General features: G+C 37.5%; 3 protein-coding genes and 2 pseudogenes across 3 annotated transcripts; 4 read left to right on the forward strand and 1 right to left on the reverse strand.

Annotated features, from left to right (window-relative positions):
- Nucleotides 1–2,621: 2,621 nt before the first annotated feature.
- Nucleotides 2,622–3,554, forward strand: LOC124505969 (olfactory receptor 52E5-like; annotated as a pseudogene).
- Nucleotides 3,555–18,300: 14,746 nt separating this feature from the next.
- Nucleotides 18,301–19,248, reverse strand: LOC124505779 (olfactory receptor 56A3-like). Its single transcript, XM_047071814.1, has one exon. The coding sequence runs from the start codon at nt 19,246–19,248 to the stop codon at nt 18,301–18,303; it is 948 nt and encodes a 315-aa protein (XP_046927770.1).
- Nucleotides 19,249–23,920: 4,672 nt separating this feature from the next.
- LOC124505970 (olfactory receptor 56A3-like) lies at nt 23,921–45,168 on the forward strand (annotated as a pseudogene).
- A 10,634-nt stretch (nt 45,169–55,802) lies between these two features.
- LOC124505787 (olfactory receptor 56A3-like) lies at nt 55,803–56,750 on the forward strand. Its single transcript, XM_047071822.1, has one exon. The coding sequence runs from the start codon at nt 55,803–55,805 to the stop codon at nt 56,748–56,750; it is 948 nt and encodes a 315-aa protein (XP_046927778.1).
- A 13,318-nt stretch (nt 56,751–70,068) lies between these two features.
- On the forward strand, nt 70,069–71,016 carry LOC124505775 (olfactory receptor 56A3-like). The gene has a single exon (XM_047071811.1). It carries the CDS (start codon nt 70,069–70,071, stop codon nt 71,014–71,016), a length of 948 nt encoding a protein of 315 aa, XP_046927767.1.
- Nucleotides 71,017–72,089: the final 1,073 nt, after the last annotated feature.

The raw sequence follows: 72,089 nt of genomic DNA on the forward strand, positions 1-72,089 counted from the left end.
AGTCACCATTTTTGCTAGATGAATATTTTCATCAGTGGCAATTCTGATGCTCCCTAATCATTTGTATGAAAATAAGATTTTTAACAATTTCATCTCAGAAAACAACTAAACAAGCCGAATCCATAGAAGCACACCTGCTTTAAAGGGAGTGCTTATTTAACCACAGTAAGTATACTCTCAATATCTAGGTATGGGCTAATATATGATCTATTAATATATGATCTATTAATATATGATCTATCTTTCCTGTGTTTATATGATTACATATAAATCATAAATTTATATGATTGCCCAACTGTGGGACATTCTTTTGTTATTTTTGTAGCTAGGCGCAATTAAGAAACACTCAAGCCTTGCTTTCCTGAATATTGTTACACCCCATTTACGTGTCTTTAGATATCTCTGTTCTGATCATAGCATTTATTGTATTATTTAACTCTCGTATGACAACATTATTCCCCCTTTCAAATCTTATGCTTTGATAAGAAAAACACCTCTGGGAGGGATTTCTTAAATTTAACTTTGGGTTTATTTCATACTAAAAGTAATAAAATAAGAGCAACTACCAATGTTTATAGAGGGCAAATAAACACTGAGAAAAGGAAGTGAAATAAACCAATTTGCCTTGGGTAATCATGAATAATCATCTAAATTTTTTAAATCTCAGGTGTGATTAGATTTTATTTCAACATACAAAACAAAGCATTTAAGCCCATAAAAATTAGATCACCTTTTTTAAAATTTATTTATTTATTTTAAGAAAGAGAGAGAGAATGAATGAATGAATGAATGAATGAGAGAGGAGCAGAGACAGAGGGAGAGAGAATCCCAAGCAGGCTTCACAATGGAGCCAGATGTGGGGCTCAAACTCATGAACCATGAGATCATGACTTGAGCCAAAATCAATAGTCAACACTTAACAGACTGAGCCACCCAGGCACCCCAATTAGACCACCTTTGAAATAAACTGATTTTAGGAGTATGTATGTCAATGAGAAGTAAACTCCTTCTTCTGATGTAGCAACCTAAGGAAATCTACTGAGAAACAAATTCGCACCTATGATGGAGGGAAAGTAGGAAAAGTACTATAAGAAGTTTGACGCTGCTGTTATCTTGTGTTCTGCTTATTTAGATGACACTTTGGGACTGAGTCTGACTTCTCTGACTTTCCATTAAACAAATAATTGAACTGCTGGGGGTGAAGAATATCAGCTAAGACATACTCTAAGAGGAGACACAACCATAATTGTCCTGTAATGACATCCACTCCAAGGAAGAACACTCAGACATTGAGGTCAAAGGGGGGATTTGGATGACATGAATGATGTGGGTAGTTGACATTGCCACACTCTCCTTTTACTGAGTAGGCACAATAAAACAGGCTCTTTTAAAACCCCAGTGTTGAATTCTTATTCAGATCTCAGCTTGTAATAGTAGCTTAGAAAGGAAAGGAATATAGCAGATATGCTACACAGAATAATGCCCACACTAAAATATGTCCATGCCTTAGTCCCACAGACAATATTTAACCTGCTATATTATTTTGTTTGATTTAGTCAATATTATACAATATATATTAACACAGTTATACAGGCAGGTGCACAAATAGAGAAAATACATGAATCCCCATGTAACGTATTTATGAGATTATTTTTCCTGAAGACGTTTGATTTGTCATCTTTGAGAATGGCTCTTGTCTCTACCTCTTTCTTCTTTAGTTACCTGAGGGGGCTTTCAAGATACAGACATTCATTTACTATTGTGATATTCTCCCCAGTATGACTCTCCAGAGATTAAATATTATGAACATGGGGAAAAAATATGATAGTTTTAATCACAACATGAATCTTATGGTTCCTACAGGCACATGCATAGATTTTTGGTACTTTATAAACTCACTGAAGCCCTAAAACTGAGTTTCAACAATAGTGAGAACTTAACTGATATTCTGCCTATTGAGAATTGCTACTTGATTCAATACGAACTTCATATCTATTTATTTCAGGACTGATGTCAACACCTACTCTCATAAACTAAAGCAAACAAAAATCACTCCCATTATGTACTCTATCTCACTGAATAGCAGCAATATTTGCTCATTTGCCTAACACAGAATTCTGGAAGTTAAACGTGACCTATTGCTTTCTTTCATCCCCCAAATCACATCAAATACTGTTCTCTGTCAATTTACTATATACTCCTTCACCTCTCCATCTCCATTATCATTTATTTAGATCAGGCTAGCATCATCGTTCACCCTACTTGCATCAAACTCCAATTGCCCCTGCAGCCCATTCTCCATTGTAACATTACAGAAGTTCCTCTAAAATGTAAGCACATCATTTTACATCATTACAATGATGTAATTTTACATCATTCTTAAGACTATTTGCAGAGTATCAAATTTGGGATGTATCTTGGACAGAAAAACAAGATGTCCAGAATCTGGTGAGTTCTGTATTTGGGAGCTTTTAAAATCATTTATCACTTTTCACTCCAGGGTCTTCTACTAAGGATTAAGGTGGAGAATTAATTCCATGTCTCTCCGTGGCCTGAAAGAATGACATGAATGAGATCGGAGTCCTGACACAATGTGAAAAAACTTACCAGCAACCGTGAAGATGGCCTATCATAATACTACTCAATCCCATCCTTCTTCCTTTGTCCTGCTGGGGATTCCAGGCCTGGAAATTTTTCACATCTGGGTTGGTTTCCCCTTTTGTATTGTATATCTGATTGCACTCCTGGGGAATGTTATAATCCTGTTTATAATTCAGACTGAGCCTAGTCTCCATGTTTTACTTCCTGGCAATGTTGGCCTTCACTGACCTAAGCCTGTCCTCTGCCACTATTCCCAAGATGCTGGGCATCTTTTGGTTCAATTTCAGGGAAATTCTTTTTGGTGCCTGCCTTGCACAGATGTTTATGACTCATCTGTGCACTGGCCTCAAGTCTGGGATACTGACAGTCATGGCCATAGATCGCTATGTTGCCACCTGCAATCTCCTGAGATATACCATGACTCTCAAAAACAAGGTGGTGACCATTCTCAGTATAGTCATGATCATGAGATCTTTAATCTTTGTTATTCCTTTTGTTTTCCTCATCTTGCTGTTGTCATTCTGTGGTGCCCATATCATCCCCCACACTTACTGTGAGCACATGGGCATTGACCGTCTTTCCTGTACCAGTATTAGGACCAATAATTTACTTGGTATGGTTGCTTTTTCTGTGGGATTAATTGACCTTATTGTAATTGGGTTTTTGTACATGAAAATACTCTATACAGTCTTTTGTTTACCATCGTGGAATGCCCGATTCAAAGCTCTCAACACCTGTGGCTCCCACATCTGTGTCATGCTCATCTTCTACATCCCAGCATTTTTCCCTTTCTGACCCACCGCTTTGGTCATAGCATCCTTGGATATATTCATATATTTCTTGCCAATCTACATATGGTTGTACCACCTGCACTCAACCCTGTTATCTATGGGGTTGGGAAAAAGCAGATTCAGGAGCAAGTCTTAAGAATTCTTAACCCTAAATATGTTTGATCCTCAACTTCCCAAGTCTTGATGAAATATATGATATACATAAATATATATACATTTTTTTGTGTGTGTGTATAGTATATGTGTGTGTGTGTGTGTAGTGATTGGATTCAGCTAGAAGGAAAAACCAAGGCCCAGTGCAGAGCTTATATTCTAAACACTATCAAGTACTATTGTATTATACCTGTGCTTTAACCCCTATGGACTTTCTAAACCAACTTGACAAAATCATCTCCACTGACATCACTAATTATGTTCTTGCCCTCACCACATGTCATGACCACTGTTCCACTATATGGCTATATTGTATGTATGTTATTCAACCTTACTCTTCACAACTGACTAAACTTGCCAAAGGCTGCCATAAGTTGGCATAATTTAATAGGAATATCTCTGTTATTAGATTTCTATAAGATGATTCTGGATTCTGAAATCTAACAGAATTAATCAGTTCACAAAAAGAAGTTCTGTGAAACTTTCTAAAAGAAAACAGCTAGACTTTATCTTATTTTTCCTTCTCTTACCCTATGTTCATCTGTTTTGTTTCTTAAATTCCACATATGAGTGAAATCATATATTTGTCTTTCTCTAATTGACTTATTTCACTAAGCATAATATATTCCAGTTCTATACACATTGTTCCAAGTAGCAAGATTTCACTCTTTTTGATCACCAAGTAATATTCCATTGTGTATGTATATATATATATATATATATATATATATATATATATATATATGGAATATTATACACACACACACACACACACACACCACCTCTTCTTTATCCATTCATCAGTCAATGGACATTGGGCTCTTCTTAATTTGGCTATTGTTGACAATTCTGCTATAAACTTTGGGGTGCAAGTGCCTCTTTGAATCAGCACTTTTGTATCCTTTGGATAAATACCTAGTAGTGCAATTGCTGGGACATAGAGTTTTATTTTTAATTTTTTTAAAGAACTTCCATGATGTTTTTCAGAGTGGCTGCACCAGTTTGCATTCCCACCAACAATGCAAGAGGGTTCCCATTTCTTTGCATCCTTGCCAACATCTCTTGTTGCCTGAGTTGTTCATTTTAGCCATTCTGACAGGTGTGAGGTGGTTATCTCATTGTGGTTTTGGTATGTATTTCTCTGATGATTAGCAAAGTTGAACATCTTTTCATGTGTCTGTTAGCCATCTGGATGTCTTCTTTCGAAAAGTGTTCATGTATTCTGCCCATTTCTTAACTAGATTTTTGCTTTTTGGGTGTTGAGTTAGATAAATTCCATATAGATTTTTAATACTAACCTTTTATCAGATATGTTATTTGAGAATATCTTCTCCCATTCCGTATGCTGCTTTTAGTTTTGTTGATTGTTTCCTTAACTGTACAGAAAATTTTATCTTGATGAAGTCCCAATAGTTCATGTTTGCTTTTGTTTCCCTTGGCCTCAGTGATGTGTCTAGTAAGAAGTTGCTCCAGCTGAGGTCAGAGAGGTTGCTGACTGTTTTATCCTGTAGGATTCTGATGGTTTCCTATCTCACATTTAGGTCTCTGATCCATTTTGAATTTATTTTTGTGTATGGTGTCAGAAAAGGGTAGAGCTTCATTCTTCTACATGTCACCATCCAGTTTTCCCAACACCATTTGTTGGAGAGATTGTCTTTTTTCCATTGGATATCCTTTCCTACTTTGTTGAAGAGGAGTTGACCATATAATTGTAGGTCCACTTCTGGGTTTTCTATTCTGTTCTATTGATCTATGTGTCTGTTTTTTTGTGCCAGTACCATGCTGTTTTGATAACTACAGCTTTGTAATACAGCTTGAAATATGGAATCATGATGCCTCCAGTTTTGTTTTTCTTGCTTCTTGATATAGGCATGAATTACAATATACTTCCCTCTTAGGACTGCCTTTGCTGCATCCCAGAGGTTTTGGACTTGCTGTTTTTTTTTTTTTTATTTTCATTTGCTTCCATGTATTTTTTTTAATTTCTTCTTTAATTTTCTGGTTAACCCATTAATTCTTTATTAGGATGTTTTTTAACTTCCATATATTTGAGGGCTTTCCAGATTCTTTCTTGTGATTGACCAATTCTCATAGCATCATGATTGGAAAATATGTATGGTATGATCTCAATCATTTTATAATTGTTCAAGGCTGATCTGTGACCCAGTATGTGATCTCTCCTGGAGAATGTTCCATATGTACTTGAGAAGAATGCATATTCTGCTGCCTTAAGATGGAATGTTCTGAATATATCAGTTAAGTCCATCTGGTACAGTGTGTCATTCAAAGCCATTATTTGCTTGTTGATTTTCTGCTTAGGTGATTTGTCCCTTGCTATAAGTGGGGTGTTAAAGTCCTCTACTATTATTATATTTTTATCAATGAGTTTCTTTATGTTTCTTATTAATTGATTTATATTATTGATTTCTTCCAAGTTTGGGGCATAAATATTCACAATTGTTAGATCTTCTTGATGGGATAGACAGATCCCTTAATTCTGATACAATGCCCTTCTTCACTTTTGTTACAGTCTTTGTTTTAAAATCTACGTTGTCTGATACAAGCATGGCTACTCCAGCTTTCTTTTGATGTCCATTAGCATGACAGTACTCTATCCCCTTACTTTTACTCTGTGGTTGTCTTTACGTTTAAAATGAGTCTCTTGTAGGCAGCATATAGACAGATCTTTTTTTTTAACCATTCTGTTAACCTATGTCTTTTTATTGGAGCATTTAGTCCATTTACAATCAGTGATTATTGGAAGATATGAATTTAGTGCCATTGTGTTGCCTGTAGAGTTGGTGTTTCTGGTGATGGTCTCTGGTCCTTTCTAGTTGTTGTTGCTTTGATATTTTTTGTTTGTTTGTTTGTTTGTTTGTTTGTTTTCTCCACTTAGCAATACCCCCTTAAAATTTCTTGCAGGGCTGGTTTAGTGGTCATGAACTCCTTTAGTTTCTGTTTGTCTGGGAAACTCTTTATCTCCTTCTATTCTGAATGACAATCTTGCTGGATAAAGAATTCTTAAGAAATAAACAAATAATAAAATAAGGATTATTATTATTATTATTATTATTATTATTATTATTATTCTTGGCTGCATATTTTTCTGATTCAACACATAGAATGTTCCCTGCCACTCCTTTCTGGCCTGCCATGTTTCTGTGGATAGATCTGCTGCTATGATCTGTCTTCCCTTGTAGGTTAAGGACTTCTTTTCCCTTGCTGCTTTCAGGATTCTTTTCTTGTCTGTGTATTTTATGAATTTGACTATGATATGCCTTGGTGATGGTTGGCTTTCATTGAATTTAATGGGAGTTATCTGTGCTTCCTGGATTTTGATGTCTGTGTCCTTCCTCAGATTAGGGGAGTTTTTAGCTATAATGTGTTTTAATAAACCTTCTGTCCCTCTTTCTATGTTTTCATCTTCTGGGACTCCTATGATGTGACTATTAGTACATTTTAATAAGTCACTGAGTTCCCTAAGTCTGATTCCATGACCTTTATTTTCCCTCTTTTTTCCAGCTACATTATTTTCCATAATTTTATGTTCTGTATCACTGATTCACTTCTCTGCTTCATCCATCTTCATTTTTATGGCCTCCATTTGGGATTGCATCTCAGTTACAGCATGTTTAATTTTGGCCTGACTAGATATTAGTTCTTTTATCTCTGCAGTAAGGGATTCTCTAGAGTATTCTATGCTTTTTTCAAGCCTACCTAATATCCTTAATATTGTTTAAAATTCTAATTTAGACTTATATATCTTACTTATATCTGCATTGATTAAATCTCTGGTCATCATTTCTTCCAGTTCTTTCTTTTGGGGTGAATTCCTCCTTCTTGTCATTTTGGAGAGAAAGGGAAAAAGCAAAATAAAACAAAATAAAAATGTTTTAATTGAAGAAAAATTTAAAAAATAAAAGAAAATACATAGCTAGATCTTAGCTCTGTTTTATTTTGCTTGTTACAAGAAGCTTGATAGAAAAAAGGTAGAAAGAAAGAAAAGAAAAAGAAGAAAAAATTAAAATTTAAAAAATATATAAAAATAAAAAATAATTTAAAAATTTTTTAAAATAAAATTTTAAAAATTGCTCTTTTTGTATCAAACAAAACAAGACAAAAATAAAAACAAATGCCAAATGACACAAGATCCTTTTTCTTCTAGAGCTGAAGCTCTACAACACTCTATGATCAGTAGACTTGGTGTAGGCAAAGGGTTTGTGCTGGTCATCTGGGAGACATGCATGTCCTGATTCTTAGATGCAATTGCCCTAGTGGAGATGTGCCTGCAGGGTGCAGGGGGGTGGGACTTGGTGTAGCAGCTCAGTTCTCCATTGGTGGTGCTGTTTAGCTCACTGAGGTGGATCAAGCTGGAGGGTGCAGGGAGAAAATGGCTTAAGGGGATGCATGCTGCCCTTCTTCAGTAAGCTATCACAGATGCTCAGTGATGAGCCCATGTCCCTGGTTTCTGTCAGATCCCCACCTCACCTCATCTGTGTCTGAGCTGTCTGCCTACCAAATGGCACAGTACTTCTGTGTTTTATCTCAGGTATGACTGTGTTTCAAAACCCCACACTTCAGAGGCCCCCACAGCACAGAACTGCACTCGTCATCTAGGAGAGGGTCTCTCTGCGTTGTATCCAGTGACAGCTTGTCACAGAAGACAGCCACATGACCACACAGATGGTCAGTTTACGGTAAATTGCAACACACAACTGGGGCAAGGGATTGCTGCCTTCAACCAGCATCTTTTTTCCTAAAATGGTGAGTGGCACCTCTTGATGGTGCCCACAGGGTCCTGTGTCCATGGAGAGGCTGCATCACTTATCCTGAAAGCACTCCCAGCAGGGGAACTGCTTCTCTCTGTTTGACCCTAGGGATCCTCAGGCTGCCTACTGCAGGGCTCAGGTCTACTCTCCCACTGCTCAGTTTCCCAGGTGCAAACCTGATAATTTTGCAGGCTTCCAAAACTTCAGAATCTGTGTTCTGCTGTTTATAGAAAACTGGAAGTACACTAACCCTCTCCTTTTTCCCTGTCAAAGGTTTTGGGGAGTAGTTTTCTTATGCAGTCCCCTGAGTGTGTTTTCACTTTTTTTTCCCCAGTGCTTTTTCTCTCTCTCCTCCTTATGTGTTACTCCCACCTCAGTCAGGGTTCCTTTGCCTGGGGAGTGCTCCCAGATCTTTTCTCTCACAAATTCTACACAGTTCCTACCTTCTGTGGGTCATTTTTCTGATTTGTAGATGTACAGCCTTGTTCTCTAAGACTTCTGATCAATTTCTTGGGTGTTCAGAATGATTTGATAATTATCTAGCTGTATTTGAGGGAGGAGGCAAACTTATGGTTGCCATCCTCTCCTCTGCCATCTCCTCTGCCATCTTACCTCCAAAAAATTTCAGTAACATCTAAAATTAATATTATTCTCTTAAGTCTAACCTCTGATGTTTCTTAGGTGCTCCCTAGTGATTTACATACCTCAATACCTATAGAGGTAACAATTGAATCCAATGAGACCTCACTAATATCTCAAATATCTTTACAGCATACATGCAGGGATCTTATGTAACATAACTTGCTTCTAGTATCATTATGAAAGCTATGTCCACCAGGATAAATCAGGACAAGACTGTGGTAGCAGACAGATACAAGTGATAATTCAAAGAACTGGAAAGATATTGCCATAACTTTTATCCATCATTATTTGAAAACTGTTTCTCAAATTTTTAATCCCCCAATACTTTTGGTCCTGCCCAAACCAGGAATCTAGCATGCTTCCACAGCCAGAGGGCACTCCCAGGCAGAGTCCCAGGTGTCTGCAGAACAGTGTTGGTGTGTAATGAAAGTGCAGGGCACCGACCATGTCTGCATTTGTTTACCCCTGTGCTGGTCAGATATTCCCATTCCCTATGCAAGTTAGCTCTGTCCTGCCACTGATTCTTCTAGATAATGCCTGTTACAATTTCTAAAGAGGGATTTAAGATATTCCTGCTACTGCAGTTGGTCCAGAAACTATAAATCATGTACTTCATCTCCCTCCTTTACCAGTCATTCTAGATATCTCTCACATACAATCAAAGTTTCTAGAAGTCATGACTTCTAGCTGCCTGGTTGTTCATTGCCCCCTCTTCTCTGACACATGCTCTGAGATGGGCATTAATGTGAACTGTGAAGATCTGCATGCTTTGTGCCAAATCCCATTAGGGTATTCATATACTTTTTGCGTCTGATTTTCAAATCTTACTAATCCTCTCTTTATACCAAGTCGATGACCAGATGTACTGCTCAGAGCACTGTCTCCATCTTTGCAGTTAATCCATGATTGAGGCTGCAATGAGGTAACAGTCCATTTCTACCTTGCACATCATGAGCTAACTCATTCATTCATACACCCAAGTTTCTTTCTCCCCTTTTATCTAATAAAAGGGAGCTTTCTTGAAGCCACGGTGTTAGGAGAGGGAAGGACATTCATGTAAATTAGATAAGCCAAATAAGCTCTGAGACAAAAGCTAGCATAATTTGTGCCCTCTGTAGTTGCTCTAGGCAACTCCAAAAATACTATTCTCTTAATAGAATGGATTGCTGCTCTGCCTGTACAAGTTGATTATTTCTTGCCTCAGACAGTTGGAGCTGTGTTTTGAATTGTGACTAGCTCTCTGAAGAAGTCTTTGCTGCAAACTTTATGGGTTTATCCTGGGACCCTTATATTATGACTTGTCAGAGTCCACATAGATTCTTTATCTACCATTAATACCATTGTATCTCCCAAACACAACTGTATCTCCAAAATCCTATGGTCTGAGAAGTGGGGCTGCTTGAACTTCAGCCTAAATGTGCTGCAGAGTTCTGTCTTGCTCTTGGCCCCAGTAAAAATTGTAAGCCTTCAAAAAAAAAAATTGTTAACCTTCAATGTCACCTGTTGAACAGATCATGGATCATATCAGAATTCTCAATGGTGTTACATGTTGTCTCCAATATCCAAAAAGTCTTCTTTCTTAGTGATAAGAGGTGAAAGATACAATAGTTTGTTCCTATAGATGACGGTGATGTCTGAGCATGCTCCTAACCAATGGAAATGTAAAAACATCCTGACTAAGGCAACCTCCTGAATCTTTTTGGCATTTCTCTTCTACCCTCTCATGTGCATGTGTCTTATCAGATAATCTAGGGTTCTTGACATTTTCTGTGTAACCAAACTGATTAATATGATGTTGTCCATATAGTGGATCAGTGAGATTGGAGTATCAAAATGCTCCAGGTTCTATAGAGTGATGGAAGGGATAAATGAACAGAAGCAAGATCCATCTATATTCTGCATACAAGATCCATTTTAGACCTAAAGACACATGCAGATTGAAAGTAAAGGGACAGAAAACATTTATCATAAAAATGGAAGTGAAAAGAAAGCCAGGGAGCAATACTTATATCAGACAAAATACACTTTAAAACAATGATTGTAACAAAAGACAAAGAAGAACACTATATAATCGTAAAGGGAACAATCCAACAATTACAACAATTACAATTACATATATTTATGGCTCCAAGATGGGGGCAATCAAATACAAAAAGCAGATATTAACAAACATAAAGGAGGTAATCCATACTTCCATAAAGGAAGTAATCCTAATTGCATAAAGGATGCAATCCTTTGTGATGCAGCAAAAGCTGTTTTAAGAGGGAAGTTTATAGCAATACAGGCCTATCTTAGGAAGCAAGAAAAATGTTAAATGAACAACCTAACCTTACACTTAAAAGTGCTAGAAAAAGAACAAACAAAATCCACAACCAGTAGAGGGAAGGAAATAATAAAGATTAGAAGAGAAACAAACAAAAGAGAAACTAAAAATAAAACAATATAATAAATCAATTAAACCAGGAGCTGGTTCTACGAAAAGATCAACAAAATTGATAAAACTTTAGTTAGATTCATCAGACAAAAGAGAGATAGGAGTAGGGAGGAATGGAAAGAGGGAGAGAGAACACAAAATCAGAAATGAAAGAGGAGATATAACCAGCATCACAGAAATATAAAGGATTATAAGAGAATATTATGAACAACTATATGCCAACAAATTGTACAACATGAAAGAAATAGATGAATTCCTAGAAAATATCCAAAAGCTGAATTAGGAAGAAACAAAAAATTTGAATAGACCGATTCTCAGCAATGAAATTAAATCAGTAATAAAAAATTACCAACAAACAAAAGTCCAGGATCAAATGCCTTCAGAGGTGAATTCTCCCAAACATTTAAAGAGTTACTGCCTATTCTCCTCAAATTTTTCCAAAAAAAAAAAAGAAGAGGAAGAAAAGCTTCCAAGTGTATTCTACGAGGCCAGCATTACCCTGATACCAAAACCAGAAAAAGACACTACAAAAAGAAGAAGAAGAAGAACAACAACAACAACAACAACTACAGGCCAATATCTGTGATGAACATAGACACAAATATCCTCAACAAACTACTAGTAAACAGAATCCAACAATAAATTTAAAAAATCATTCACCATAATCAACTGACATTTATTACTGGGATGCAAGAGTGGTACGGTATTTGTAAGGCAATCAATGTGATGAATCACATCAATAAGAGAAAGGATAAAGAAGATATGATTATTTCAACAGATGTAGAAAAAGCATTTGACAAAGTATGACATCCATTCATGAAAAAAACCCAACACAGTAGGTATAGAGGGAACATACTTCTAGATGATAAAGTCCATAAATGAAAAATCCACAGTTAACATCATAAAAAAAATGGTAAAAAATTAAGAACTTTTCTCCTAATATCAGGAACAAGACAAGGGTGTCCACTCTTGCCACTTTTTCCTCAACATGATTATACAAGTCCTAGCCACAGCAGTCAGACCAGAAAAAAAATAAAAGGCATCCAAATTGGGAAAGAAGAAGTAAAACATTCACTATTTGCATATGGCATGATAATATCAAAATAACACCAGCATTCTTCACAGAACTACAACAAACAATCCTAAAATTTGTATGGAACCACAAAAGACTTCAAATAGCTAAAGTAATGTTGAAAAAGAAAACCAAAGCTGGAGGCATCACAATTCTGTACTTTAAGCTGTATAACACAGCTGTAGCAATCAAGACAGTATGGTATTGGAAAAAAAAGAAAAAAACAGACACAGAGATTAATGGAATAGAGTAGAGACCCAGAAATTGACCCACAAATATAGGGCCAGCTAATCTTTGACAAAGCAGGAAAGAGTATCCAATGGAAAAGAGACAGTATCTTCAACAAATGGTGCTGGGAAAACTGGACACTGACATGTAGAAGAATGAAACTGGACCATTTTCTTACATCATACACAAAAATAAATTCACCTAAAGGTGAGACAAGAAACCACCAAAATCCCACAGGAGAAAACAGGCAGCAACCTCTTTGACCTAGGCTGTAGCAACTTCTTATTGACATGTCTCCAGAGGCAAGGGAAACAAAACTAAAATTAACTATTGGGACCTCATCAAGATAAAAAGCTTCTGCACAGTGAAGGAAACAATCAACAAAAATAAATGACAACTGACGGAACGGGAGAAGACATTTGCAAATGGCATATCTGATAAAGAGTTAGTATCCAAAATCTGTAAAGAATTTACCAAACTCAATACCCAAGAAAGAAATAATCCAATGACAAAATGGGCAGAAGACATGAATAGACATTTTTCCAAAGAAGATATCCAGATGGCTAATAGACCCATGAAAACATACTCAACATCACTCATCATCAAGGAACTACAAATCAAAACCACAATAAGTTACCTCACACCTGTCAGAATGGCTGAAATGAACAAAACAAGAAACAATAAGTTTAGTGGGAATGTGAAGAAAAGGGACCCCTTTGCACTGTTGATGGGAATGCAAACTAGGGTAGCCACTCTGGAAATCAGCATAGAGGCTCATTAAAAATTAAAATAGTACTATCCTAAGACCCAGCAATTGCACTACTAGGTATTTATCCAAAAGATACAAAAATACTGATTCGAAGGGGCACATGCACCCCAATGTTTATAGCAGCAATATCAACTATAGCCCAAGTGTCCATTGAATGATGAATGGATAAGGAAGATGTAACTACACACACACACACACACACACACACACACACACACACACACACTGGAATACTACTCAGTGATGAAAAAGAACGATATCTTGCCATTTGCAACAATGGCAATGGATGGAACTAGAGGGTATTATGCTGAGCTACATAAGTCAGTCAGAGAAAGACAGATATCATATGATTGACTCATATGTGAACTTTGAGAAACAAAACATATAACAGAGGGGAAGGGAAGGAAAATAAGATAAAAATAGAGAGGAAAGTAAACCATAAGAGACTCTTTTTTTTTGTTTAAGTTTATTTATTTTGAGAGACAGAGAGAAAGCTGGAGAGGAGCAGAGAGTGAGAGAGAGAATCTCAAGCAGGCTCTGTGCTGTCAGCACAGAACCTGACTTGGGCTTGATCCCACAAATCGGGAGATCATACTTGAACCAAAATCAAGAGTTGGATGCTCAACCAACTGAGCCACCCAGGTGCCCCTAGAGACTCTTAAATACTGGGAACAAACAGGGTTGCTGGAGGGGTGGTGGGTGGGGGAATGTCAAATAAGTGAAGGGAATTAAGGAGGGCACTTTTTGGGATGAGCACTGGGTGTCATTTGTAAGAGATGAATCACTAGGTTCTACTCCTGAAGCCAAGACTACACTGTATGGTAACTAACTTGAATTTAAATTAAAAAAATGAAAAGAAAACCCAAAAGACTCTACCAAAAAATTACTAAAACTGATAAATGAATTCAGTAAATTCAAAGGATAAAAATCAATTTAGGTATGGAAATCATTGCATTTCTATATACTAATAATGAAGTAGCAGAAAGAGAAATTAAGAAAACAATCTAATTTATAATTGCACCCAAAATAATAATATAGCTAATAATAAACAAGGAGGTAAAAGACCCGTACTTTGAAAATGATAAAACATTTATGAAAGAAGTTAAAGATGACACAAACAAATGGAAAAATATTCCATGCTCATGGATTGGGAAAACAAATATTGTTAAAATGTTCATTCTACCCAAAGTAATCTACAGATTTAAAGCAATTCCTGTCAAAATACCAATAACATTTTTTTTTCAGAACTAGAACAAATAAACCTAAAATTTGTATGGAACCACAAAAGACTCCGAATACACAAAGCAATCTTAAAAATGAGAACAAAACTGGAAGTATCAGAATCCTAGATATACAGATATACTACAAAACTGTAATAAACAAAACAGCATGGCACTGGCACAAAAATAGACACAGATCCATAAAAGAAAATAAAGATCCCAAAAATAAACCCACAACTACATGGTCAATTAATCTATGATAAAGGAGGCAAGTATATGCAAAGGGAAAAAGACAGTCACTTCAACAAATAGTGTTGGGAAAACTGGACAACTACATCCAAAAGAGTGAGACTGGATCACTTTCTTACACCACAGACATAAGTAAACTCAAAATAGATTAAAGACCTAAATGTGACACCTGAAATCATAAAAATCCTAGAAGAGAGCACAAGCAATAATTTGTCGACATCAGCAGTAGTAAAATTTTTCTATATATGTCTTCTAAAGCACAAGAAACAAAAGCAAAAATAAACTCTGGAGACTACATCAAAATAAAAAGCTTTTGCATAGCAAAGGAAATAATGAACATAACTAACAGACAACCTACTGAACGGGGGAAGATATTTGGAAATGAAATGCCTGAGAAGGGGCTAATATCCAAAATATATAAAGAACTTATACAATTCAACACCACAAAAAAATTAATCCAATTAAAAGATGGGAAGAAGGCTTTAACAGACATTTCACCAAAAAAGATATAAAAATGGCCAAGAAGCAATTGAAAAGTTGGTCAACATCACTGATCATCAGGAAAATGCAAAACAAAACCACAATGAGATATCAACTAACACTTGTCACAATGGCTAAAATCCAGAACACAAGAAAGAAGTTTTGGTGAGGATATGGAGAAAAATGAATTATCTTGTATTGTTGGTAGGAATGCAAACTGTGCAGGCCCTGTGAAAAAAAGTATGGAGTTTTCTCAAAAAATTAAAAATAGAATTACCATATGACCAAGTAATTCTACCACTGGGTATTTACCCAAAGAATATGAAAACACTAATCTGAAAATATATGAGTGCCAGTATGTTTATGCAGCATTATTTACCATAACCCAATTATGGAATCACCCCAAGTGTCCATTGATAGAAGAATGACCAAGGAAGATGTGGTATACATATAGGATGGAATATTTTCAATCATAAAGAAGAATGAGATCTTGCCTTTTACAAAAACATGGATGGATCTACAAAGTATAATGCTAAGTGAAGTAAGTCAGTCAGAGAAAGCCAAATACCAAATGATTTTCTCAAATGTGGAGTTTAAGAAACAAAACAAATAAACAAAAAAAAAGGAATGGACAAAATTAGACTCCTAAATATTGAAGACAGACTGGTGGTTACCAGAGGGGAGGTGAGTGTGAAATGGGTGAAATAAGTGAAAGGAATTAAAAGCACACATAGCATAATGATCGCTGAGTAATGTATAGAATTGTTGAATCACTATATTGTACACCTGAAACTAATATAACTCTGCATGTTAATTAAACTGGAATTTAAAAATAAATGAATACAAATAAAAACAAAATAAATTCATTTAAAAATATTTTTTAAAAAATCATTTAAAACAATGTTCTAGGTTCTTGTGGTCTATATAGTGACAAAAAGCAAAACGGTTAATGTAGCCTAGAGAAAGTCCTTGACTGTATACTGCTGCCTACACCAGTTCAATAGAAACTGCTCTTGGCATATTTTCTGGGTGGGAATTAACTGAGAAGAACACATCAGCCAGAATAATATCTGCATAGTAAATTGCCAGAGACTTTGTCAGCTTTAGTGCAGATGCCATATTTGACACAACAATTGTACTGAAACTATAACTCGATAAAATTTACTTTTGTCCACCTTTATCTGCTGTGAACTCTGGTTTATGCAGGGACTATCCTAGTGAATTTAAATGGATATGTGTTTGTGGACCACCACTCTACACCTTTTCAAGTCTCTGTACTATTACAGCACAGGATGCAGTTTGGGTTCTGACTCACTCAATTGATCATAATAAGGGGAGTTGTTCTTTTTTGGTTCAGGGGCAATACAGGATGCAGTGATGAGTAAGTTATTGCTGTGCACAACTGGGGCTCAGTCCCATTGGGAATTCATGAGCGATATTAAAAAACAATATTCTATTTTTGTGTTTTAATATCTAACAAAATTCCCAGAACACAAAGTGTGCCTAGAAACTCTCCAATTTATATGATACAATGTTCAGATAATATGTTTTAAACATTTTAAACTATTATTATGGGATCATGTATTATAATCCTTATAATTCTTCAGTCATTAACAGAGCTATGTTTGCACACCATAAAGTATGACACCCTAGATCCAAAAGATAAATGTCCAAAGCACAAACACAACGGGGAGGAGAATTTAGAAGCCCCTTAAGTCTAATCAGATTCATTGCTAATCACTGCACAATGAGAAACCCATGCAAAATCCCAATCCTCTTGCAATGCACATTTCTTTTTTTTTTTCAATATATGAAATTTATTGTCAAATTGGTTTCCATACAACACCCAGTGCTCATCCCAAAAGGTGCCTTCCTCAATACCCATCACCCACCCTCCCCTCCCTCCCACCCCCCATCAACCCTCAGTTTGTTCTCAGTTTTTAACAGTCTCTTATGCTTTGGCTCTCTCCCACTCTAACCTCTTTTTTTTTTCCTTCCTCTCCTCCATGGGTTTCTGTTAAGTTTCTCAGGATCCACATAAGAGTGAAAACATATGGTATCTCTCTTTCTCTGTATGGCTTATTTCACTTAGCATCACACTCTCCAGTTCCATCCACGTTGCTACAAAGGGCCATATTTCGTTCTTTCTCATTGCCATGTAGTACTCCATTGTGTATATAAACCACAATTTCTTTATCCATTCATCAGTTGATGGACATTTAGGCTCTTTCCACAATTTGGCTATTGTTGAGAGTGCTGCTGTAAACATTGGGGTACAAGTGCCCCTATGCATCAGTACTCCTATATCCCTTGGGTAAATTCCTAGCAGTGCTACTGCTGGGTCATAGGGTAGGTCTATTTTTAATTTTCTGAGGAACCTCCACACTGCTTTCCAGAGTGGCTGCACCAATTTGGCAGTGCACATTTCAAAAGACTGCCCAATTTCAGACCAAATTATAGACCACAAGCAACTTTTCATCATTCAGGACTGAAATTTCACCCCTATGTCTTTGTCTCCAAAATGCTCCCTTCGATAAAAATAAGAATAAAAATACATTGCATATTACACAACTACCCCAAAATATCCACAGTTGTATAGTCAAGAACACAAAGACATGGCATATTAATAGCTGTATATTCAAGAATAAAATTCTCACTAAGCTACCTGTCCAAGAAATCCCAGTATTTTGTCAAAATAGGATAATGTGCATGGTGGAAAGGCAAAGGGATCAAGGATATTGTTAAAGTAAAAGTGAGAGAAAGGGAAACATACAATGAAACTTAAGTTTTATTAAAGAAGACACAATATCCAATAGCTATGAATTCCAGCCCACTCACCCATTATTGATTCAAAACTCATCCTATATTAGGAATGCAGAGATCTTGTCCTTATTAGCACACTTTCTTCAGTAATCTCTGGATTCCTTGCTTGATCTCCTGGGTTTGCACTCCATACACAACGGGGTTGAGGGCTGAGAAGATGATATGGTGGAGGACGTTGAGCAAGACTGGAACATCAGGGGAGACCTTCTTCTTCACCACATGAGTGAGCACGAAGACCAGAAGGATGGTGCTGAAGAAGAGGATAAGGATGAAGTGGGAGCCACATGTGCTCAGGGCCTTGGCCACAGCACCCTCTGCCTTGAGTCTCAGCACAGCTCGCCATATGAGGGTATAAGAGAGGAAGATGAGGATGAGGTCAGATCCTAGCAGTGTCCAGCCTACAACAAACTGGTAGATACGACTAATGGCGACATCATTACAAGAGAGCCTGGAGACAAACATATTGGCACAGATGCAGTTGTCAATGACATTTGTCCCACAATAATGGAGTTGGGATGATAGAATGGGGATAGGCATTGTAACAATACTATTCCTGGCCAAAATAAAAATGGCAGCTTTTACTACAAATTGGTCAGTGATGATGGATGGGTACCTCAGTGGGTGGCAGATGGCCACATAGCGCTCATAGGCCATGACCATGAATGTGCAGGATTCCATAGCAAAGAACCAATTCATGATGTACATCTGGAGGAAACAGGCATAGAAACTGATGGACTTGAGGTCAAACCAGAAGATGGCCAGGACCTTGGGGATGACAGTGAGGCAGACAACAATGTCCAGCAGGGAAAGTATACTGAGCAGATAGTACATGGGCTCATGCAGAGAGACCTCTAGCCAGATGGTAATCAGGAGAACACTATTGGCCCCTATGGCCAGAAGGAAGAGAAGGCTGAGGGGCAGGGACAACCAGAACTTCCAGCTGGGGGACCTGACAAAACAATTCAGGAGGAAGTCTGAAACCTCAGAGGAGATGGTGCCATTTTGGTATATTGTCATATTTTGTCATATATATTTCTGCACCTTTCTTTCAGTGATCTGTAAAATTAGGATAAAAATTAGATACTGACTTAAGACACATAAATTTAGAACAATTTGCTTTAGTTAGGTGAAACTCGTGAGTCCTAGCTGGTCATCCAGAGTCATGTGAATTCATCTGTTTATCCTTTGTGCCATGCTCCAGAGCCACTCCTATCACTAAACAGTATAGAAGACTGAGGTAATACGGTTTGTTTTTACATGTTTGATTTGTTCAAGGTTTATTTTTAAGAGAATTGTAATATGTTTGCAGAAACCAAAGAGGAGAAAATTACTTAGAAAACTATTTTTTGAAAGTTTTCCCCCCAATTTGTCAATTCAACTGTAACCATTTACACAGATAAGGAAACAGAACCTGGCACAAATAGGGACACAGATAAATGTCCCTGGGTCTCATGTCACCCCCATTCTGAGTTTTCAGCTATAGTTTGTTTTAATTACAGATTTAAAAGATGATGCCCTGGGGTGCCTGGGTGGCTCAGTTAGTTAAGCGTCCAGCTATTAATTTCTGCTCAGGCCATGATCTCACAGTTCTGTGTTGACAGCATGGAGCTTTCTTGGGATTGTCTCCTTCCCTCTCTCTGCCTCTCTTCTGATTATATGCTTTCTCTCTCAAAATAAATAAATAAAAACTCAAAAAAAGATGATGCCTTGTAAATAAAGTTAATCTTCATTATCTCTAAACAGTCATTTAATGAGGGAGGTGTGGATCCTGCCAAAAAATTGCTTTTCTCCTTTCTATATATCTTCATATTTGTACGATTCTTAACTTTGGGAAGAAACAATCTTAAGAGGAGAAGAAGCAATTCCACATAGCTTTGTGAGACCGATATCTGCCATCAGACAAGGTGAAAATTTGATTGTTCTGGTTGCAATAGTGTGAGGGTGATGAAGTCTTATCTTTAAAGTTTTTGCATCCCGTTTCTATTTTATTTTTCCATTATTAGTATAATGATCCAGGTACACATTCCTCTGTTTCCAAGCCCAGTTCGATGTTGCCATGTTCTCTAACATTTGACGTCCTCCCCTGGCATTCTGTTAGGTGCTAGGGTCACAATGTTGAAAAAGAAACTGTCCCTTTCTCAAGGAAGCAAACTAAGAGCATTCAGGAAACAATGGGTAAAAATAAGAACAAATGACAGGTCTTGCACAAATAATTAGGAGAATGTAGAGGAGACTGAGTACCTCTGACATGGGACATAGGCTGGCGAAAATTAATTTAAATGAAGTGAGGTGGTTCTCTCCTTTACATTATAGGTGAAGGGTTCTAAGGTGCTTGTCCCCCTGAATTGTGAACAAGATTTGAAAGATGACTGAAAGCTGGTCAAAGGTGAGGATCGGGTCTTTGTGGGGTACTTCAAATCATGCAGTCCATTGTAGCTAAATCTATCTACATGCACCAAGGCCTCTGTTAAACCATTACTTTGTGGGTTTAGAAACACTTTTTCATTGGGAGTTTAAATACTTCCCTATTTATTACTCTTGAGGTTCACTATAGAAGATAAATTGCATATTGATTTGGAATTTCTAGAATTCCTAGGGCTTCATCCCATTGAATTATTCAGCATCCAATGAGATATGTTATAATATCACATTACCAACAAGGAAAATTATACCTCACAATTGTATTCACTCATTACTGTATTACGCTGCTCTTCTTGCTTAATACAGTGGGTTGGTTGGAGTAATTTCTAGGATTCCTCTGCATCTCATGAATAATTATAATGATAATGTGTTTGCCCCATCAATTCTATAAAAAGAAAACACAAACTTCACCAGTGATACAATGAATAGTTTTGACAACAGAATCTGATGGAGGAGCAATAGTTTGGCATAGGGGTTAGAGTAGCAAGGAAGAGAGTTTTATTAAATCATGAACTCAGATTGGAACAATGTTTTCATACCTCTATGATGAGGAAGTATTAGGAAAGCTGAGGGCAAAGCAAAAGTTAACATCACCCTCCCCCACCCCATGGGGGGGGCGGCGGCAGTGAGATATGTGTGACATTGCTCAGGCACTCCTGGCTGCCCAAGAACAAAGGAAAGGGGAAAACAAATGGTTAACTGATAGAGACCACAGTCATGGAGAATATGAGTCTCCATCAGTTCACATAAATCATAGTAAATTATAAGAAAAAGGCAATCTTGTCAACAACCTAATCTCCAGAAACCTATAGATTTAGTTTCCCGGAACCCCAGTATCACCCTCCCTTCCACAATGATGTGGGGAACAAAAGCAAGAAGGAAATGTTAGGTATAGTTAAATTCCTTTATAACCTGCAGCCCATTGACAAATACTTGAAGCAAATACACAGTGTAGCATTTCTCCATTAACTCCCTACTGACTTAATGTTAATGCCTGACTAGAGAGAAAACAACCTTAGCTTTACAATAGCAAGGCCTCAGGTATCTTTAACATATGAAAGTCCTTTTGTAGGCCTCCCTTTTGCCTTTACCTCCCTCAACTCCATGGTGTATAACTGGTCACTCTTCACAACCCCAGTGCAGCTCTTTCTGCCCATGGGTCCTGTCCCTGTGATTTAATAAAATTATGATAGGGAAATATAGAATAAAATTGGCAGAGAGGGAAAGATGAGGACCTGAGGCCCCTGGATGGGGAAAAACACATTTGGAATAATGCTGGGAGTGTCTGACCACAGTAAACCCTCTTGGGTGTAAGGTTCCTCTTAAGACTGTAACAGATGCCGCTATTCCCCCTCAGGTTCCCCTCAGGAATTTGACAAAAGACCTGACGAAAAGTGAGTAGTAGACCATAAAACATATGACGCACAAGGAACGGCATGGCCATAGACCACCCCTCATGTAAAAGAAATGAGCCAATCAAAAAGGAATGAGTTGACATTTAGAGTTACCCAGCCAATAAGGGTCGGACCTGAGAAGAAACAAAGGTGGGAGGGAGGTGGTGACCAAAACCTTATAAAACAAAGACCCTTGCCTACAGTAACAGGCATTCACTTTCAAATGCCCCCTCTCTATAAAGAGAGCTTTCATTCTATTCCTACTTTCTTATATTACTCTAATAAAGTTTTGCCTGCTGCTCATTTTGTGTCTACCTCTTCATTCTTTGAAGCTGCGAGACAAGAAACTCTAGGTATTGAGGTAAAAAAAAATCATAAAACAAAATCACCTTTTTGCACCAAACACATCTCAAGAATTCTTTCTTGGCCATCAGCTCCAGACCCCCACGACTCCAAAACCCCATCACTTTAGAAACACTCGTTTTCCTGGAGTGGTTCAAATAGTATTTTTGTTTCCAGATATGATTTTCTATTCCCCAGCTGCAGGCTGCTGCTAAACTCTCCGCATCAGGAGACCCTGTTAGTGTCTGGGGCTTGCTCTCAGAGCGGGAAGGAATGGCATTCCCTTCCAGGGCTCTTCTCTTTACTCCTGATCCTCTGCTTCCCTAAGCAAGGGTTTGTGCAGCTGGTGCCTGCCAGGCATGGCTCCCACATGATATGTAGAAGAGATTTAGATGGCTTCCAATTCTTGTTCTCTTTCTAGCAGAATACATTAGTAGTGACTTTGGCAATTTTGGGATGAATTTTATTTTTATTTATTTATTTTTTTTTGCTTTTTATTTTATTTTTTTTTTATATATGAAATTTATTGACAAATTGGTTTCCATACAACACCCAGTGCTTGGGATGAATTTTAAACATATTTCATATGTGACTCATAACATTCTGAAGTAGGTAGGTTAAGTGCACCATTTTAACAATTTATCTTTTGAAATGGACAACTGAGACTCAGTGATATTATCTGTATTTCCAGCTTAATTAGCAGGGTCTGGATGTGGAAGAAATAAAAGTTAGGTCCAAACCACTGACTATATGAATATACCTGTGTCCTGTGTCACCACAGTGATACAGAAATGCATATCGTATCTGGCATTTTGTTTTATATGTTTCTAGGTTTTCTCTTACCTCCATCCCATGCACATAAAATCCTTGGGCCATTTTCCAGAAATCCGGAATGTCCCTTGTTTTTGCTCTTACAACTCTGACTCCTGCTTTCACTGCTCAGATTACAATTTTCTTGTTTCCTTTTACTTTGTGTCCATTATTATTATTATTATTATGTATTAATTACTAATTATAAGGACCACCTAACTCCAGAAACTCAGAAGTTGAGACCTTTCTCCAAAATATTGTTTAGGACATTACTGAGTGCAACCAGTAATAGATACCTCAATGATTTTCTGGGGATAGTTTTCTGTTTTTACAGCATAGCTTTTAGAAATTCTTTAGATGAAGCTTAATCTGAGGAACTACTTTCTTACTCCCACTGACCCCAAATTGTGGTCTCTGTCTTTAACCTCTAATGTTACTTAGATTAAATTTAATTTCTCCTCCATGATTCAAGCATTTGTGTGCTGATTCTTTGCCTTAAAGCCCCTTCAGTATGTTCAGTTGAAAACTCCAAATCATCTAAATTAAGCTGCAGATGATCACTCTTCAGGCTTTCCACCCCACCCCTATTCATCTCCTATGGACAAATTCCTGCATCTCTGAATCTGGCACCACTCAGTAAAAGATCAGAAAAGGCAACAGAAGGGCCAAAAGGAAGGTCCCAGAACACAGGTTCTTACCTTTGCTTCCTGACCTGAGACAGGATGAAATCTCTACAACCTGGTTTGCAGACTGCTTCAGCAGTACTGACTCAGGAATGGAATGGAGCACAAATCTGTACTGAAAAGAAAGGTGTCCCCCATGTTCTGATTAATCTTGGAATAGCTGCCTCGCAGGGGCCCTCTATCCAGACTCACTTACAGAGGATGCGAGCAAGGGTCTGGCTCCACTGATATTGGAGTTCTGGTAAGTTCCTGAACTATCTGGGTGTAGTTATAACTCCAGGGCCTCAGGGACTTTTCCCTCTGGGAACTACTCCATCCCTACTCTATTGTGCCTAAAAAGCCCTCTTGGGACAGACAGGCAGGAAGGAGAAGAAAATGATTTTCTTTCTCTCTAAAAGCAAGGAGCTCTGGTAATCCAGCCCAACATTGACTGTGTGTTCTGTGGACAGTTAATCTCCTGGGTATAGGGGTCTTACATTCATCCATCCATGTTCACTGTCATTTGCACATGCATACTCGATGCCCTCCATGGGTCCAATAAGCTCACTCATAAGTTCTCATGGGCTTCCAACAGACCATTGTTAGATAGGTACCTCCCAAACCATGCTATTGAATGGACTGGTATTAATTTGTCATGACTTTTATGATGGCATCATGATAATAATGATAGAGTAACTTGAAAAATATATTCCTGAGAAAATGCAACATGCTTTTCTTAAAGAAAATCCTATCATGTTTTTTGTTGTATTGAAAGACTTTTCAAATGTGATGTATATACAGCTGTATACTAGAAAGAATGATTTGTTTATTTTATTTTTCATTTTGAGCCTCATGTGAAATATTCATATGCCTCAAATTATGGGAGCAAGCATCATCAGTTCCTTTTTTTCTTTCTTTATTTTTCATTATTTTTAAAAGTTGATTGTAGTTGACACAGAATGTTGCATTATTAGTCAGTTGTACAACACAGTGATTCAACAAATGTATACAGTTATGCTATGTTCACCATTGGTAGCTACCATCTGTCACCACATAACACAATTACAATACCACTGACTGTTCCCTGTGTTGTGGCATCAGCATCAGTCTCTTTAAAGGCCTTCTTTTGCTCTATTTTTATTTCTCTGTCTCCTGCATATCTCAACTTTGCTCCTATTCCTCTTCTCTTTAGAAAAGTGAAAGCCCCAGTGTTCTTATTGTTTTTTTTAATGTTTACTTATTTTTGAGACAGAGACAGAGACAGAGCACAAGCAAGGGAGGGGCAGAGAGAGAAGTAGACACAGAATCTGAAACAGGCTCCAGGCTCCTAGCTGTCAGCACAGAGCCCAATGTGGAGCTCGAACTTATGAAGCATGAGATCATGACCTGAGCAGAAGTCTGATGGTCAACCAACTGAGCCACCCAGGCGCCCAAGGCTCCAGTGTTCTTAAAATGTGTCTTTTCAATTAATTTTAGATATGCTTATGTAGCTACATGTTCATGAGGATTATTTGGATATTGAATTTTATAAATAATATTGGATAATAAATCTGATGTTATTATTTGTTTTCACTCAATACTAAATCTAAAAAAACTGTCCATGTTGTTCTGCATAAGTCATTCTTTTTCATTGCTTATTCATTTCAATTCCCATTATGTGCATTTTTTATATAAGTAGTCAACACCCGAATGACCTATAATTACTGTTAACGTCAATATCTTTGTATACTTCTTTTATAGTCCTAAAATAGGTATATGTGTAGGAGTGGGTTTTTTTAGTTATAAAGTAAAAACATTTAATTCCACTAGGAATTACCAAATTTGTCTCCAAAATACTTATAAAATCTCACTAGAAATTTCTATAGTTTAATTCTTCTATAGTTTAATTCTTCACATTCCTTACATCAATTGATGGTATTTTTTTTTATGCTTGGAGGATATAAAATAGGATCTCATTATTTTAATATGATTTTCTCCTGATAACTCAGCATTGTTCATATACTGTTTAACCATTTGTGATTGTCATGCTGTGAATTATATTTTGACATCCTTTGCCTGCTTTTTCTATTAATTTTGTTTTTCTTGCATATTTTTGCAAAATCTGCATGCATAATTTATATCTTAGAGCCCCCTTTTCACTAGATTTTGCTAGTATCTCCTCTACTCTATCATGTATCTGTGAGTTTTAGTGTAAACTTTCCATTATCCAATGGAAAATCTTCAATTTGAACAACTTAAACTCTGTTTTACTGTGAATAGATTTTCTCTGGGGATCCTATTTAGGGAACATTTCACAAGATCACAAAGGTGCTTTTGTTTGTTTCATTTGTTTTAATTGTTTTTTTTTAACTGAGTGGTTATTTTTCATAATAATTTATTCATTTATTTGTTTATTGTTTCAAGAGTTTATTTAAATTCTAGTTAGTTAACATATAAAGTAATATCAGTTTTAGGAGTAGATTTAGGGATTCATCACTTACATAGAACACCCAGTGCTCATCACAAGTGCCCTCAATACCCATCACCCATTTAATCCATCTTCCCACCCGTTTCCCCTCCAGCAATGTTCAGTTTGTTTTCTATAGTTAAGATCCTGTATTATGATTTATCTCTCTTTTTTTTGCCCCTATGTTCATCTGTTTCATTTATTACATCCCACATATGAGTGAAATCATATGGCATTTTTCTCCAACTGACTTACTTTGCTTAGCAATACTTTCTAGCTCCATCCTTGTTACAGAAGGAAAGATTTCACTCTTTTTGATGGCTGAATAATATTCCATTGTGTACATATACTACCTCTTCTTTATCCATTTATCAGTCAATGGATATTTGGGCTCCTTATGTAATTTGGCTATTGTTGATATTGCTGTTATAAACATCAGGGTGCATGTGTCTCTTCAAATCAGTGTTTTGAATCCTTTGGGTAAATAACTAGTAGTGTAATTGCTGTCTTGTAGGGTAGTTCTATTTTTAACTTTTTGAGGAATCTCCATACTGTTTTCCAGAATGGCTTCACCAGTTTGCATTCCCACCAACAGTGTAAGAGCATTCCCCTTTCTCCATATCCAGGTCAATATTTGTTGTTTCCTGAATTGTTAATTTTAGCCATTCTGACAAGTGCGAGGTGATATCTCATTGTAGTTTTGATTTGTAGTTCCCTGATGATGAGTGATAGTGAGTATCTTTTTATGTGTCTGTTGGCCATCTGTATGTCTTCTTTGAAAAAAAATGTCTTTTCATGTCTTCTGCTCATTTCTTAAGTGGATTATTTTGAAGTGGATGAGTTTTATAATTTCTTTATAGATTTTGGATACTAACCCTTTATCAGATATGTCTTTTGCAAATATCTTCTCCCACTCCATAGGCTGCCTTGTAGTTTTGTTGATTGTTTCCTTCACTGTGCACAGAAACATTTTTATCTTGATGAAATTCTGAGAGTTCATTCTTGTTTTTGTTTCTCTTGCCTCCAGAGATGTATCTAGCAAGAAGTTGCTATGGCTGATGTCAAAGAGTTTGCTGTCTATGTTCTCCTCTAGGATTTTGATGGTTTCCTTTCTCACATGTAGGTATTTCATCCATTTTGAATTTATTTTTGTTTGTGGTACAAGAAAGTGGGCCAGTTTCTTTCTTTTGTATGTTTCTGTGCAATTTTCCCAATGAATTTTTTTTAAAAGACTGTCTTTTTTCCAATGTATATTACTCCCTGCTTTATCAAAGATTAGTTGACCATATAGTTATGGGTCCATTTCTGGTATTTCTATTCTGTTCCATTGATCTATGTGTCCTTTTCTGCCACCACCATACTGTCTTGATGACTACAGCTTTGAAATATAGCTTAAAGTTTGGAATTGTGATGCCTCCAGCCTTGCTTTTCTTTTTCAAAATTGCTTTGGCTATTCAGAGTCTTTTCTGGTTCCATACAAATTTTAGGATTGTTTGTTCTACGTCTGTGAAAAATTGATGGTGGCATTTTGATAGGGATTACATTAAATGTGTAGTTTGCTTCAGGTAGTATAGACATTTTCAATAATATTTGTTCTTCCAATCCATGAGCAGGGAATGTTTTCCCATATCTTTTTGTCCTCTTTAATTTCTTTCTTTTTTAAATTCTAATTTGTTTTATTTTATTTTATTTTATTTTTTTAATTTACATCAAAATTAGTTAGCATATTGTGCAATAATGATATCAGGAGTAGATTCCTTAGTGCTTCTTACCCATTTAGCTCATCCCCCCTCCCACAATCCCTCCAGCAACCCTCAGTTTGTTCTCCATATTTATGAGTCTCTTCTGTTTTGTCCCCCTCCCTGTTTTTATATTATTTTTGTTTCCCTTCCCTTACGTTCATCTGTTTTGTCTCTTAAAGTCCTCATATGAGTGAAGTCATATGATTTTTGTCTTTCTCTGACTAATTTCAATTAGCATAATACCCTCCAGTTCCACCCACGTAGTTGCAAATGGCAAGATTTCATTCTTTTTGATTGCCAAGGAATACTCTAGTGTGTGTGTGTGTGTGTGTGTGTGTGTGTGTGTGTATCACAACTTCTTTATCCATTCATCCATCGATGGACATTTTGGCTCTTTCCATACTTTGGCTATTGTTGATAGTGCTGCTATAAACATGGGGGTGCATGTGTCCCTTCAAAACAGCACACCTGTATCCCCTGGATAAATGCCTAGTAGTGCAATTGCTGGGTCGTAGTGTAGTTCTATTTTTAGTTTCTTGAGGAACCTCCATACTGTTTTCCAGAAGGGCTGCACCAGCTTGCATTCTCATTCAATTTCTTTCTTAAATGTTCTATAGTTTTAAGAGTACAGAACTTTTACCTCTTTGGCTGGGTTTATTCCTAAATATCTTATGGCTTTTGGTGCAATTATAAATGGGGTTTGATTTTTCTTTGTGCTGCTTCATTATTGGTGTATAGAAACGCAACAGATTTCTGTACGTTGATTTTGTATCCTGGGACTTTGCTGAATTCATGAATCAATTCTAGCAATGTTTTGGTGGGTTCTTCAGGGTTTTCTACATAGAGCATCATGTCATCTGCAAAGAGTGAAATTTTGACTTATTCCTTGCTTATTTGGATGCCTTTTATTTATTTTTGTTGTCTGATTGTTGTAAGTAGGACTTCTAGTACTATGTTAGATTACAATGGTAAGAGTGGACATCCCTGTCTTGTTCCTGACTATAGGTGGAAAGCTGTTTTTCCCCATTAAGTATGGTATTAGCTGTGGGTCTTTCATGCATGGCCTTTATGATGTTGATATATGTTCCTTCTATCCCTACTTTATTGAAGGTTTTTATCAAGAATTGATGTTGTACTCTGTCAAATTTTTTTTCTGCATCTATTGACAGGACCATATGGTTCTTATCCTTTATTTTATTAATGTGGTGTATCAGACTGATTGATTGATGAATACTGAACCACCCCTGTGGTCCAAGAATAAATCCCACTTGCTCATGATTAATAATTCTTTTAATGTAATGTTGGATGTAAATTGTTAGTATCTTGTTGAGAATTTTTGAATCCATGTTCAGCAGGGATATTGGCCTGTAATTTTCCCTTATACTGGGGTCTTTGGTTTTGGAATAAAGGTAATGCTGGCTGGTTTTCTTTCCATTTCTTTTTGTTTGTCTGTTTGTTTGTAGCAGTTTCAGAAGAATAGGTATTAACTCTTCTTTAATTGTTGGCAGAATTCCCTTGGGAAGCCATCTGGCCCTGGACTTTTGTTTTGGGGGAGATTTTTGATTACTCATTCAATTTCTCCACTGGTTATTAGTCTGTTCAAGTTTTCAGTTTCTTCCTGTTTCAGTTTTGGTCATTTATATGTTCCTAAGAATTATTTGATTTCTTCCAGATTATCTAATTTGCTGGCATATAATTTTTAATAATATTCTCTTATAATTTATTGTATTTCTGTCGTGTTGGTTGTGATCTCTCCTCTCTCATTTGTGATTTTATTTATTTGGGTAATTTCTCTTTTCTTTTTGATAAGTCTGCCTAGGGGGTTATCAATTTTACTAATTCTTTCAGAGAACCACCTCCTGGTTTAATTGATCTGTTCTACTGTTTTTTATTTGTCTGTTTCTAGGGTGTCATTCAAAGCCATTATTTCCTTGTTGTTTTCTGCTTAGATGATCTGTCCACTGATGTGAATGCTAAATTCCCCTACTATTATTATGTTATTATCAATGAGTTCCTTTATATATGTTAATTGTTTTACATATCTGGGTGTTCCAAGTTGGGGGCATAATTATTTACAATTGTTAGGCCTTCCTATTGGATAGACCCTTCTATTATGATATAGTGCCTTTCTTCAACTCTTGTTACAGTCTTTGGCTTAAAAAACTTATTTGTATGATATAAGTATTTTACTCCAGTAATGTGGTTTGTGTAAGCAAGTTAGGGAGCCAGTGTTGGTGCCTTGCTACTTCCTGTAGGTGGCTCTGTGTTTATGTTGGGAGTTAGGGGAGGAAAATAGTGCCAGCCAGCTCCTTTATCCTGGAGAGGTGACTCTGTGAATGTGCCATATCTGGGATGCCCTGAGAACAGCAAATACTCTGAATACTCTCCCTCTGTGTGTACTCCAGGCGTTCTTCAAATCATTATTTGCACGCTGTCTGCCCCTGGGTTATTTGCTTTTCTTCTCTCCAGGAGCAAGGCAATGCCTTCTGAGATCCATCCCAGCTAAGCCCACTGACCTTTAAAACTCCATGTTTTTTTTTTAAATTTTTTTTTCAATGTTTTTTTTTTATTTATTTTTGGGACAGAGAGAGACAGAGCATGAATGGGGGAGGGGCAGAGAGAGAGGGAGACACAGAATCGGAAACAGGCTCCAGGCTCTGAGCCATCAGCCCAGAGCCCGACGCAGGGCTCGAACCCACGGACCGCGAGATCGTGACCTGGCTGAAGTCAGACGCTTAACCGACTGCGCCACCCAGGCGCCCCTAAAACTCCATGTTTTAATCCCACCGTTTTCAAGAATTGAGCCCATCTCATTTCCTCAATCGCTATATGTTAACTAACTAGAATTTAAATAAAAACTTAAAAAAAAAGAAGTAAATGAAATAGAGACTAAAAAACTAATAGGTGAGATCACTGAAAACAAGAGTTCATTGTTTGATAAGAGAAACAAAATTATAAACCTTTAGGCAGACTCGCCAAGAAGAAAAGAGGAAGGACCCAAATAAGTAAAATCAGAATGAAAGAGAAGTGACAACTGATACCACAGAAATACAAAAAAATATATATTACAACAAAAAATACATGTCAACAATTGGACAACCTAGAAGAAATGGATAAATTTCTAGAAAGATGCACTCTTTCAAAACTGAATCAAGTAGAAATAGAAAATAAGAACAAGAGAATTTGAGGAAGATGGCGGTGTAGGAGGACGCTGGGCTCACCGCGCGTCCTGCTGATCACTTAGATTCCACCTACACCTGCCTAAATAACCCAGAAAACCGCCAGAGGATTAGCAGAACAGAGTCACCAGACCCAAGTGCAGACGAGAGGCCCACGGAAGAGGGTAGGAAGGGCGGCGAGGCGGTGCGCGCTCCACGGACTGGCGGGAGGGAGCCGGGGTGGAGGGGCGGCTCGCCAGCCAAGCAGAGCCCCCGAGTCCAGCTTACAAAAGCGGAGGGGCCTGACAGACTGTGTTCCGACAGCAAGCGCGACTTAGCGTCTGGGAGGTCATAAGTTAACAGCTCTGCTCGGAAAGCGGGAAGGCTGGAGGACAAAGGGAGGGTGAGCTGCGGAGCCCCCGGACGACAGAGCTCAGTTTGGCGGGGAACAAAGGCGCTCGCCAGCGCCATCTCCTCCGCCCATCCCCCAGCCAAAATCCCAAAGGGAACCGGTTCCGGCCAGGGAAATTGCTTGCTCCGCGCGAACACCCAACTCTGTGCTTCTGCGGAGCCAAACCTCCGGCAGCGGATCTGACTCCCTCCGGCTGCCACAGGGCCCCTCCTGAAGTGGATCACCTAAGGAGAAGTGAGCTAAGCCTGCCCCCCCTGCTGCCGTGCACCTTGCCTTCCCACCCCAGCTAATACGCCAGATCCCCAGCATCACAAGCCTGGCAGTGTGCAAGTAGCCCAGATGGGCCACGCCACCCCACAGTGAATCCCGCCCCTAGGAGAGGGGAAGAGAAGGCACACACCAGTCTGACTGTGGCCCCAGCTGTGGGCTGGGGGCTGACATCAGGTCGGACTGCGGCCCCGCCCACCAACTCCAGTTATACACCACAGCACAGGGGAAGTGCCCTGCAGGCCCTCACCACACCAGGGACTATCCAAAATGACCAAGCGGAAGAATTCCCCTCAGAAGAATCTCCAGGAAATAACAACAGCTAATGAGCTGATCAAAAAGGATTTAAATAATATAACAGAAAGTGAATTTAGAATAATAGTCATAAAATTAATCGCTGGGCTGGAAAACAGCATACAGGACAGCAGAGAATCTCTTGCTACAGAGATCAAGGGACTAAGGAACAGTCACGAGGAGCTGAAAAACGCTTTAAATGAAATGCAAAACAAAATGCAAACCACCACAGCTCGGATGGAAGAGGCAGAGGAGAGAATAGGTGAACTAGAAGATAAAGTTATGGAAAAAGAGGAAGCTGAGAAAAAGAGAGATAAAAAAATCCAGGAGTATGAGGAGAAAATTAGAGAACTAAGTGATACACTAAAAAGAAATAATATACGCATAATTGGTATCCCAGAGGAGGAAGAGAGAGGGAAAGGTGCTGAAGGGGTACTTGAAGAAATAATAGCTGAGAACTTCCCTGAACTGGGGAAGGAAAAAGGCATTGAAATCCAAGAGGCACAGAGAACTCCCTTCAGACATAACTTGAATCGATCTTCTGCACGACATATCATAGTCAAACTGGCAAAATACAAGGATAAAGAGAAAATTCTGAAAGCAGCAAGGGGTAAACGTGCCCTCACATAGAAAGGGAGACCTATAAGACTCGTGACTGATCTCTCTTTTGAAACTTGGCAGGCCAGAAAGAATTGGCACGAGATTTTCAGGGTGCTAGACAGCAAAAATATGCAGCCGAGAATCCTTTATCCAGCAAGTCTGTCATTTAGAATAGAAGGAGAGATAAAGGTCTTCCCAAACAAACAAAAACTGAAGGAATTTGTCACCACTAAACCAGCCCTACAAGAGATCCTAAGGGGGACCCTGTGAGACAAAGTACCAGAGACATCACTACAAGCATAAAACATACAGACATCACAATGACTCTAAACCCGTATCTTTCTATAATAACACTGAATGTAAATGGATTAAATGCGCCAACCAAAAGACATAGGGTATCAGAATGGATAAAAAAACAAGACCCATCTATTTGCTGTCTACAAGAGACTCATTTTAGACCTGAGGACACCTTTAGATTCAGAGTGAGGGGATAGAGAACTATTTATCATGCTACTGGAAGCCAGAAGAAAGCTGGAGTAGCCATACTTATATCAGACAAACTAGACTTTAAATTAAAGGCTGTAACAAGAGATGAAGAAGGACATTATATAATAGTTACAGGGTCTATCCATCAGGAAGAGCTAACAATTATAAATGTCTATGCGCCGAATACCGGAGCCCCCAAATATATAAAACAATTACTCATAAACAGAAGCAACCTTATTGATAAGAATGTGGTAATTGCTGGGGACTTTAACACCCCACTTACAGAAATGGATAGATCATCTAGACACACGGTCAATAAAGAAACAAGGGCCCTGAATGAGACACTGGATCAGATGGACTTGACAGATATATTTAGAACTCTGCATCCCAAAGCAACAGAATATACTTTCTTCTCGAGTGCACATGGAACATTCTCCAAGATAGATCATATACTGGGTCACAAAACAGCCCTTCATAAGTTTACAAGAATTGAAATTATACCATGCATACTTTCAGACCACAATGCTATGAAGCTTGAAATCAACCACAGGAAAAAGTCTGGAAAACCTCCAAAAGCATGGAGGTTAAAGAACACCCTACTAACGAATGAGTGGGTCAACCAGGCAATTAGAGAAGAAATCAAAAAATATATGGAAACAAATGAAAATGAAAATACAACAATCCAAACGCTTTGGGACGCAGCGAAGGCAGTCCTGAGAGGAAAATACATTGCAATCCAGGCCTATCTCAAGAAACAAGAAAAATCCCGAATACAAAATCTAACAGCACACCTAAAGGAACTAGAAGCAGAACAGCAAAGGCAGCCTAAACCCAGCAGAAGAAGAGAAATAATAAAGATCAGAGCAGAAATAAACAATATAGAATCTAAAAAAACTGTAGAGCAGATCAACGAAACCAAGAGTTGGTGTTTTGAAAAAATTAACAAAATTGACAAACCTCTAGCCAGGCTTCTCAAAAAGAAAAGGGAGATGACCCAAATAGATAAAATCATGAATGAAAATGGAATTATTACAACCAATCCCTCAGAGATACAAACAATTATCAGGGAATACTATGCAAAATTATATGCCAACAAATGGGACAACCTGGAAGAAATGGACAAATTCCTGAACACCCACACTCTTCCAAAACTCAATCAGGAGGAAATAGAAAGCTTGAACAGACCCATAACCAGCGAAGAAATTGAATCGGTTATCAAAAATCTCCCAACAAATAAGAGTCCAGGACCAGATGGCTTCCCAGGGGAGTTCTACCAGACGTTTAAAGCAGAGATAATACCTATCCTTCTCAAGCTATTCCAAGAAATAGAAAGGGAAGGAAAACTTCCAGACTCATTCTATGAAGCCAGTATTACTTTGATTCCTAAACCAGACAGAGACCCAGTAAAAAAAGAGAACTACAGGCCAATATCCCTGATGAATATGGATGCAAAAATTCTCAATAAGATACTAGCAAATCGAATTCAACAGCATATAAAAAGAATTATTCCCCATGATCAAGTGGGATTCATTCCTGGGATGCAGGGCTGGTTCAACATTCGCAAATCAATCAACGTGATACATCACATTAACAAAAAAAAAGAGAAGAACCATATGATCCTGTCAATCGATGCAGAAAAGGCCTTTGACAAAATCCAGCACCCTTTCTTAATAAAAACCCTTGAGAAAGTCGGGATAGAAGGAACATACTTAAAGATCATAAAAGCCATTTATGAAAAGCCCACAGCTAACATCATCCTCAACGGGGAAAAACTGAGAGCTTTTTCCCTGAGATCAGGAACACGACAGGGATGCCCACTCTCACCGTTGTTGTTTAACATAGTGCTGGAAGTTCTAGCATCAGCAATCAGACAACAAAAGGAAATCAAAGGCATCAAAATTGGCAAAGATGAAGTCAAGCTTTCGCTTTTTGCAGATGACATGATATTATACATGGAAAATCCGATAGACTCCACCAAAAGTCTGCTAGAACTGATACATGAATTCACCAAAGTTGCAGGATACAAAATCAATGTACAGAAATCAGTTGCATTCTTATACACTAACAATGAAGCAACAGAAAGACAAATAAAGAAACTGATCCCATTCACAATTGCACCAAGAAGCATAAAATACCTAGGAATAAATCTAACCAAAGATGTAAAGGATCTGTATGCTGAAAACTATAGAAAGCTTATGAAGGTAATTGAAGAAGATTTAAAGAAATGGAAAGACATTCCCTGCTCATGGATTGGAAGAATAAATATTGTCAAAATGTCAATACTACCCAAAGCTATCTACACATTCAATGCAATCCCAATCAAAATTGCACCAGCATTCTTCTCAAAACTAGAACAAGCAATCCTAAAATTCATATGGAACCACAAAAGGCCCCGAATAGCCAAAGGAATTTTGAAGAAGAAGACCAAAGCAGGAGGCATCACAATCCCAGACTTTAGCCTCTACTACAAAGCTGTCATCATCAAGACAGCATGGTATTGGCACAAAAACAGACACACAGACCAATGGAATAGAATAGAAACCCCAGAACTAGACCCACAAACGTATGGCCAACTCATCTTTGACAAAGCAGGAAAGAACATCCAATGGAAAAAAGACAGCCTCTTTAACAAATGGTGCTGGGAGAACTGGACAGCAACATGCAGAAGGTTGAAACTAGACCACTTTCTCACACCATTTACAAAAATAAACTCAAAATGGATAAAGGACCTAAATGTGAGACAGGAAACCATCAAAACCTTAGAGGAGAAAGCAGGAAAAGACCTCTCTGACCTCAGCCGTAGCAATCTCTTACTCGACACATCCCCAAAGGCAAGGGAATTAAAAGCAAAAGTGAATTACTGGGACCTTATGAAGATAAAAAGCTTCTGCACAGCAAAGGAAACAACCAACAAAACTAAAAGGCAACCAACGGAATGGGAAAAGATATTTGCAAATGACATATCGGACAAAGGGCTAGTATCTAAAATCTATAAAGAGCTCACCAAACTCCACACCCGAAAAACAAATAACCCAGTGAAGAAATGGGCAGAAAACATGAATAGACACTTCTCTAAAGAAGACGTCCGGATGGCCAACAGGCACATGAAAAGATGTTCAGCGTCGCTCCTTATCAGGGAAATACAAATCAAAACCACACTCAGGTATCACCTCACGCCAGTCAGAGTGGCCAAAATGAACAAATCAGGAGACTATAGATGCTGGAGAGGATGTGGAGAAACGGGAACCCTCTTGCACTGTTGGTGGGAATGCAAATTGGTGCAGCCGCTCTGGAAAGCAGTGTGGAGGTTCCTCAGAAAATTAAAAATAGACCTACCCTATGACCCAGCAATAGCACTGCTAGGAATTTACCCAAGGGATACAGGAGTACTGATGCATAGGGGCACTTGTACCCCAATGTTCATAGCAGCACTCTCAACAATAGCCAAATTATGGAAAGAGCCTAAATGTCCATCAACTGATGAATGGATAAAGAAATTGTGGTTTATATACACAATGGAATACTACGTGGCAATGAGAAAAAATGAAATATGGCCTTTTGTAGCAACGTGGATGGAACTGGAGAGTGTGATGCTAAGTGAAATAAGCCATACAGAGAAAGACAGATACCATATGGTTTCACTCTTATGTGGATCCTGAGAAACTTAACAGGAACCCATGGGGGAGGGGAAGGAAAAAAAAAAAAAAAAAAGGACGTTAGAGTGGGAGAGAGCCAAAGCATAAGAGACTGTTAAAAACTGAGAACAAACTGAGGGTTGATGGGGGGTGGGAGGGAGGGGAGGGTGGGTGATGGGTATTGAGGAGGGCACCTTTTGGGATGAGCACTGGGTGTTGTATGGAAACCAATTTGTCAATAAACTTCATATATTAAAAAAAAAAAAAAAGAAAATAAGAACAAGAAGAAGAAGAAATATAGAATCTAAATAGACCAATCGCCAGGAATGAAATTGAGTCAGTAGTCAAAAGACTACCAAAAAATAAAAGTACAGGACCAGATGGATTCACAGGTGAATTATACTAAACACTTAAAGAGTTAATACTTCTTATTCTCACATTTTTCTGAAAAATAGAAGCAGAAGGAAAGCATCCAAGTATATTCTATTAAGCCAGCATTATCCTGATACCAAAACCAGATAAATACACTTACAAAACAAGAGAACTAAATGACAGTATCTCTAATGAACATAGATGCAAGAATCCTGAACAAAATACTAGCAAATCAAATCCAACAATACATTAAAAAAATCATTCCCTACAGCCAAGTAGGATTTACTTCCAGGATGCAAGGTTGGTTCAAAAATTGTAAATTAATCAACATGATATATCACATCAATAAAAGAAAGGATAAAAACCACATGATCATTTCAATAATAAAGAAAAAGCATTTAACAAATTGCAACATCCATTCATGGTAAACCCCCTCACAAAGTAGGTTTGGAAGGAGCATACTTCATCATAATAAAGGCATTATATGAAAAACCCACAGAGAACATCATATTCTGTGAAGAAAAACAGAGAGCTTTTCCCCTAAGGTCAGGAACAAGACAAGGATGTCCACTCTTGCCACTTTTATTCATCATAGTGCTACAAGCATTCAGACAAGGAAAAGAAGTAAAAGTTATCCAAATTGTGAAGGAAGAAGTAAAACTTTCACTATCTGCAGATGACATGATATTGTATATTAATAACCAAAAGACTCCACTAAAATAGTACTAGAAGTAATAAATGAATTCAGGAAAGTCATAGGATACATAATCAGTATATGGAAATCTGTCACATTTCTACACTCGAGTAATAAAGTAGCAGAAAAAGAAATTAAGAAAACAATCTCATTTACAATTGTACCCAAAATAATAAGACATGTAGGAATAAACTTAACCAAGGAGGTGAAAGACCTATTATCTGAAAACAATAAAACATGATGAAAGAAATTGAAGATGAGGAAAAAAATGGAATGGTATTCCATGCTCATGGAATTAGAGAGCAAATATTGTTAAAATGTCCATTCTATTCAAATCAATATATAGATTTAATGCTATCCTTATCAAAATACCAACAGCATTTTTCTCAGAACTAGAACAAAGAATCCTAAAATCTCAGTAGAACTACAAAAGACCCCAAATACACAAAGCAATCTTGAAAAGAACAATACTGGAGGTATCAGAATCTCACATTCACAGATACACTACAAAGCTGTAGTAATCAAAACAGTTTGGCCCTGGCACAAAAACAGACATATTGAACAATGTAACAGAGGAGAGACCAGAAATAAACCCACACACAATTACATGGTCAATTAGCTATTTAAAAAGAGGAAAGTATATGCAAAGGGGAAAATAGAGTCTCTTCAACAAATGGTGTTGGGAAAACTGGACAGCTACATCCAAAAAAGGGAAACTGTACCACTTTCTTACACCATACATAAGAAACCCAAAATGAATAAAAGATCTAAATGTGAGTCCTAAAACCGTAGTATTCACAAGTATAGTATTTTTCTAGGTATATTTCTAAGGCAACATAAACAAAAACAAAAATAAACTCTTGGAACTACATCAAAATAAAAAACTTCTTCACAGCAAAGGAAATAATGAACAAAACTAAAAAACAACCTACCTAATTGGAGAAAATATTAGCAAATGATATTTCTAAGAAGGGGTTAATATCCAAATATCTAAAGAACCTATACAACTGAACACCAAAAAACAAAAACAAAAACAAAAAAGCCCTCAAATAATCCAACTAAAAATGGCAGAAGACATGAACAAACATTTCTCCAAAAAAGACATAAAAATGGCCAAGAGGCAATTGAAAAGATGCTCAATATTTTGAGCTCATTCATCATCAGGAAAATGCAAATCAAAACCACAATGAGATATCACCTCACACTTGTCACAATGGCTAAAATCCAAAACGCAAGAAACAGTAAGTGTTGGTGAGGATGTGGAGAAAAAGAAATCACTTGTAATGTTAGTGGGAACACAAACTGGTGCAGGCACTGTGGGAAACAGTATAGAAGTTTCTCAAAAAATTAAAAATAGAATTACCATATGACAAAGTAATTGTATTGCTGGGTAGTTGCCCAAAGGGTATGAAAACACTAATCTGAAAAGATATATGTACCATTCTGTTTATTGCAGCATTATTTACAATAGCCAAATTACGTAAGTAGCTCAAGTGTTCATTGCTAGAAGAATGGATTAAGATGTGTTGTACATATAGAATGGAATATTATTCAGTCATAAAAAGAATGAGATCTTGCCATTTACAACAAGATGGATGGATCTAGAGTTCATATTGCTAAGTGAAGTAAGTCAGTCAGAGACAGACAAATCCCGTATATTTTCACTTATATGTAGAATTTAAGAAACAATAATGAAGAAAGACAAAAATAAATAAATAAAACCCTCAGAACAATATGAAGAACAAACTGGTGGTTACCAGAGATGAGGTGGGTGGGTGGGGGAATGCGTGAAATAGGTAAAGAGGATTAAAAGTACACTTATCATGATGATCACTGAGTAATATATAGAATTATTTAATCACGATATTGTACACCAGAAACTAATGTAACACTGTATGTTAATTAAAGTGGAATTTAAAAATAAATAAAGGATCACTCTCCTGTACTTCCATAACACCATGAGCACATCTTATTTTGGTGAGCCACACTATACTGCTATTCTCCTGTCTGACATTTTTGTGCCCTACTTTATTCAATGAGTTATCCCAAAGGCAGAGATGAATCATATTTGATATTTTCTCCCAAGATCAAATACAGTGATTGACAATCTGACTAACCAGATTATTATGTTATTTCCCATCCTTTTTAAATTTAGTTTGATACTTTCCACAAAGCTTCTTACATGGTTCTCCACAAGCTTAAATGATTTATTAACAAGTTTCTTCTTTTTTAGCTACTTGTTGGCCTCTTCAAAGATGGGATCAAATGTCATATTATCCTCGAGCAACATCTGCTCTGCTGACATATCCAAGTACTTCCAGAACTGTTTTGTCAGGTTCCCAGCTGGCAGCACTGATACCTTTCATGCCCTATTCCTCCTGGCTATGGGGCCAGTGTCCCCTTCCTGATCACTGTCTTGATTCCAAATAAGCAACCAGATCCTTAGAAGTTCCTCACCTAGTATTTCATTGATCAAGGACAGAAAGTCAAGGTCCTTTCTGTCTTTTAGGAAAACGTATACTCTTTGTAGAGCTGATACTAATGTTACTAGCTGATGCTAGTGTTACTGCAACCACTGCTAAACTCCGGATGACATGGTTTGTATGAAGTCCTCTTTTGTGTTTATTTAAGATGGTTTTGAAATGCTCATCAGATAACTGCATGCAACGAAATAGTGATCACTGAAAACTAATAATTATTTAACATCTTAGCAGTTTAAAAAACATCTAGAATGGTGGTTGCCAGGGGCAGAAGGGAGGAGGTCATGGAAGTTATTGTTTAATGGGTACAGAGTTTCAGCTTTGCAAGATGAAGAGAGTTCTGGAGATGGATCCTGGTGATGGTTGCGCAGCAAAATGGATGCACTTAATATCAATGAACTGTATATTAAAATGGTTAAGATAATATATTTTGAGTCGTGTATTCTACCACAATAAAAAGCTGGAAAAAAGAAATACAATTTTAGCAGCTAATATAAATAATTCAATAGTAATTTTAGTAGTTTTTAACAATTTAACATCTTCAAAACCTCCATCAAGTTCAATTTAAAGCATTATTAAGACATCTTCACTAGTGTCTTCATTATTTACCACACTTTACTCCTGTGGCCTATTGACACACGCATATTGAAACACACACCCATTGTTTTCATTGTAATAGTCATATTGATCTTTAAGATCATTTCTTTCTCTTTGGTACCTGAAGTTAGACCATGATATCTAAGTGTATATATTTATTTTATTTTATTTTTTAAAGTTCATTTATTTCTGACAGAGAGAGAGAGAGTGAGAGCATGAGCTAGGGAGGGGCAGAGCGAGAGGGAGACACAGAATCTGAAGCAGGCTCCAGGCTCTGAGCTATCTGCACAGAGCCGGATGCAGGGCTCAAACTCACGGACCATGAGATCATGACCTGGGCCGAAGTTGGATGCTTAACCAACTGAACCACCCAGGCGCCCCAACTAAGTGTATATATTTAGATATATCCAGGTGTACACTTTTTTTGATTTCTCTCACCCAGGATTTATTGAAAAAATGTTTAAGTTTATTTTTTATTTTGTGTGGGAGAGAAAGCACAAGTGTGGGAGGGGCAGAGAGAGAGCAACAGAGAGAATCCCAAGCAGATTTTGTGATGACAGCAGACAGCCAGGTGCAGGGCTCAAACTCATGAACCTGAGATCATGACCTGAGCCAAAGTCGATGCTTAACCAACTGAGCCACACAGGTGCCCCTTATTGGAATTCTTGAATCTGATTACTGATGTAGTCTCTCCTGAAAAGTTCAGATGTTTCTGTCTCATTCTCTTTCTTCTTCAACTGGGAACTCTTATTAAATGTATTAAACATGCTCATCCCATCTATTTCTCTTACATTTTCTTCATTTTTTTCCCATATGGTTTTATTTTATTTCCATCTTCATTCTCAGTAGATTCTTCTGACCACCTCTGATACTTTACTGACTCTACCATTAGCTGGCCCTAATCTACTGTTTAATTTAGTTCTTATTGTTGATATTCTGTTTTTCAAGTATATCTGGTTCTTCTTCAAATCTGCTTTGTTATGTTTTAGAGATTCCAGTGCCCTGAGAAAAATATTAATTCTGGACATCATCTTCTTAATCCCAGGAAAACAGAAAAGATAGAGGGACTCTGAGCAGTCAGAATCCCATATTTTGCTCTTTACATGTTTGCATTTTCTGTGTATCCATTGGAGCTTCATTCTAAAACATTTCTCAAGTTCTATCTTCTAGGTCACTAACTATCTTTCCAAGTGTGGCTAATCTATTCTTAAATCTGTCTCTTGCAATGTTAATTATTTTATTTTTTTCATTGTTGGAGAAAGGACTGATTCTCCTTTTCTGTGTGTTTATTTTGTTGTCTATATTTTAAAGCTTTTCTTTTTTTTTCTTTTTTTAAATGTTTGTTTATTTTTGAGACAGAGACAGAGTATGAGCAGGGGGGAGGTAGAGAGAGAGAGAGAGGCAGACACAGAATCCAAAGCAGGCTCCAGGCTCTGAGCTGTTAGCACAGAGCCCAACTCGGGGCTCAAACTCACAAGCCGTGGGATCATGACATGAACTGAAGTTGGATACTTAACCGACTGAGCCACCCAGGCTCCCCTAAAGCTTTTCTTTCATTACCTAAAACCCAGTAGGGCTAGGTAATGAACAAAATAATTTTGTTCAATATCTTTTATCAAATAAGTAATATCTTAAGTTTTTGTAGATTGGATTTGGCTATCATTTTTGTGGGCCTATACTCATTTTTTAAATTAAAAAATTTTTTTGATGTTTCTTTATTTTTGAGAGAGAGAGAGAACATAAGCAGGGGAGGGGCAGAGAGAGAGAGAGAGACAGAATCCGAAGCAGGTTCCAGGCTCAGAGCTATCAACACAGAGCCTGACACAGGGCTTGAACTCATGAACCATGAGACCATGACCTGAGCCGAATTCAGACGCTCAACTGACAGAGCTACCCAGGTGCCCCATCATTTTTTTTTAATTAATTGTCTTTTTACCACAAGCAACTCAATTTCTTCAGAAGTTTTTGTGCTGAAATTCTTTGAGGCCTGAGATGAAGTTTCTTTCTCAAGAAAGGATTTGGGCTTGTTTCTGTTATTTTCTGAAACCACCACCAATCCAGGATAACTTTAAATTCCTTTCTGAGACAAACAGTTGGTGTGAACACAGGCTGCCAAGTCAAAAGAGAACCAGCCAGTAGTTCAGGATTTACAGGGAAGATTTCTACTATATAACAAGCTTTGAGGTTATTTGAAGTTCCAGGTATAAGTGAGGGATGAAGATGAAGGAGTGGGATTATTACTAGTGCCCACCTTTTTATTCAGGATGTAGTGTTGTAAAGCCCTATCTAAATGGGAGATCCTCTGCTACATTCTCCACCTGCTTGAGCCTAGATTTATCTTCTGTCCCTGGAGTTTAGATTTCAAGCTCCCCTAGGTAATGAAGACAGGTGCTTAAGTTTATAGAGTGCTGCAAGTGCTCGTGGGTTGAAAGCCAACATCAATATTTGATTTTGATGTCTGGATTTTATTCAATCCTTAGCCTGATAATTCTTTCTTTTTTACTTGTTCATGGGTGTATTCAAGATATTAAAATATAAATAATAGGTGTAAGTATAGGTATAAGTGTAGGTATGGATATGGGTATGGGTATTGATAAAGATAGAGATTAGATATAGACATAACCATAGAAATAATTTGTATACCTTTTCATCAGGAGATTTGCTCTATGTACCCCAGTTCATCATGTCACTGGATACTATCACTTTTACTTCCTTAAAATCTTGAAAATGAATCCCATCTAACCTTTGGAATGCATTTCTGTTCATTTTAAAATTTAAACTGAAATGTTTCATTAGCCTTTGAGTTTATGTATTTAATTTAAATAACATTTGATGTTTAAATAATTTCTGATTCATTAAATATTAACCAAGCAAACTGAAAATATACATTCACATAAGAGAAAGATAAAACACAGATGAAATAACAAAGATGTGGAAACATTATATTATATATTCAACAAATGTCTATTAGCCACCTCTTATATGTCAAAAAATATGCTAGGCACAAGGGCTGTGGGGTGGATGAAGTGGACTATGTACTTACCCTTATGGATTTTACAAGCTAAGTACATAGCCATTAGAGTATAATAGATTTACTCCTCTCTTCTGCAGCTACTCAAAGACATCTGCCTCACTAAAGTCACTGCCAATGCTGCCTTAGAATAGCAGCTCCTTCTCTATTGAAGTCTCAGACTTCATCCTTAATTGCTTTGTCAGGTCCCCCATCTGGAAGCATTGGTTGTCTCTGCCCCTCAGCCTCCTCTTCCTCCTGGCCATGGGGCCAACGCCACCCTCCTGATCACCATCCAGATCAGGATGGAGGTCTCTTGGCATAAGCCCATGTACTACCTGCTCAGCCTCCTCTCCCTGCTGGACATCATGCTCTGCTTGTCTGTCATCCCCAAGGTCTTGGCCATCTTCTGGTTTGACCACAGGTCCATCAGCTTCTCTACCTGCTTCCTCCAGATGTTCATCATGAATTCCTTCCTGCCCATGGAATCATGCACCTTCCTGGCCATGGCCTATGACCGCTATGTGTCCATCTGTAAGCCTCTCTACTACCCTTCCATCATCACGGACCAGTTTGTAGGAAAGGCTGTTCTCTTCATCTTGGCCTGGAACACATTTCTTACTGCACCTATTCCCATCCTCTCTGCCCAGCATCATTACTGTGGAAAAATTATAACTGAGAACTGTATGTGTGCCAATCTCTCTGTGTCCAAGCTCTCCTGTGATAACATTGCCTTTAACAGAATTTACCATTTAGTTGTAGCCTGGACTCTTCTGGGCTCTGACCTCATCCTCATCATTTTCTCCTATACTTTCATCCTATGAGCCGTTCTTAGACTCAAGGCAAAAGGGGCAGCTGCCAAAGTTCTGAGCACTTGTGGCTCTCACTTCATCCTCATCCTCTTCTTCAGTACCATCCTGCTGGTTTTTGTTTTTACCCACATTGCCAAGAAAAAAATTTCCCCTGATATCCCTGTCTTACTTAATGTGTTATACCATGTAATTCCTGCAGCTCTCAACCCCATTGTCTATGGGGTACGAACGCCGGAGATTAAAGAGGGGATTAGGAAATTGCTGAGGAGGGTGAGAGCAGCAAGTAATTGTGTTCTAGCTTGACTTTTCTTAACCAAAATACTTAAAATCGTTATTGGAACACAGGGACTTGGAGATAAAATTACAGTCCTAATCCTCTCTCTGGACATGCCTGATGATATGAATTATATGGTTTTTCTCTTACCCACAGGTACATCACATTTCTTACATTCCATCATTTTCTGGAAGTGACTAAGGATACAGATGTATATATAATCTCTCATCATGGCACCCAGCCCAGAAGTTATGAATTTTGATGAATCAAGCATCACACCTCACTGTCTGCTCCTGATTAAATCCCTTTTAGAGTCAGTGTAATGGATGTGTGGTTGATGGGAAGTATCAGTACTTAAAGATAGTGCATTGACTTTGGAAAAGCAAGTAAAATTTAAAAGCAACTGCTAAAAAATGCTGAAAATAACCATTAGGTTTTAACCTTTCCCTCAGGCATTTAAATATATTTATTGAAAGCTATTTTATGTCTAGCACAGAACTAGAAAATGGGATTCTAACATACATAAATCTTGGTCCCGTTACTCAAAAAGGTCCAATGAAAATTTCAAAAGTTAGAATTAAGAGTTAGATTAAAACACATAAATAAGCCCAGAAGAGAGATAAATTTTGTTCCTGTAGGTGGGACTCCTTTACCTACCTAACCTCCTCCTTCAGACCCCCAGTCAGAACTGCCTCCCTAAGAGCTGCTTAAAAACATGAACTATAGTCCTGTCTCTGGAGCTTTTTGCTTATTGTTCCTCTGTCCACATAGCTCCGTCCCCCAGGTCCACTGGGTCTCCCTGACCACAGTATTTAAAATAGTATCCAACAATATTCCCCCCAAACACAAACAATGTCCTTATACCTTCTCTGTTTTCCTGTTTTGCACAGAATTTATCACTATTTAATGAACCTACATTTACTCATTTATTTGTTTAGTCAGCCTACATTCACTAAAATTTAAGCAGTAGAAGGGCAAGAATTTTTGTCTTTTATGTTCACTGTTGTATTTTGAGTGTGCAAACAGTGCTCAGTGTATGGCATAGACCAATGAATGTTTATGAAATTAATGACTGAATACATGTTGAATAAATGATTGAATGTATGCTGGTTATCCAAAAATGAGACAAAACAATTGTAAATATTTATGTACCCAAAATGAGAACACCCAAATATATAAAACAATTAATTATAATATACAGGAACTAATTGACAATAATACAAAAATAGGGTACTTTAACTCTCCACCTCCAGCAATGGATATATCATCTAAGTAGAAAATCAACAAAGAAACAATGGCTTTGATTGACACACTGGACCTGATGGACCTAATAGGTGTATTCAGAACATTCCATCCTAAAACAGCAGAATACACATCCTTTTAAAGTCTACATGGAACATTTTCCAGAACAGATAACGTATTAGATCATAAAACAGGCCCCAACAAATACAAAAAAGACTGAAATCATACCATGCACCCTTTAGGACACAACACTATGAAACTAGAAGTCAACCACAAGAAAAAATTTGGAAAGACCACAAATACATAGAAGTTAAGCAACACAAAATCTACTAAACAATTAATGGGTCAACCAGGAAATCAAAGAAGAAATAAAAAATACATTGAAACAAATGAAAATGAAAACACAACAGTCCAATACCTTTGGGATGCAGCAAAAGTGGTCCTAAGAGGGAAATAGATAGTAATACAGGCTTCCTCAAGAGTTGGAAGAAAACTAAAAAAAAATTAGAACAGATCAATGAAACCAGGAGATGGTTCATTGAAAAAAATTAATAAAATAGATAAGCCTCTAGCTGGACATATCAAAAAGAGAAAAGATCCAAATAAACAAAATCACAAATGAGAGAGGAGAAATAACAGTCAACACCGTAGAAATATAAAAAATTATGAGAGAATATTATTAAAAACTATATGCCAAGAAATCGGACAACCTGGTACAAATAGATAAATTCCTACAAACATATAAACTTCCAAAAATTAACAGAAAAAAATAGAAAACTTGAACAGACTGATAACCAACAAAGAAATTAAATCAATAATCAAAACAATCCCAACAAACAAAAATCTGGGGCCAGATGGCTTCACAGGTGAATTTTATAAAACATTTAAAGAAGAGTTAATATGGGGCACCTGGGGGACTCAGTCAGTTGAGTGTCAACTCTTGCTTTCAGTTCAGGTCATGATCCCAGGGTGGTGGGATCAAGCCCCACATTGAACTCTGCACTGAATGTATAGCCTGCTTATGATTCACTCTCTCTCTCTCTCTGCCCCTCTCCCTTAGGCTTTCTCTCTATATAAAATAAAAAAGAAGAGTTAATATTTATTTTTCTCAAACTATTCCAAAATATGGAAAGGAAAAAAAAACACACAAATTTATTCTATGAGCCAACATTACCCTGATACCAAAACCAGGTAAAGCCTCCACTAAAAAAGAAACCTATAGGCCAATATCCCTGATGAACATGTATGCAAAATTTCTCAACAAAATACTAGGAAATCAAATCTAACAATATCTTTAAAAAATCATTCCCCACTATCAAGAGTGATTTATTCCTGGTTTGGTGGTTTAATATTGGCAAATCAATCAATGTTATAGAGCACATTAAAAAAAAAAAAAAGAACCATATGATCATTTAAGCAGAAGCAGAAAAACCATTTGACAAAGTACATTAACTGATGGTAAAACAAACAAACAAACAAACAAAGAAACAAAAACCTCACAACAGTAGTTTTAGAGAGAAAATACTGAAACATAATAAAGGCCATCTATAAAAAACCCACAACTAATGTCATCCTCAGTGAGGAAAACCTGAGAGCTTTTCCTCTATGGTCAGGAATAAGACAGGTATATCCACTCTCACCACCGTTATTTAACATAGTACTGGAAGTCATAGCTAGAGCAATCAGACAACAAAAATAAGTAAAAGGCATCCAAATCAGCAAGGAAGAAATAAAAGTATTTGCAGATGACACGACACTACACATAGAAAACCTGAAAGACTCCACCAAAAAAAATAAAAATGGCTAGAACTGATAAATGAAATCATTAAAGTCACAGAATGCAAAATCAACATACAGAAATATAATAAAGCAACAGAGAGATTAAGAAAACAATCCCATTTACAACTGCACCAAAAACAATAAGATAGGAATAAGCCTCCCCAAAGAGATGAAAGAACTATATTCTGAAAACTATAAAATACTCATGAAAGAAATAAAAGAGGACACAAAGAAATGGAAAAACATTCCTTGCTCATGGATTGGAAGAATAAATATTGTTAAAATGTCTATGCTTCTCAAACAACCTATACAGTTAACACAATCCTTATCAACATGCAAATATCATTGTTTATAGAGCTAGAATAAACAATCCTAAAATTTCTATGAAACCACAAAAGACCCCAAATAGCCAACGCAAACTTGAAAAAGAAAATCAAAGCTAGAGGAATCACAATTTCTAACTTCAATTTATGTTACAATGCAGTAGTGATCAAAACAGTATGGTACTGACACAAAAACGGACTCAGAGAAGGCACCTGGGTGGCTCATTCAGTTAAGTGTCTAACTTCAGCTTAGGTCATAATCTCACAGTCTGTGAGTTCGAGCCCCGCATGGAGCACTGTGCTGACAGCTCAGAGCCTGTAGCCTGCTTCAGATTCTGTGCCTCCCTCTCTCTCTGCCTCTCCCCTGCTTGCACTCTGTCTCTCTCTCTCTCAAAAATAACAAACATTAAAAAAATGGATAGGTCACTAGAAGAGAATAGAAAACCCAGAAAAGAACCCACAAATATATAGTCAATTAAATGTAAACAAAGCAGGAAAGAATTTCTAAAGGGAAAAAGACAGTGTCTGTAACCAATGGTGCTGGGAAAACTGGACAGCAACATGCAAAAGGATGAAGCTGGACCACTTTCTTTTATTTATTTTTATTTTTTTTAATGCTTACTTTTGAGAGAGAGGTGGGGACAGGCAGAGAGAGAGAGAGGAAGACACAGAATCTGAGGCAGACTCCAGGCTCCAAGCTGTCAGCACAGAGCCCAATGCTGGGCTTGAACTCATGAACCGTGAGATCATGACCTGAGCCAAAGTTGGATGCTTAACCAATTGAGTCCCTGGACCACTTTCTTATACCTCACACAAAAATGAATTCAAAATGGATGAAAGACTTAAATGTGAGACATAAAGCCTTAAAAGCCCTAGAGGAGAATACAGGCAGTATCCTCTTTGACATTAGCCATACCAACTTCTTACTGAATGTGTCTCCTGAGAGAAGGGAAACTAAAGCAGAAACAAACTATTGGGGTTACATCAAAATAAAAAGCTTCTAGATGGTGAAGAAAATAATCAATAAAACTAATAGGCAGCCTATGGAATGGGAACAAATATTCACAAATGACATATATGATAAAGGGTTAGTATCCAAAATATATGAAGAACCTATAAAACTCAATACCCTCCAAAATAAAAAATGAATTTAAAAATGGGCAGAATACATGAATAGATATTTTTCCAAAGAAGACCCCAGATGGCTAGCAGACACATGAAAAGGTCCTCAATATCACTCATCATCAGGGAAATACAAATCAAAACTACAATGAGATATCACTTCACACCAGTCAGAATGGCTAAAATCAACAAGTACAAAAAACAACAGGAGCTGGTGAGGATGTGGAGAAAGGAGAATCCTCTTGCACTGTTGGTGGGAATGCAAACTGGTGCAGCCACTCTGGAAAAGAGTATGGAAGTTCTTCAAAAAGTTAAAAATAGAACTACCCTACAAGTTAGCAATTACACTACTAGGTATGTATCAAAGAACACAAAAAATACTAATTAAAAGGGATATTCTACCCCAATATTTATAGCAGCATTATCTACAATTGCCAAATTATGGAAAGATCCCAAATGTCCAATTACTAATAAATGGATAAAGAAAATGTGCTATGTATACACAATGGAATATTACTTAGCCATACAAAATAATGAAATCTTGCTATTTGCAATGACATGATGGAGCAGAGTATCATGCTAAGTGAAACAAGTCAGTCAGAGAAAGACAAATACCATATTTCACTCACATGTGGAATTTAAGAAACAAAAAAAATTAGGAAAGGGAAAAATAAAAGAGAGAGAGGCAACCAAGAAACAGACTCCCAACTATAGAAAACAAATTGATGGTTACCAGAGAAGAGGGGGTTGGGGCATGAGTTAAATAGTTTGTGGGGATTAAAGAGTGCACTTGTTCTGATGAGCATGGGTGATGTATGGAACTGTTGAATTACTATATTGTACATCTGAAAGTAATATTATACTGCATGTTTACTAATTAGAATTTACATTTAAAAAAAGTAAACTAAACAAAACAATACAAAAAACACACCCAGGACAGTTTACATAGAACACATAGGTCAACAAGATAGGTGGATAAGTTAAAACACTAAAGCATAATTAAAACGGCTTAGATAATTTTGTTTAAACTGGGGGGAAAAATGCTTAGTAACTGGTACAGCACCTCCATCAACAAAACAGAAGCTATTCAGACCGTGCCCTGTCGCTGCCACTGATGGACCCTATTCTGCTGTCAATAACGCACACTTTGTGAATCATGGGGAAGTCCAGGAGACACCATGAGAGTGCCCAGGGTAGTGTTGAGGGGCCAGGGGACTCAAAGTAGAAGATATTTACAATAATAGCAACACAGTATTTGATAGCTGCACAGTTGTGAATATAGCAGTTTGTACTAACTTAATACCACTCCTTACTCTTGGCATTATAAACCACAGATTTAAATACATTGGTATGAAACATAATGCATGTTTTAAAAACAATTAAAGTAAACAAAAGCATCTTTGCGATCTTCTGGAATGTTTGCTAAATAGGATCCACAGAGAAAATCTATTTATAGAAAAAATAGAGTTTGACTTGGTGAAATTGAAAGATGTCCATTGAATACTGGGCAGCAGACAATAAAATTGAGAGCTTTATAGCAAACTAGAGGAGATACTAGTAATATCTAGCCAACAAAGGGTTCTAATATTTAAAATATGCACAGAGATTTTGTAAATATGCAAGAAAAACAAATATTAATAGAAAAATCAGGTAAAGGATATGACCACATAATTTACAGCCTGAAAACCACAAATGGCCAAACGCTATATGAACAATGCTTACTTATCAGGAGAAAATCAAATTAAAAACAATAAAATAGTATGTTACATCTTTATAGTTTTTTTTTTAACAAGACAGCATCAAATGCTATAAGGATTATGAAAAATAAAGGAACTTTAGGAATTTATAGTAAGATTTTGTAAATATTTTGGAGAGAAATTTGGTAATTCCTGGTGAAATTAAATAATTTATATGCTATGACTGAATCAAAAATCCTCCACATATATCTACTTTAGGTCTATAAAGAGAAGTGTACAGGATATTGACACCAACAATATTTTTAGTAACAATCACAGGTCACTTGGGTGTTGATTACTTACATAGAGGGAAAATGCATATAATGGGAATAGAACAGCCACCAAAAAAGATCAAGTGGACTTAAAGCAACATGGACAGATTTTTAGAAATTAGTTTTGGGTGTAAACAAAGAATAACATCAGATTTATAACACAATGACATTTGTAGAAATCCAATTTCCAAAGTATTCTCCCATAAACAAACAGATAACTAATGAGTGTACTTAAGATTAATTAGAAGGACATATTTTAAGGACACTAGAGTTTTCATTCTCCTGAAGGAAAGAGAAATATGAGCAATGTTGAGATATACAGAAGAAAGAGAAGTAAAAACAGAGTAAAAGAAGACCTTTAAAGAGACTGAAGCACAGGATAAGGTATATAATGAATGGTATTCTAATAGCTCTGTATGGTGACAGATGGTAGCTACACTTGTGGTGACCATAGCATAATGGATAGACTTGTTGAAACGCTAGGTTACACACCTGAAACCTATGAAACATTTTGTGTCAACTACACTCAAATAAAAAAGATTCATGAAAATAAATAAATAAGTAGTAAAGAAACTGTTCATGTTTGCTCCATATTGGAGGGGTATGAGTAATTCACATGAGGTTCAAAATGAAAGTAAGAAATGAAGGAACAGATCATGTTTCCTAATATATAGCTCTATATACATCCCAGCTGAAAAATCTTTCACTACAGCAAAAATTTCTATGGGATTTTTTTCTCTGAAAAACATAATGCATTTTCTCAGGAATATTTTTTTAAGTTTCTCATGGATTTTTGCCATTATAATGCAGTGATAAAAGTCATGATAAGTTAACATCAATCCATTCAATGACATGGTGAGGGGGTACTTATCTAACAATTACGTGCAGAGCCCATGAGAACTTCTGAGCGAACGTATTGGACCCATGGAGGGCACTGGGTGTGCATCTGCAAATAACTGTGAAAATGGATGTATGGATGTAAAACCCCTACACCCAGGAGACTAACTGCCTACAGAACACACAGTCAATGTTGGGCTGAATTACAAGAGCTCCTTGCTTTTAGAGAGGGAAAAATCATTTTCTTCTACCTTCCTGCTTGTCTGTCCCAGGAGAACATTTTAGGTACAAGGAATTAGGGATGGAAAGTTCCCAGAGGGCAAAGTCCCCGAGGTTCTGGAGTTATAACTCTACCCAGATACTTCAGGAACTAACTGGAACAGCATCAGTGGAGCCAGACCCCTACTCCATCCTATGTAAGTTTGTGTAGAGGATGCCTGAAAGGTAGCTATAGCAAGATTAAGGAGAACATGGGGTGAAGGTGGGGGGATCTTTCTCTTCAATGCAGATCTGTGCTGCATTCCATTCCTGAATCACTACTGCTGAAGTAGTCTGAAAATGGGGTAGTAGAGACTGCATCCTGTCTCAGGTCAGGAGGCACCTGTGAGAACCTTTGCTCTGAGACCTTCCCTTTTGCTCTTCTCTTGCCTTTTTGGATCTTTTGCTGGGTGCTGCTGGAGATGCAGGGGGGCAGGAATTTGTCTCTAGTAGATTAATGAACAGAGGGAGTCAGGTAACTATATCATCTGGGACTCAGATTTGCAAACGTGGGGGTTTCATATGTGAATATGAAAATTTAGTTTAGGGCAAAGAATCTTCTGCCCACAAATGTTTGAATCATGGCATAGGAATGAAATTTAATCTCGGGGCACCTGGGTGGCTCAGTCAGTTAAGTGTCTGAGTCTATGATCTCATGGTTCAGTTCGTGAGTTCAAGCTCAGGTCATAATCTCACAGCTCGTGAGTTCAAGCCCTGCACCGAGGCACTGCACTGACAGTACAGAGCCTGCTTGGGATTTTCTCTCTCCCTGTCCCTCTGCCCCTCCCTGACTTGTGTGCTTTCTCTCTCAAAATAAACAAATAAACTTTATATTTTAGGTTTAGGACAGAGATCACAGTTGGAGGGTCAGTGAGAGTCAGAAGGTTGTTCCTCCTATGTCAGCTCAATATAAAGAATTTCTAAAAGCTATTGCTGCCACAAACAGAAAGTTATGCACAGATTATAGAGGTATCTGTCACACTGGTTGGTTTAGATCAATGACGTCTGAAATGATACTTGGGAGAAAGGTCTCACAATTCTGAGTTTTGGAGTTAGGTGGTCCCTAACAACCCTTCCCCTTTTTTAAACAGGGCTTCCATAGTGCTATCCTGCAGTCTGATAAAAGTTAACCCTGCAGGGTCTCTGATTTTATCATTGCTCTTCAACCTCACTGGCTTCTTCATCCTGTCCCTACCCACAACCTGTAGTCATTAGCTCTAGGTCCTCAGCCCTAGTGCTCCACTGGCTAGCTCTGATTGCAATCCAAGATTTTAAGAGGAGAGTAGAACATCATGGTCTCAGATACTTTACTTCTAAGGCTGAGTAGGTAGTTCAATGCTTTTTGGATAAGTTATGGATTGAACTCAGAGGAACATCCAGAGAAAAGAGAAGAAAGGAAGAATCAGTGAGTGGAAAGAACAGATAAAAAACACTCCTATGTTGTCCTCAGAAATTTCATCCTAGGGCTATAATTATCCTAAAGTTCTTCAGGAGACAAAGAGAATATGCTTCTTCTTCTGTACCTCTCCATGGATACTCATGCCTGAATTGCCATTTTTTTCCATTTGGCTATACCCTCTAATGGTCATTTCAAGATATTCCTTCCTTCCATGTAATTAATTCCCAATTTCTGCCAAGAATACTCTGAATGATTGAAAATTAAAAGATTCTTGAGCATGGTGAATTTGGGGGCTCTGACCTATAAGAAGAAGTGTAAAAATTTTGCAAAGAGTTAGATCAGAGGGTGCAATCAAAGAGTTTTGCAAAGACTTAGATCAGAGGGTGGGAAAGATCAAAGACAAACCTAAATGATGAAAGTGGTGTTTGGAGGGAGTATTTCAAATTTGGTGGCATGAGGTTGTGCATCCTGTAGGTCATTGTGGCAAGGTCTGGGCTGTTCAGGTGCAATTAGTTATGTCTCAAACTTACAAGTGAATGTATCCAATAAGAAAAATTTAAGGAAAAACAAAGTTCAATGAACACAGTGGCCAAGACAGGAGAAGGTCCTTTGTTAACCAACTCAAGACTGGATGTTTTTTTCTATGGGTGTTTATCTTCATGAACACCTGTATGTGCAGCATCTGCCAATCCTTGTGAGTACTCCACCAAGGCACAGCATAACCAGTAGACAAGAGGACCTGGATTGTTACAGTGAAGACCAAAAGGGATATAGAAAGGAAACGAAAGGACTTGAGGTAGACTTCATCACCCTCACATTATTGCAATCAGAACAATCAACTTTCATCTTGTTTAAAGACACATATCATTCTCACATTTCTATGTGCACATTCTACTTTTAAGGTTGTTTCTTCACCAAAGTTAAGAATCCTACATATATTAATATGTACCAGCAATTATTTGGCCACTGTCACACACACTTATGTGGAATTGCACATTCTACTGTTAAAACTGTTTGTTCCCTGAAGCTAAGAATCCTACATATATGAATACATATTGGCAATTCTTTGGTGGGATCAACACCAATGAACTAAAATAACATTTTAGACAAGGTGAAAATTAACTAACATTAATTCCAGGGTATCATTTTTTCAAACTGTGATTAAAGCCAACTATAGCTGAAAATTCAGAATGGGGGGTGGCATAGAGAACTAAGGCCATGCGCCTGAGTCCTTACTTTGTGCCAGACTCTGCTACTCATTTGTGCATATTGCTAAATTGTCATGTGTTAGTCTAGGTGGTAATTAAATAATAAAACACAAAAGGGAAGAAATTTAAGAGTACAAATTTAGAGACTCACCTTTCACAAAGTAGTTTCCAAGTAATTTCTCCTTCTCTTTAGTTGCTGCAAAGATATAAAACTTCCTTAAACTTAAATTTTGAAAAATTCAAACATATCTAAACAAAGCACATATCCTCAGTCCTCTATACTGCTTAAATTGATAGGATTATCCCAGTAGCATGGCACAAAGGACAAACAGATGAATTCACATGACTCTGGATGACTTGCTAGGACTCAAGCATGTCACCTAGGTGAAGCAAATTGTTCTAAATCCATGTGTCATGTGTCACTAGCTAATTTTTATCCTAATTTTACAGACCACTACAAGAAAGCTGTAGAAATATATGACAAACTATGACATCACACCAAAATGGCACCATCTCCTCTGAAGTTTCAGACTTCCTCCTGAATTGTTTTGTCAGGTCCCACACCTGGCAACTTTCTTTTTCCCTCCCCCTAAGCCTTCTCTTCTTCCTGGCCATGGGGGCCAATGGTGTTCTCCTGATCACTATATGGCTGGAAGCCTCTCTGCATGAGCCCATGTACTATCTACTCAGCATCCTCTCCCTATTGGACATTGTGCTCTGCCTCACTGTCATTCCCAAGGTCCTGGCCATCTTTTGGTTTGAACTCAAGTCCATCAGCTTCTATGCCTGCTTCCTCCAGATGTACATTATGAACTGTTTCCTTGCCATGGAGTCCTGCACATTCATGGTCATGGCCTATGACCGTTATGTGGCCATCTGCCATCCACTGAGGTACCCATCCATCATCACTGACCAATTTGTAGTCAAGGCTGCTGTCTTTATTTTGGCCAGGAATGTTATTTCTACAGTGCCTATTCCCATTCTCTCATCCAGACTCCATTATTGTGGGAGAAAGGTCATTGAAAACTGTATCTGTGCCAATATGTCTGTCTCCAGGCTCTCCTGTAATGATGTCACCATCAATCGCCTCTACCAGTTTGCTGGAGGCTGGACACTGCTAGGATCTGACCTCATCCTCATCTTCCTCTCCTACACCCTCATACTGCGAGCAGTGCTGAGTCTCAAGGCAGAGGGTGCTGTGGCCAAGGCCCTGAGCACATGTGGCTCCCACTTCATCCTTATCCTCTTCTTCAGCACCATCCTTCTGGTCTTCGTGCTCACTCATGTGGTGAAGAAGAAGGTCTCCCCTGATGTTCCAGTCTTGCTCAACGTCCTCCACCATGTCATCCCCGCAGCCCTCAACCCCATAGTTTATGGAGTGCGGACCCAGGAGATCAAGCAAGGAATCCAGAGATTACTGAAGAAAGGGTGGTAATAAGGATAACTGGATCTCTTTATTCCTAATATAGTTTAAGTTTGAATGAAATCATGGGTAATTCAGCTGAAATTTTATCTATGAGTTACAATTTCAAACTGGTTATTGGATATTGTGTCTTATTTAATAAAATTTAAGTTTCATTGTAAGTTTCCTTTTGTCTCACTTTTACTTTAACAATATCCTTGACCACTTTACTTTTTTTCTCCACACATATTATCCTATACTAACAACATACAGAGATTCCATGGGTAGGTTCTGAAGTGACAAATTTATGTTCCTGAATATACAGCTGTTAATATTTCATGCCTTTGCATTCTTGAATATACAACTGTGGATATTTGGGGGTACAGTTATGTAATGTGTAATGCATTCTTATTCTTATTTCCACAGAAGGAAGCATATTGGATACAAAGACATAGGAGTTGAATTTCAGTCCTGAATGATGGAAGATTGCTATTCATGTGTAACTGGGTCTGTAATTGGGTTATCTTTTGAAATGTGCATTGCAAGAGAACTGGGATTTTTCTTGGATTTCTCATTTGTGAAACAATTAGCAATGAGTTTGATCAGATTTAAGAGATTCCTAAATTCTCCTCCCCAAAGGGGAGGACATTTATCTTTTGGATCCAGAGTGTCATATGTTATGATATGCACAGATAGCTCTGCTAAAGAGTTAAAGATTGCAAGGATTGTAATATATGATGCAGTAATAATAATTTAAATATCAAAAATATAATATCTGAACATTATTTTCATGTTAATTGTACAGTATCTAAAGATACTTTGTGTCCTGGTAATTCTTCAGATATGAATACACAAAAATAGAATATTGTTGCTGTCAGGAGCTAAAACTATGGTTAGTGGTAATACAATATGAGTTCCAAGAACATATTTTTCTCAATGGGAGAGAATGAGGAATGGAATAAGGCATATCTATATGTAGTAAGTTACCTGACAACATAAGAAAGCACTAGATAGAGAGTTAAAGGTCTGAAATGTAAGGCTTACACAACTACACAAAAAGTTGGGTTCTTGGGAACAAATTAGGTGGTCTCATTGTGTTTCATGTTACTCATCTGTTACCCTTGTGAATAGTGAAAATTTTATTTTAAAAGGTTCTTTCTAAATATAAGCTTTTGCACCTTAATAACAACTCATAAGTGTGTTTCCTTGTTTCATCATGGAAGGAAAATCTCTCAACAGTCTAATGCCAATACTGTCCCCAAAACTCTAGGCCTCTTAGCCTTCATTGATTCATCCTGGGCCTACTTAAGTTTTCATTCTGCAAAACTGTCCATTTATTGTTCTTCTCTGTCTCACAATAAAGAACAATGAATTGCTATCTCATTCCTCTTCTTCTAAATACCATTATGAGCTACTATTGGAAAAAAGAACAAACACCAAAAACAGGTACTGACATAATTAAGAATCAATAGTTAAAAGAACATAATCAACGTTTTATTGGGGATAACTTTCAAAAGTAAAAAAAAAAAAAACAGAAAGAAAAAACAATGTCAAGATACAATTAGGTTCATGCCATAGATAACCTTTTTCTTTGTTACTTGAAAAAGAGCTCTCCAAAATCTCATTCTCTCACACATTTCAACCTTAAAAAATTATTTGGTTTAAAATACGACTTACGGGCTCTGTGCTGACAGCTCAGAGCCTGTAGCCTGCTTCAGGTTCTGTGTCTCCCTCTCTCTCTGGCCCTCCCCCGTTCATGCTCTGTCTCTGTCTCAAAAATAAATAAACGTTAAAAAAATTTAAAATACTGGGGGCGCCTGGGTGGCTCAGTCGATTAAGCGTCCGACTTTGGCTCAGGTCATGATCTCCCGCTCTGTGAGTTCCAGCCCCGCCTCGGGCTCTGTGCTGACAGCTCAGAGCCTGGAGCTCGCTTCAGATTCTGTGTCTCCCTCTCTCTCTGGCCCTCCCCCATTCATGCTCTGTCTCTCTCTGTCTCAAAAAATAAATAAACATTAAAAAAATTTTTTAAATACGACTTAAAAAGTGGAAAAACATTCCATGCTTATGTATTGGAAGAACAAATATTGTTAAAATGTTAATACGACCCAAATCAATCTACATATTTAGTGCAATTCCTATGACAATAACACCAGCATTCTTCAGTGAGCTAGAACAAACAATCCTAAAATTTGTATGGATCCAGACAGGACCCCAAACAGCCAAAGCAATCCTGAAAAGGAAAACCAAAGCTGGGGCATTGCAACTCTGGACTTTAAGCCATATTAAAAAGCAGTAATCATCAAGACAGTATGTTACTGGCAGAAGAACAGACACATCAATCAATAGAACAGAATAGAGAACCCAGAAACAAACCCACAAATGTATAGCCAACTAATCTTTGATAAAGCAGGAAAGAATATCCAATGGAAAAAATACAGTCTCTTCAGCAAATGGTGTTGGGAAAACTGGACAGTGACATGTAGAAGAATAAACTTGGACCACATTTTTACACTATACACAAAAATGAACTCAAAATGAATGAAAGACCTAAACATAACACAGGAAGCCATCAAAATCCTAGAAGAGAAAACAGGTAACAACCTCTTTGACCTCTGCCACATCAACTTCTTACTCAACATGTCTCCAGAGGCAAGGGAAACAAAAGCAAAAATGAACTATTAGGACCTCATCAAGATAAAAACCTTCTGTACAGCTAAGGAAACAATCAGCAAAACTAAAAGGCAACTGAAACAATGGGGGAATATATTTGCAAATGAAATAACAGATACAGGGATTGTATCCAAAATCTATAAGTAATTTATCAAACTCAACACCCAAAAACCAAATAATCCAGTGAAGAAATGGGCAAAAAACATGAACAGACACTTCTCCAAAGAAGACATCCAGATTGCTAACACACACATGAAAAAATGCTCAACGTCACTCATCATCAGGGAAATACAAATTAAAACCACAATAAGATACCACCTCACACCTGTAAGAATATGAACAATTCAGGCAACATCAGAAGTTGCTGAGGATATGGAGAAAGAGCAACACTTTTGTAGTGCTGGTGGGAATGCAACCTGGTGCAGCCACTCTGGAAAACAATATGGAAATTCCTCAAAAAAATTAAAATAGAACTACCCTATGACCTAGCAATTGCACTACTAGGTATTTATCCAAAGGATTCAGTTATGCTTTTTTGAAGGGGCCCATGCACCCCAATGTTCATAGTTACACAATCAACAATAGTCAAAGTATGAAAAGAGCCCAAATGTCCCATTGACTGATGAATGGATAAAGAAGATGTAGTATGTATACACATGTGTATATATTCCATACATATATATGTATATATATATATATATATATATATATATATATATATACACACACACACACACACACACACATATATATGATGAAACATTGCTCAGTGATCAAAAAGAATGATATCTTGCCATTTGAAACAACATGGATGGACCTAAAGTGTGTTACGCTGAGCAAAATAAGCCAGTCAGAGAAAGACAAATATCATATGATTTCACTCATTTGTGGAATTTAAGAAATAAGACAGATGAACATAAGGGAAGGAAAGCAAAAATAATATAAAAACAGAGAGGGAGACAAACCATAAGAAACTCTTAAATACAGATTACAAATTGAGGGTTGCTGGTGGAGTTTTGGATGGGGGGATGGATTAAGCAGGACACTTGCTGGGATGAGCACTGGGTGTTATATGTGAAGTGATGAATCACTAAATTCTATTCCTGAAATCATTATTACACTACATGTTAACTAACTTGGATGAAAATAAATTTAAAATTAAAATTAAAAATAATAAAAAAATAAAGTGCATGTAACTGGATACCAACAGAAAAGTCTTACAAATATGATATAATGTGCTAATGTGAAGTTATCTGCTCATCAAGGGACCAAAAACTTTCAGGACTAATCTCCACCAGGGTCATATTGCATAGCAAACCAAGATCTCTCCAATTAGCTATTAGAAAACTTGAACATTGAATGCATGAAAAGGGCTACATCAGGGGATTTAAAGCATATACCACCCAAGACTGAGAAAATTTGACACATGTTGTCTTCCAAACTAGACAGTAAAATCTTTACATTTAAAACTTATATTTTTGAAAGTTTTACATTGTTGTGTTTATATGCTGCTTTTACACATTTATGGCTCACATCAAAGCAGTATTGACAGATCCATTTGAGAAGTTCAAAAGATTAATGACGGCTTTATCCCACTAAAATAATTGATACTAAAACAGTGCTGTCCAATGTGAGCCACATCCTTAATTTTAAATGTTTTAGTCACCACTGTAAACTATAAAAAGAAATTAAATTGAATTTAATTATGTGTTTTGTTGAATCCAATATCTAAAACATAATTTCAACACATAATACATACAAAAGAATTTAATACTAACATATTTTACATTCTTTTTATGTATGTTAGGTCTTTGAAATCCAGTGTGTATTTTACATTTATGTTGACAAAGTACAGCATCCATTCATGATAAAAATGCCCAGCAAAGTATATTTATAGGGAAATATCCTCAACATAATGAAGGCTATCTGTGAAACACCCAGAGCTAACGTCATCCTCGACAGGGAAAAACTGAGAGCTTTTCCCCTATGGTCAGGAACAAGACAGAGATGTCCACTCACCACTGTTATTTAACTTAGTACTGGATGCCCTAGCCTCAGAAATCTGACAACAAAAAGAAATAAAAGGCATCCAAATCACCAAGGACTGATGTCAGAAACAAAGGCAAAAGAAAAAGTTAAATTTTTCTTTCAACTTACAGGCCACTGATAAGTCCTTTAGACATGCAGAGTCACCTTCCTCTAGAAACTCAGCTGCCTCAATGTTGACACTTTGCTAAGAGCAAAAGGCAATCTTAGCTTAACATTATCCCAACCCCCACGATCTTGTGAGTCTACTTTAAACATATAGAAATGCCTTTGGAAACTTGCTTTACCTCTACGCCCCAAGATGTATGTTGGCAAACATCCTCCAAGCAAAGGCCCACTGATACATATCTGAAGGGTCTCATGTCTGAGGGTTTATTAAACAGCAATAAATGACCTTTTTCCAACAATAGCTAGACCCCTCAGTGTCCTGGAAACCTTGTTTCCAAAATAGAGACCTGTGCTCTCCCTATTTGAAGTTATACAATCAGTCACCCATCACGACCCCAGTGCAGCTCTTTCTGCCCATGGGTACTATCCCCGTGCTTTAATTAAACCACCTTTTTGCACCAAAGACATCTCAAGAATTCTTTCTTGGCCACTGGCTTTGAACCCCAACATTTCCACATCAAGAAGAAGTAAAACTTTCACTATTTGCAGATGACATAATTCTCTATATAGAAAACCCAAAAGACTCCACCAAAATATTCCGAGAACTGAAAATCAAATTGAGTAAAATTGTAGGACACAATTAAATGTACAGTGTTATATTTCTGTACACTAATATAGAAGCAGCAGAAAGAGAAATTAAGGAATCAATCTCATTTACAATTGCACCAAAAATAATGAGATATCTAGGAATATACCTAAGCAAAGAGGTGAAAGACCTGTACTCTGAAAATCATAAAATATTGATGAAAGAAACTGAAAATGACACAAGGAAATGGAAGTGGAAATGAGCATTCGATGCTCATTGGAAGAAAAAATATCTATGGAAGAAAAAATATTTTTGAAATGTCTATATTACCCAAAGCAACATACAAATTTACACAAGGAAATGGAAGTGGAAATGAGCATTCGATGCTCATTGGAAGAAAAAATATCAATGGAAGAAAAAATATTTTTGAAATGTCTATATTACCCAAAGCAACATACAAATTTAATGCAATTCCTATCAAAACACTAACAGCATTTTTCATAGAGCTACAGAAAATAATCCTAAAATGTGTATGGAACCACAAAGTACCCTGAATAGCCAAAGCAATCTTAAAAAGAAAACCAAACCTGAAGGCATCACAATTCCAGATTTCAAATTACATTACAAAGTTGTGGTGATCAAAGCAGTATGGTACTGGCACAAAAACTGGCACATAGATCACTAGAACAGAACAGAAAACCCAGAAATGGATCCACAACTCTAGGGGCAATTAATTGTCAACAAAGCAAGAAAGAATATCCAACGGTAAAATGACAGTCTTTTCAACAAATGGTGCTGGAAAATGGACAGCAATATGCAAAAGAATGAAACTGGACTACTTTGTTGCATCATGCACACAAATAAATTCAAAATGGATAAAAGACCTAAATGTGAGACAGGAAACCATAAAAATACTGGAGGAGGAAACAAGCAGTAACCTCTTTGATGTCGACTGGAGCAATTTCTTACTAGATAGGTCTTCTGAGGCAATGGAAACTAAAGCAAAAATAAAACTATGGGGACTTATCAAAGTAAAAAGTTTCTGCATAGCAAAGGAAACTATCAACAAAAGTAAAAGGCAACAGATGGATGGGAGAAGTTATTTGTAAATGATATATCTGATAAAGGGTTTATATCCAAAATCTATAAAGTATCAAACTCGGGGCACCAGGGTGGCTCAGATGGTTAAGCGTCTGACTCTTGATTTCAGCTCAGGTCATGATCTCATGGTTCATTGAGCCCCACATCCACACTGTTGGCATGAAGTCTGCTTGGGATTTTGTCTCCCTCTTTCTATGCCCCTCCTCTGCTTCCTCTCTCTCTCTCTCTCTCTCTCTCTCTCTCTCTCTCTCTTTCAAGATAAATAAATAAACTTTATAAAAACTCAACACCCAAAAAATAAATAATCCAGTGAAGAAATGAGCAGAAGACATGAAGAGACATTTTTCTAAAGACATCCAGATGGCTAATAGACACATGAAAAGATGCTCAACATCACTAATCACCAGAGAAACACAAATCAAAACCATAGTGAGACACCACCTCACAGCTGTCAGACTGGCTAAAATTGGGGCATCTGTGTGGCTCAGTCAGTTAAGCTTCTGACTCTTGGTTTTGCCTCAGGCTATGACCCCAAGATCCCTTAGACTGAACCCTGCATCGGGCTCTGCACTGATTTTGGAGCTTACTTGAGATTCTCTCTCTCTCACCATCTGCCACTCTCCCTGACTGAAGCTCTCTCTTTAAGTAAAATTTTTAAAAATTTTAAGGGGTACCTAGGTGGCTCAGTTGGTTAAGCATCCAACTCTTGATTTGGGCTTAGGTCATGATCTTGTGGATCCTGAGATCTAGCCCTGTGTTGGACTGTGCACTAGCAGCATGATTTCTGCTTAGGATTCTCTCTCTATCCCTCTCTCCCTGCCCTTCCCTCACTCTCTTCCTCTCAAAAACAGGTAGATAAACTTAAAAATTTTTAAATATAAAAAAAAGTAGTAACTTATATTCATCTAGGTTATTTTTTAAAGGTCACATCAAATGGTATAAGGAATGTGAAAATACACTTCAGAAATTTCCAGTGAGATTTTTAAATATTTTGGAGAGATATTTGGTAATTCCTAGTAAAATTAAATATTTTTGTATGCTATAAGTGAAAACACAAACCATTCCTACACACACTCTAAGGACTCTAAGAGAAGCATACAAATATATTAACAGTAACAATATTGTTAAGAGTTAATTGTAAGTCATTTTGGTGTTGACTACTTACATAAAAAAAGAAAATACATATCATGGGAATTGAATAGCAATCAAAAAGAATGACTTACACAGAACAACATGGACAGTTGTTAAGATTTAGTGTTGTGTGAACACAAAGAATAAGATCAGATTTATGATCCCATATCATTTATAAAATCCAATATCCAAATCATCCTCCAATAGATGAACATGTAGTTGCATAAGCATACATGAGATTAATTAGAAAGACATATTTTAAGAACACTGGAGCTTTCACTTTTCTAAACAGAAGAGAAATAGGAGTGAAGTTGAGATATGCAGTTGACAGAGAAATAAAAATAAAGCAAAATAAAGCCTTTAAAAAGACTGATGCTGATGGCACACCATCACCCTTGGTCAGGGGTACTGTAATTGTGTTCTACAGTGGTAGAACACAGGTGGTAGGTGGTAGCTGCACCTGTGGTGAGAACAGCATAACTGTATACACTCGTCGAATCACTATGTTATACAGCTGAGAGTAATGCAACATTGTGTGTAGGCTGTAATCAATTTTTTAAAATGAAAAATAAGAACGAAAAAGAAACTCATGATGCTTGCTCCCATAATTTGAGGATGTAAATAATTCACATGAGTCTCAAAATGAAAATGAAAAATAAATTGTGTTCCCTAGCATACAGTTGTAGATACATCCTATTTGAAAAGTCTTTCAATACAGCAAAAATCACTGTAGGATTTTGACTTTGAAAGACACATTGCATTTTCACAGGATTATTTGTTAAATTATTTTTGTTAATTTAAATCTTAGTTAACATACAATGCAATATTGGTTTCAGGAGCAGAATTCAGTGATTCATCACTTACATACCAAACCCTGTGCTCATCACAAGTACTCATTTTAATACCCATCACCTATCTAGCCCCTCTTCCACCCACCAGCAACCCTTAGTTTGTTTTCTATCACTAAGAATCTCTTGTGGTTTGTTTCCCCTCTTCTCTTTTTCCTCCACTTTCCATGTGCTCTACTGTTTTATTTCTTCAATTCCATAAAAGTGTGAAGTCATATGGTATTTGTCTTTCTCTGGTTGGCTTATTTTCTTAACATGATACATTCTAGCTCCATCTACATCATTGCAAATGGCACGATTTCACTCTTTTTGATGGCTGAGTAATATTCCATTATATATATACATATATATGTGTATATATATATATATATATATATGCGCCACATCTTGTTTATCCATTCATCAGTCAATGGACATTTGAGCTCTCTCCATAGTTTAGCTATTGTTGACAATGCTGCTATAATTATTGGAGTGCATATACCCCTTCGAATCAGCATTTTTGTATCCTTTAGGGACATACCTAATAGTACAAATGTAGGCTCATAGGGTAGTGCTCTTCTTAGTTTTTTGTGGACCCTACATACTGTCCTGCAGAGCACCTGCAACAGTTTGCATTCCCACTAACAGGGTAAGGGAGTTCCCCTTTCTCTGCATCCTTAAAAACACCTGTTGTTTCTTGTGTCGTTAATTTTAGCCATTCTGATAGGTGTGAAATGGTGTCCCATTGTGTTTTTGATTTGTATTTCCCTGATGATGAGTGAAATTGAGACTGTTTTTATGTGTCTGTTGGCTGTCTGGATGTCTTCTTTGGAAAAGTGTCTATTCATGTCTTCCTTCCATTTCTTAACTGGGTTGTTGTTTTGGGGGGTGTTAGGCTTGATAAGTTCTTTATAGATTTTGGATACTAACCCTTGTACCCTCCATGGGTCCAATAAGCTCACTCAGAAGTTATTATGGGCTTCGTCCACATGATTGTTAGATAGATACCTCCCAAACCATACTATCAAATGGATTGATGTTAACTTATCATGACTTGTATGATGGCATCATAATGATAATAATGCTACAGTAACTTGAAAAAAGAATCTCCTTGATTTTACAGAGAAAGAAAATCATTTTTTTCTCCAACCTGCCTGCTTGTCTGTCCTAAGAGGATCTTTTAAGAACAAGGAAGAAGGGATTGGAGAAGTTCCCAGAAGGTAAAATCCCTTAGGCTCTGGAGTTATAACTACCCCCAGATATTTCAGGAACTAACCAGAACTCCGATATCAGTGGACTCCAGCTTCACATCCTCTGTAAGTGAGTCTGGGTATAGAGGGTGCCTGAGAAGCAGCTATATCAAGATTAGCCAGAGCACTGGGGATGGGGAGAGGAGACACCTTTCTCTTCCATCAGATCAGTGCTCCTTTCCATTCCGGAGTCAGTACTGCTGAAGTAATCTGAAAACAGGGTAGTAGAGACTGAACCCTGTCTCACGTCAGGAAGCACAAATGAGAACCTGTGCGAAGGGACTTTCCCTTCTGCCCCCTCTTGCCTTTTTGGGTCTTTTGCTGGGTGGTACCAGAGAGGCAAATACGCAGGACTTTGTCCACAGGAGATGAATGGGAATGGGAGTCTGGAAAGGGCATTATCTGCAGCTTAGTTTAGATGATTTGGAGTTATCAACTGTACATATTGAAACACAGGGACTTTAGGGCAAAATATCTGCCTACAAATGCTTGAATCATGGTGGAGGAATTAAATTAAATCTAGCTAACATTAGAGGTTGAAGACAGAGACCACAATTGGGGATCAGAGGGAGTAATAAAGTAGTTCTTCAGATTAAGCTCAATCTAAAGAATTTCTACAAGCTATGCTGAAAAACAAAAAATTATGCCCAGAAGATAACTGAGGTACCTGTCACTGGTTGCACTCAATAATTTCCTAAACAATATTTGGGAGAAATGGTTCAAGTTGTCTGAGTTTCTAGAGTTATGTGGTCCTGACAATACTACTACTACTACTACTACTAATAATAATAATAATAATAAACAGTACTATCGGACACAACATAAAAGAAAACTAAGAAGAAAATTGCACTCAGAGCAGTGAAACCAGGAGTCAAAATAGTAAGTGTGAGGAAAAGAGAGATTCCAGATTTCTGGAAAAGTGCCTGAGGATTTTATGGGCATGTGCATGGAGATGAGAAAGAGAAACCTAAAAACATATAAAACAAAATGCCAGATAAGATATGTATTTCTACATCACTTTGGTGACACAGGAAACAGATGTATTCATATATTCACTGGCTTTAGACCTAACTTTCATTTCTTCCACATCCAAACCCTACTAATTAAACTGTGAAAATATACACAATATCAATGAATTTCAATTTGCCCATTTCGAAAGATAAATTGTTAAAATGGTCAACTTAACCTACATACTTCAGAATGTTATGAGTCACACATGAAATATGTTTAAAATTCATCTCCAAATCGCCAGTCATTACTTATTCTATTAGCAAGAGAAAAAGAATTGGAAAGCCATCTAAATCTCTTCTACTTATCATGTGAGAGCCAAGCCTGGCAGGTGCCAGCTGCACAAACCCTTGCTTAGGAAAGCAAAGGATCAAAGAGAATAGAGGAACCCTGGAAGGGAATGACCTATTCCCCCTCTGAGAGTAAGTCCCAGACACTAACAGGGTCTCCTGATGCAGAGAATCTAACAGCAGCCAGGTGAGCAAGACTGGAACTGCCACTGGGGAACAGAAAATCCTAACTGGAACAAAAAAAAAACCCTATTTGAACCACCCCAAGAAAAAAATTACTAAAGGTATGAAAATATCATTCATCTTTGAGTTCACAGTTTTATTGTAACTTCCCTCATTGCCACCCTGTCCCCATTCCAACACTATTTCTCCTCCATCAGATTCAGTTATCAAAAACATTCATTGTATCATGCATGAAGCTGTTTTCTTTTTTATAGAATTGATGGGGTAAACACATTATCATACAATTTTTCATGAGATCCAGAGGAATCCTAGAAAATGCTCCAACACAACTGTATTAAGCAGGAAGATCAGTGTAATACAGTAGTGGGTGGTTAAGGTTGTGAGATATAAATTCCCTTTTTGGTAATGTGATATTATAACATATCTCACTACATGCTAAATAACTCGAAAGGGATGAAGTCCTAGGATATTTCAGTACAGTTAGAAGAAATGGTAAAAGTTCCCAAATTAATATGCAATTTATGTTGTATAGTGAGCCTAAAGAGTAATAAACAGGGAAGTACTTAAAACCTCTAATGAAAAAGTGTTTCTAAACCCATAAAGTAATGGTTTAACAGAGGCCTTGGTGCATGTAGACAGATTAGCTACAATGGACTGAGAGATTTGAAGTACCCCACAAAGACCTGATCCTTACCTTTGACCAGACTACAGCCATCTTTCAAATCTCTTTCACAATTCAGGGGGACAACCATATTGGAATCCTTCACCCTTAATGTAAAGGAGAGAAGCACCTCACTATATTTACATTGTTTCACCAGCCAATGTCCCTTGTACCTTGTCCCATATCAGAGTTACTCAGCCTCTCCTTCACTCTCCTAATAGTTTGTCAAGACCTGTCATTTGTTCTTATTATTACTCATTGCCCCCTGAATGGTTTCCTTTTACCTCCTGAGAGTAAGGACAGTGTCTTTTTCAATGTTGTGATCCTAGCACCTAACAGAATGCCAGGGGAGGATGTTAAGTGATAAGAGAACATGGCAACATTGAATTGTGCTTGGAAACAGAGAAATGTGTACCTGGATCATTATACTGAAGATGGAAAAATAAAATTAAAATGGGATGCAAATCTTTAAAGTTAAGACTTCATCACACTATTGCAACCAGAACAGATTTTCACCTTTTCTGATAGCAGGTATGGGTCTCACATACCTATGTGAAATTTCTCCTTTTCCCCTTAAGTTTCTTTCTTTCCAAAGTTAAGAATCCTACTTGGGGCGCCTGGGTGGCGCAGTCGGTTAAGCGTCCGACTTCAGCCAGGTCACGATCTCGCGGTCCGTGAGTTCGAGCCCCACGTCGGGCTCTGGGCTGATGGCTCAGAGCCTGGAGCCTGTTTCCAATTCTGTGTCTCCCTCTCTCTCTGCCCCTCCCCCGTTCATGCTTTGTCTCTCTGTGTCCCAAAAATAAATAAAAAATGTTAAAAAAAAAAAAAGAATCCTACAAATGTGAAGATGTATAGAGGAGGAAAAATTTGACTATTTGGCAAGATCCTCACCTACCTCATTAAATGACTGCTTACAGATTATGAAGATTAAGTACTTTATCTGCAGGGCATCATTGTTTAAATCTGTAATTAATGCAAACTACAGCTGAAAACTCAGAACAGGAGTGGCAGGGAGAGCTAGGGACACTTATCTGAATCCCAATTTTGCCAGGCTGTACTACTTGTCTGCGTATATTATTACACTTCAGTTATCATGTGGTAGTCTATATGATAATTAAAGAATAAAACACAAAAGGAAGAAACTTATAAGAACAATTTGGGACACACCAGTCCAAAAGTAGTTTTCTAGGCAATTCTCTCCTTCTCTTTAGTTTCTGCAAAGAAATAACATGTTTGAGCAAATCAAACATGTCTAAACAAACCATATATCCTCAGTCCTCTATACTGCTTAAATTGATAGGATTATCCCAGTAGCATGGCACAAAGGACAAACAGATGAATTCACATGACTCTGGATGACTTGCTAGGACTCAAGCATGTCACCTAGGTGAAGCAAATTGTTCTAAATCCATGTGTCATGTGTCACTAGCTAATTTTTATCCTAATTTTACAGACCACTACAAGAAAGCTGTAGAAATATATGACAAACTATGACATCACACCAAAATGGCACCATCTCCTCTGAGGTTTCAGACTTCCTCCTGAATTGTTTTGTCAGGTCCCACACCTGGCAGCTCTGGTTGTCCCTGCCACTCAGTCTCCTCCTCTTCCTGGCCATGGTGGCCAATATTGTTCTCCTGATCACCATATGGCTGGAAGCCTCTCTGCATGAGCCCATGTACTATCTACTCAGCATCCTCTCCCTGCTGGACATCATACTCAGTCTCACTGTCATTCCCAAGGTCCTAGCTATCATCTGGTTTGACCTCAAGTCCATCAGTTTCTATGCCTGCTTCCTCCAGATGTTCATCATGAATGGCTTCTTTGCCATGGAGTCCTGTACATTCATGGTCATGGCCTATGACCGTTATGTGGCTATCTGTCACCCACTGAGGTACCCATCCATCATCACTGACCAATTTGTAGTCAAGGCTGCTGTCTTTATTTTGGCCAGGAGTAGTATTGTTACAATGCCTATCCCCATTCTCTCATCCCGACTCCATTATTGTGGGAGAAAGGTCATTGAGAACTGCATCTGCACCAATATGTCTGTCTCCAGGCTCTCCTGTGATGATGTCACCATCAATCGCCTTTACCAGTTTGCTATAGGATGGACTGTGCTAGGATCTGACCTCATCCTCATCTTTCTCTCCTACACCTTCATACTGCGAGCTGTGCTGAAACTCAAGGCAGAGGGTGCTGTGGCCAAGGCCCTGAGCACATGTGGCTCCCACTTCATCCTTATCCTCTTCTTCAGCACCATCCTTCTGGTCTTCGTGCTCACTCTTGTGGTGAAGAAGAAAGTCTCCCCTGATGTGCCAGTCTTGCTCAACATCCTCCACCATGTTATCTTCTCAGCCCTCAACCCCATTGTGTATGGGGTGCGAACCCAGGAGATCAAGCAAGGAATCCAGAGATTATTAAAGAAAGGGTGCTAATAAGGACAACAGGATCTCTGCATTCCTGAGTTTTGAATCAATAATGGGTGAGGGGGTTGAAATTCACATCCATGAGTTGCAATCTCAAAGTGGGTAAATTGGATAACGTGTCTTCTTTAATAAAACTTAAGTTTCATTGTAATTTCTTTTTTTTCTCACTTCTCCCTTAGGACTATCATTGACCCCTTTTGATTTTCCCCCAAAATATCCTATCTTGACAAAATACTGGGAATCCTTGGGGGACAGGTTCTGAAGTGAGAAATTTATGTTCCTGAGTATACAGCTGTTAATATGTCATGCCTTTGGAGTTGAATATACAACTGTGGACATTTTGGCTTACAGTTGTGTAATATGTAATGCATTCTTATTCTTATTTCCACAGAAGGGAGCATATTAAAGACAAAGACATAGGCGTGAAATTTCAGTCCTAAATGATGGATCATTACTGCTGATCCTAATTGGGTCTCCATTTGGGTGGTGATTCAAAATGAGGTTTGTAAGAGGACAGGGTTTTTGGATGGATTTGTCACTTGTGCAACAATTAGCAATGTATTTGATTAGATTTGAGATACTCATAAATTTTCCTCCCCAAAGGGTTTGTGCTTTGGACGTTTATCTTTTGGATCCAGGCTGTCAAAATTTATGGTATCAAAATACAGTTCCTCTGATGAGTTAAAGATTGCAAGAATTGGGCGCTTGGGTGGCTCAGTCAGTTAAGCATCTGATTCAGTCTCAGGTAGTGATCTCATGGTTCGTGAGTTCCAATTCCACATCAGGTGAGCTTGAGCCCCACTTCAGGTGAGTTCTGGTTATCGCTCTTTCCCTCTCGCTCTCTCTGCCCCTCACTCACTTGCATACGCTCTCTCTCTCTCAAATAAAATAAAAACTAAAAAAAAAGTTTGCAAGTGTTGTTATGTATCGTCCTGTAATAATAATTTAAATATGAAAAATATAATATGTGAACATTGTTTTCATATTAACCGTACAGTTTCTAAGCACTAGATAGAGACTTAAGGTTTGAATTGTAAGTCCTGCACAACTACCAAAAAAAAAAGGGGGTCTTTGGGAACAAA

Source organism: Lynx rufus, unplaced genomic scaffold, assembly GCF_022079265.1.
Source record: "Lynx rufus isolate CCGP_SWC_20201006 ecotype Redwood Valley unplaced genomic scaffold, mLynRuf1.p SCAF_9, whole genome shotgun sequence".
NCBI classification, from domain to species: Eukaryota; Metazoa; Chordata; class Mammalia; order Carnivora; family Felidae; genus Lynx; species Lynx rufus.

What these genes read in the sequence shown, in the direction of transcription:
- LOC124505779 (XM_047071814.1), bottom strand. Translation starts at nt 19,248, where the DNA reads ATGACAATATACCAAAATGGCACCATCTCCTCTGAGGTTTCAGACTTC.
- LOC124505787 (XM_047071822.1), top strand. Translation starts at nt 55,803, where the DNA reads ATGACATCACACCAAAATGGCACCATCTCCTCTGAAGTTTCAGACTTC.
- LOC124505775 (XM_047071811.1), top strand. Translation starts at nt 70,069, where the DNA reads ATGACATCACACCAAAATGGCACCATCTCCTCTGAGGTTTCAGACTTC.